At 36.4% G+C, this 72,089-nt stretch overlaps 1 protein-coding gene and 1 long non-coding RNA gene across 2 annotated transcripts; both read left to right on the top strand.

Annotated features, from left to right (window-relative positions):
* The first annotated feature begins 1,313 nt into the window (after nucleotides 1-1,313).
* LOC100029309 (uncharacterized) lies at nucleotides 1,314-11,322 on the top strand. Its single transcript, XM_001379051.4, has 2 exons — nucleotides 1,314-1,392; nucleotides 10,607-11,322. The coding sequence occupies exons 1-2, from the start codon at nucleotides 1,314-1,316 to the stop codon at nucleotides 11,320-11,322; spliced, it is 795 nt and encodes a 264-aa protein (XP_001379088.2).
* Nucleotides 11,323-28,658: 17,336 nt separating this feature from the next.
* LOC130458025 (uncharacterized) lies at nucleotides 28,659-61,685 on the top strand. The gene is made up of 3 exons (XR_008917228.1): nucleotides 28,659-28,971; nucleotides 31,816-31,988; nucleotides 61,441-61,685. It is a non-coding gene; the product is annotated as an uncharacterized LOC130458025 (long non-coding RNA).
* Nucleotides 61,686-72,089: the final 10,404 nt, after the last annotated feature.

The following is a 72,089-nucleotide window of genomic DNA, read 5'->3' as shown; positions in this document are numbered from 1 at the left end:
TGAGGTTTATTAAAGGTTAAGAAGTAAAGAAAGTACAAGTAAGAAAGCACGTGCCTAGGAGGGACGAAAGGCCCATTCAGTTTCACTTACATCACGAGAGATGTGTCTGCTTGGAAGTGGAAGGAGGAAGAGCCTCCAGTAGGCTTTTACAGCCAGTTAAATAGAAATTTTGATCTTGCCCAGGTGGAAATCTCAGGGAGATTAGAGGGCATCCTGGGAACTAGAGCAAGGACTTCTGGGGATTGAAGTCCGGGGTTCGAATCTCCATTTTTACAAAGGACATTGACAAATATTATACCCCAACCACTAAATTGACTGAGATGCTCCCTAAATGCTGGAGATTTATGGTCATCTCCAGTACTGACTCCAAATATTCTAGTGAAGGTATTCCTAAGTCAAAAAAATTTGGCCAGAGTTCCTAATTCAAGAGGTGATCACCTTGCAAATACTCACGACTGACTTAGGAATCTAATTACCCCGCTGGCTACTATTTCTTGAGATACTGTTGGAGTCTATTCTGGTGACATCTAGAATATACTCTCGTGACCAAAACTCTAGGGGATGAGAGGGGGAAATGACTTATCCTGACCCCCAAAGAGAGAATCTTTTAGAAGGAAGGGAAAACAGCATGGCTAGGAAGAGCTCTGCATTTTCCTTCAGAAGACCTTGGAATCCAGTCCCAGATTTGGTATTTTATTAGTCGCATTATTTGAGTCACATTATTGCCTCGCTCTGAATCTCAGTTGACTCATCTCTAAGGCACCTCATAAACCTAAAAGTTCCACATAAATGAGAACTGTTAAAAATTCTTATTAAAATGAAGCTGTTGAACCATATGATCTCTAAGAATCTTGCCAACTCAGACATTCTAGCATCCTTTAAGGAACCCTGGTAAAAATAGAGATATTTTGGCCAACAATGACGGTGAGAGCCATCAATTAATATTTTAAAAATGTCCTCTAGATGGCTGACACTGTTCTGGGAGTACAAAAAGAGGCAAAACAAAAGAAAACAGTCCCTGTCTTCAAGGAGCTCACAGTCTAGTGGAGAGGAATAAAGAAATGTGTACCAACAAGTCGTATGCAGAATAAATAGGAAGTAGTGAAGGGTTGGTCTGAAAAGGATTTGGAAGATTGGATTTTAGCTGGGACTTGAAGGAAGCCAGAGAAGCCAGTAGAGAACAAGGAAGAGGAGCCTTCCAGGCATGGGAGAGAGCTGAAGAAAGTGCCCCAAGTGGAAAGCTTGACACACAAAAGCTGGAGGTTGTTAGGTTGTCAATTGTAAGGAGTCGGGATAGGTAGTTGGGCGAAGAGATGGAGAGTATGAAGGGCTTTGAAGGCCAAACAGAAGATGTTTCATTTGACCATAGAAAGGATAAGGAGCCCCTGGGAGGTACTGAAGAAGAAGGGGACATGTTCAGACCCAGGTTTTAGGGCAATGACTACTGGCTGAATGGAGCATGAATTGGAAGGAGAAACGAGAAGCAGGGAGGCCCACCAGAAGCAGTAACAGAAACCAGTAACCCCAGGGTGGAGATGAGAGAGGGAGTGGGTGAGAGATGTTTTAAAGGTAAATCCACGAGTCTTTGCAAGAACCTTGACAGCTGATGCACTATAAAATGACGCAGCTTTGTCATTTACTCTGAGCTCCTGCTCAGAAAGGGCATGTCCCAAGTTACACATTTCTTTTGGGAGGCCTCCTCTGGGTATTCTTGCTTCTAAAGTGGTTTGAGCCATGTGTGAGGAAGTCATAACCTTGTTTGCTTCAGTTTCCTCATCTGTAAAAGGAGTTGGAGAAGGAAATGGAAAACCACTCTAATCTGTCTGCTAAGAAAACCCCAAATAGGGGCATGAAGAGTCAGACAGAATTGAAAACGACTGACCAAGAGGAACAGAATTGTTATTGAGCTAATGAATGAAAAGAAAAGCACGCATGAATTATTTAAAAAGCTCTTGGCACTACAATACATACTTTGGGTACAAATAAAAAACAGTCCTCAACTATAGGAGGGTGATAGGGATCGATACTCTACTGGCTTAAAAGTATCTTGGTACCCACTTTAATAAAAAAATAATTCTGATAAGAGAAGGCACTACTTGAAGGGGAGGGATGTTTCATTCTAGAAATTCAAGATGATGGTGACTAGACTCATTAGGTAATCAACTGGCATTTGCTTTTCAGGAACTGTTATACTCATTTGATTACTATAACCAAAGAAAGGTGCTAGTGGCAGGATGGGAATACAGACGAAATACCATGTGGTAGGTCCAGGACCTACTCTATAAGATGAACCCTCTCACCAATCAGAAGAGTTCAATCCCTTGGGGTCCACTGAAGGACTATCTAGCCAGAGAGTGGAACGATGGCAGCGGGAATAATAGTAATAGTAGCATGGTAGGAAAATGGCTGGACTGCCGTCTTATTGTACTTCTGTTACCCCTCTTTTAAAAAAAAATTATTAAGAAATAAGAAAATAGTTAAGAAAAAAGAGAGCTTCGTTCACTTTTTCATTTTCTACTTTGTTTTATGTTGTGTTTTACTCTCGTGTACACTACTTTTCCTTCTTCAAGGAAGGAAGGAGATAGATATATAAACAGTAGTATTACAACTTCACAAAAGAAAAAAAAAAGATCAACATTAAAATTCACATAGAAGGCCAGAGGCAAGATCTTAAATTTATACTGTATATAAATTCTGTATTAGCCAAATTCAAATTTGAGAAAATTAATTTGAGAAAAAATTGTTTATTAACTTTTTACAAAGCCCCACATGTTTATTCGGACAATTATTCATGAAAAAGAACAACAATATTTAAAGTTTAATGTCTTGATTGTTGGAAGGAGAATTTTATGCTACTAATTGCTTCATGTACCCTTATTTTTCTCTATGACTATGGACACCAGAAATTGATTCCTATACGGATGGACTCTGTGGAAGAGTATGTAGAAGATAACAGAAAAGTCTGTAAGTCAGGATGAACTGGGCATCTCACTTCTAGAAACAATCTAGAAGCCAGAGGGATCCCAGAAATACGAGGAGTTGAATCTGCTAATGGCCCTGTCAGGGAGACGAGGGTCCAAATCAAGGGAGGCAACATGGCGAACCAAGAGTCCAGAAGACCTTGGTTTGAAGCCAGCCTGCCCCTTTGGGGATGTGGCTCTGGGAATCTACTTGCCCTCTTTCTCAATTTTCTCATGTTTCAGATGAAGACCTGAGACAGGATGGCTTTAATACTCCTTCTTGCTCTAAGACGATGATCCTTTGGTTCTACAAATTCAAGCTCAAACCAGTTTTGAATATAGGAGGTGAACTTGGCAAATGACTTTTCTTTTTTAAGGAATAAAGCCTACATTCAGCCAGACTTCACAAGAATGGCCAAATCGGTCACCAGCACTGGCTGAGTTTGCTACAGAATAGCCAACATGGGCAAAAAGAAATTAGTTAAGAGCTTTAAAGGGTCTTATTCACTTAGCTTAAAATATGGGAAAGGAATCTCTCGAGAACAATAGAGAGCAGGCGTTTTCTCATCCTGAGGGCCATTAACTGTGAGATATTTTCCAAGAGTAGAGGAATAATGAAACCGCTAAAGAGGGTAAAGGAAGAAGATAGAACAAAATTTCATCTAGGCTGCACTCGTTTATAACTATGTACAGGAAAGAGTGGTTCCACACAAGGAGTTCATTATGAGAGAGACACATAATCTGGGAATCTATAGAGCTGGGCATTTGCACCTTTGCGACACATCTGTCTTCTCTTGTTCTCATGCTGTCCCTCTGGATTCAGCATCTCTTCTGGGAAGGTTGCTAAGTACCTCCCTAGTCCTATTCCTCTTCCTAGCTCAACTCAGCTCAAGGAGTCTAAAATTGTAACTCCTCTCAATTTGAAACTGGACTTCAACACTGTCATGGGGAAGCAGGTAGAGAAAAACAATCCGTCCCTTTTCAAAAGCTGTCTGGTTTTTTGGAGGCCATTGAGAGTATGGCGGGCCCTTCCACCAATGACCTTCTCTATTAGTCAAACTAGTGGAAGAACTTGACACCTCCTAAAGGGGCAGCAATATGTAAACACTTCTAGGAATTCCTTTAAAGATGGCGATTTTCATCTTCTTACTCATCTTGGGCTAGGTCAGGGTGGGACCTTGCACCCTTTACAAACGATAAAATGATTCAATAGAAATGTAGAAAAGATTTCTGCTCTTTACAAAAGGCAAATGTGGTTTTTGCTATCTGCCTCTTTTTATATCATGAAATCTCAAATAGGCTGAGACCAAGTCATTTGATCAAGGTCCCCCCCCTTGACCCTTTACGTTCAGACTTTCTCAGTTAAAGATTTCTTGTTCCAAGAACTCATTCAAGGGGCTTTGGGCATATCTGGCCATATTCTGACCTCTTACTAGCTCTCAGTGGGCTTGATATTATTCCAATGCTAGTCAAAAGCCTCTTCAAAATCAATGAGGCAATTCTTGAGCATTCTTCGGGGAAGGCCCAAGCCTATGATAACTGGTCAGCCTGGTGTTCACATGCTCATTCACAAACATGAGACGTAATTCATCACCGCCACCAAAATAAGCCCCCCACCATTTAATACAATTTCGTAGAGTATTTGTTTCCTGTCTCAGTATTCATCTGAGTAAAGAAAACCAAATAAGCCACAATAACTTCTTTCCTTTAAGAAAGGGAGAACAAAGGGGAAAAGGAAGGACATTAAGAACCTTCCCTATTAGAGAGGAAAATGTGTTCCAAGAACATTTGTGGGTGGACTTTCCGCATCAGGAGCAGGAACCTAGGATTACCAGGAAGTTACCGTCTTCAGTCCCAACCCCATTTCCCCTGAGGAATCCAACTGTCCTGCTGGAAAATTCCTCTGGTGATTCTGAACTTGGGATCTGCATATTTATGCTCAAGGGGTGGGTGGATAGACTTTAGAGCATTGGCAAACTGAACAGAAAACAAACCTTTATTTCAAAATAATTTTTTTTCTTTTATACTCATATGTTTTTATTTTATTTTATTTTTTTCCTTTTGGTCTTTCTCACTGCCTCTTTTTTTTATTTTTATTTAGTCAATTTAGAACATTATTCCTTGGTTACAAGAATTGTATTCTATCCCTCCTTCTCCTCCCCCATCCTTCCTGTAGCCCACATGCAATTCCACTGGGTATTACATGTGACCTTGATCAGAACCAATTTCCATGTTGTTGGTGTTTGCACTAAGGTGATCATTTAGAGTCTGTAAAAATGGAGATTTGAACCCCAGACTTCAATCCCCAGAAGTCCTTGCTAGCTCCCAGAATTCTCCCTAATGTCCCTTCATGGTCACCATAAACTGTTGAGATTAAAATTTAGTTTCTCTAAAAGTATTATACTTTTATTATATATTATATATATCATTTATAATATAATATATATATTATACTGCTAAAAGTATTATATTTTTATGAGATTTATTAAAGATTAAGAAATAAAGAAAATAAAATTAGAAAGCATGTGCAACCTACATTTTACCAGCTAGGTAGAGAGCTGCCTGTCCCTAGAAGCGGAAGCCGAGAGAGAGAACTCAAGTAGGTGGAGAGCCCCTTTAAATAATAATTTGTGATCTCGCACTCAGGGAGATTAGAGAGAATTCTGGGAGCTAGCAAGGACTTCTGGGAATTGAAGTCTGGGGTTCAAATCTCTCTGAAAATACTTACAGATGATTATCCCAAACTTGGCTCCTACTTGTCTTCTATAATCTAGTCCCTTTTCTGTCTTTTCTAGTGTGGCAACTTTCTGTAGTCCTGGCTACTGACTGGGTAAATGCATCATTGCTTAGATCATTTTAATTGGGCCCTGATGGATTTTTACATATAAGACTTTGATAGTCTATATTTTCATCCAGAAATTTTCTTTTTTATTTGTATTTTTCTATTGTTTTTTTTTTTATTTCTCTTGCCAATTGATTCATATACCTCATAACTCAGCCATGCATCCCTAAGTGATCCTGTGTTTTTCAGTCACCCTCTTCACAGGGAAATGTAAAAGATGTTATTATTTTTAATTGCAAAGTTTAAATTCTGTTTGAGAAGAATTTTAGGTAAAGAAAGATGCTACCTCTCCAAATCCAGAAACTGAACTGTTTGGAGAAGACACCACAAAGATGCCTCCAGACCACAAGCTGCACGAGAAGATCAAGAATGAACTTTGAGTGTGGTTGATTGAACATTTATTTGTATGTATACTTTCATGCCAAAGGGGACTGCCCCCTAACTGGATTTTTGTCAATGCAACCAGCAATTATTGGTTTTGTTCTTTTTTCCTCTTAGCCTTAAATTATTGTAATCTTTAAGTTGATTATGTTTTCATGATCCTTTTGGGGAAAATATTTCCCAACAAGGATCAAACAGGGAGATGTAAAAATGGAGATTTGAACCCTAGACTTCAATCCGCAGAAATCCTTGCTAGCTCCCAGAATTCTCTCTAATCTCCCTGATTGTGATATCACAAATTATTACTTGAGCTCTCTTTCTGCTTCTGCTTCTAGGGATAGACGGCTCTCTACCGAGCTGGCAAAATGTAGGTTGCGCATGCTTTCTTATTTTTTATTTTCTTTATTTCTTAATCTTTAATAAACTTCATAAAAATATAATACTTTTAGGAGAGAAACTAAATTTTAATCTTAACAAGTCTATATCCCCAGCCAAATCACCTCGACCCATGTAATCAAGCAGCTATTTTTCTTCTGTGTTTCTACTCCCACAGTTTTTCCTCTGAATGTGGATAGTGTTCTTTCTCATACATCCCTCCGGGTTGTTCAGGATCACTGAATTGCCACTAATGGAGAAGTCCATCACCTTCGATTGTACCACAGTGGATCAGTCTCTGTGTATAATGTTCTCCTGGTTCTGCTCCTCTCACTTTGCATTACTTCCTGGAGGTCGTCCCAGTCACGTGGAATCCCTCCAGTTCATCATGCCTTTGAGCACAATAGTATGCCATCACCAAATTATTATAATCCTTATATTTTATGCATTTAAAAACATCCTGAAACTAGATCTGTAGATTTCACCAGATCACCAAAGGGGTCTCACACACACAAATTAAGTATCCTTCCTTGCTTTAATAGGTCTTTACAAGCATTGGACATCTGTGATTTCTCCACTGGATCACAGAAACACACAAGATATTCCACCTAAATATCCAGACCTCCTCCAACTCCACCCCAATAATCATCTCAATAATCATACAGGGCAATGCTGCAATATACCTGGGGAAGGAGCTCAGTGTTTGACACTCCTTCACCACAGGCAGCCCTGACTTGCTGTGCTCCCCCTCCCCCAGCACCACTTCCCCCACCTTTTCCCCAGCTTCCTACTCTTTCTCTTGGTCCTAGCAGGGGCCTGGACTCTCTTTTTGGAGAACATTCTCCCAGAAATAAGAGCAAGGTGGTCAAGATGGAGGCATAGAGGCAGCAAAAGTCCAGCTAACATAAAAATGACAATCCCACCCAAATTAATTAATTTGTTTTGCCATACTCATTGAACTACCAAAAAACTTCTTTTCTGACATAGAAAAAACCATAACAAAGTTCATTTGGAAGAACAAAAGATCAAGGATATCAAGGGAAATCATGAAAAAAATGCAAAGGAAGGAGGACTTGCACTCCCAGATCTCAAACTATAAAGCAGCAGTCATCAAAACAATTTGGTAGTGGCTAAGAGACAGAAAGGAGGATCAGTGGAATACACTTCGGGTAAGTGACCTCAGCAGGACAGTCTATGATAAACCCAAAGATCCCAGTTTTTGGAGGGCAATTTGGAACTATACCCAAAGAATGATAAAAGACTGTCTGCCCTTTGATCCAGCCATAGCACTGCTGGGTTTGTACCCCCAAAGAGATAATAAGGAAAAAGACTTGTACAAGAATATTCATAGTTGGGCTCTTTGTGGTGACCAAAAATTGGAAAATGAGGGGATGCCCTTAGACTGGGGAATGGCTGAACACGTTGTGGTCTATGTTGGTGATGGAATACTATTGTGCTAAAAGGAATAATAAAGTGGAGAAATTCCATGGGAACTGGGATGACCTCCAGGAAGTGATGCAGAGCGAGAGGAGCAGAGCCAGGAGAACACTGTACATAGACACTGATACATTGTGGTACAATCGAATGTAATGTACTTCTCCATTGGTGTCAATGCAATGTCCCTGAACAATCTGCAGGGATCTGTGAGAAAATAAAACACTATCCACAAGCAGAGGACAAACTGTGGGAGTAAAAACACCGACGAAGGACAACAGCTTGACTACAGCAGTGGAGGGGATATGATAGAGAAGAGACTCTAAATGAACATCCTAATGCAAATACCAACAACATGAAAATGGGTTTGGATCAAGGACACATGTGATACCCAGTGGAATCGCACATTGGCTATGGGAGGGGTGGCCGGAGGGTGGGAGAGGAAAAGAAAATGATCTTTTTTTCCAATGAATAATGTTTGAAAATGACTAAATAAAATGTTGAAAAGGAAAAAAATAAAAATAAATAAGAATAAAATTTAAAAAATTGTTATCACCTGAGTAGCTAGAAGAATTACACTTAGAGGGAACAGTGACAAACTGTACAGGATGAAATAACAAAACATAAATATGTATATAGATATATGTATGCATAAATACATGCATATATATAATATCTATGAATATAGATATTACATATATATATAACTAGAGTTAAAAAAAGAGGTTAATACTAAAAGAAATGGGAAAAGAAACAAATGGGGGTAAATTCATATGTCACAAAGAAGTTCATGGCGGGAGGGGGGAGAACACCAAAAAACTCGAAGGGTAAAGAGGTTGGAGACAGGAAATACTCAACTCTTACGTGCATTGAAATTGACTCAAAGACGGAAGAACAATCCAATCCACTAGGGCAGAGAATAGATTTGCACCTTATAGGGGATTAGAAGGGTAATAAATGGACTGGTGGGGAGGGAAGCAATAAAAGGGAGGGAGAGGGTGGGGGTAGTTTAAAAAGACTGTAAAGAAAACAATAGGGGAATAAGAAGGGAGGGGGGTAGAAAGGTAGGTAATATAAGGGTGGGGACTAGGGGGACTGATTAAAAATAAACATTGGTGTAGAAATAGTGAAAGAAGAAAAGGCAGGATCAAGAGTAGAAACCAAAATGCTGGGAAATACACAGCTGGTAATCATAACTTTGAATGTGAATGGAATGAACTCACCCATAAAACACAAGCGAGTAACAGAGTGGATTTGAAGCCAAAACTCTATAATATGCAGTCTGCAAGAAACACACATGGGGAAGGTAGATACTCATAGGGTGAAAGTAAGAGGATGGAGCCAAATCTATTGGGCATCAAGTTATTAAAAGAAGGCAGGAGTTGCAATCATGATATCTGACAAAGCCAAAGTAAAATAGATTTATTTAAAAGAGATAAGGAAGGTAATTATATCCTGATAAAAGGTAGTGTAGACGATAAGGAAGTATGAGTACTCAACATGTATGCACCAAATGGCATAGCTTCCAAATTTTTAAAGGAGAAACTAGAGGAACTCAAGGATGAAATAGATAGAAAAACTATACCGGTTGGAGACATGAACCTTCCTCTATCAGACCTAGATGAATCAAACCAAAAAATAAATGAGAAAGAGGTAAGAGAAGTGAATGAAATCTTAGAAAAATTAGAGTTAGTAGATATGTGGAGAAAAATAAATAGGCAGAAGAAGGAATACACCTTCTTTTCAGCAGCACATGGTACATTCACAAAGACTGACCATATAATAGGGCATAAAAACATTGAAAACAAGTTCAAAAGAGCAGAAATAATAAATTTGGCCTTCTCAGACCACAATGTAATGAAACTAATTATTAGTAAGTGTACATGGAGAGGCAAATCAAAAATTAACTGGAAATTAAACAATACAATTCTGCAAAATAGATTAGTTAAAGAACAAATCATAGAAACAATAACTTCTTTGAAGAAAATGACAATGATGAGACATCCTTTTAAAACCTATGGGATGCAGTCAAAGCAGTGCTCAGGGAAATTTATATCCTTGAGTTCATATATTTACAATCTAGAGAGGGCACAGGTCAATGAATTGGGAATGCAAATTAAAACACTAGTGAATGAATTAAAAATTCTCAGAGGAAAACTAAATTAGAGATCCTAAAAATCAAAGGAGAAATTAATAAAATTGAAAGTCAAAGAACTATTGATTTAATAAATAAGACTAGAAGCTGGTACTTGGAAAAAACAACTAAAATAGAAAATGTACTGGTCAATCTAATTAAACAAAGGAAAGAAGAAAACCAAATTGACAGTATCCAAGATGAAAAAGGAGACCTCACCTCTAATGAAGAGGAAATTAAGACCATCATTAAAAACTACTCTTCCCAAATATATGACAACAAATATGGCAATCTAAGTGATATGGATGGATCTTTTAAAAAAATATAAATTCCCTAGACTAACAGAGGAAGAAATAGACTACCTAAACAACCCCATATCAGAAAAAGACATTGAACAAGCCATCAAGGAAGTCCCTAAGAAAAAATCCCCAGGTCCAGATGGAGATCTTTCTCCTGACCCCTGTTACTAAATTAGCCTAGGCGGGGTGCTCCCTGCTCTTAGCCAGGAGCCTAGTCTGGACGAGCAGCGGTCGGGCTTCTGTGGCTCCGCTAAACCTTTGGAGCGTTGCCAGGCTCCGCAGTCCTGGCCTCCGTCGCGATCTGTCCGGTTGCCAGGTCAGCCCTCCACCCTGCCAGGCTGCCCGCTCCCGTCCTCAGTGACTGTCCTCCACCCCAGTGAGACTCGGCCTGTCCCGATGCCATATTTAAGAGCCTCCGTCCTGAGAAACATGCTGGACAACAAGCGGGACACCAAAGAGGAGCAGGCAGAAAAAATTCGAGCGGCCTTTGAGCTCTTTGAGGAGGACGGAAGCAGGACAATCAGCGTCCGAAACCTCCCGATCGCCATGAGGCCTCTGGGCTTCAGACCCGACAGGAAAGAGGTCGAGCAGCTGAAAGCCGAGCTGGACAAGGAGGGGAGCGGCAAAGTCCACTTTAGTGACTTCCTCGCACTGATGACCAAAAAGATGGCTGAAAGGAATGTTGAGGAAGAGATCCAGAAGGCCTTCCCTTTCTTTGATGACGAGGACACAGGAACAATCACCCTGAAAAGCCTGAAACGGGTGGCCTCGGAGCTGGGGGAAAAGGTCAGTGAGGAGGAGCTGCAGGACATGATCGATCACGCTGATCTAAACGGCGATGGAGAAGTTGATCCGCACGAACTCCTGAGTGTCATCAAAAAAGCCAGGAAGGTTTGAGGACCTTTTAAATAAACGTTTGTTGTCAGTTCAGGTTTTTGCCGCGGCCTCAGATTTCCCCCGTGTCCCTCCTTCTCCTCCCAGAGAGTCATCCTATGCAGAAAACAGGTGTAAAAGGGTGAAATCAGCAAAATTCATCATTATGTAAAAACATCCGAAACTGTCTCTGCTTGTCACTTGGGCAAAGAACTGGGGGGAGGTACCTTCTCACAGCTCTATTTCAGAGCAAGGCCAGCCTTGGAGTAGCAACCCCAGCAAGAGAGTGTGACGGTGTTAACCAATCCAGTCTCTCTCCTACCCTAGCTGGGAGAGGTAGAGACCACGTCTCTTCTAGATTTTACGAAATTCAAGTCTTTGATCCAATTTGAATTCATTATAGAATATAGTATACAGTGTTGGGCTGTTTCTCCAGTTTTCCCTGCCATTCCATGCCTGTTTTTTGTCATTTTATGATCATTTTCAGGCTTTGGTGGCAATTACTAACCGTTCCATTTGCATTGTTCTCTTTCTCTCATTTTCTTGGCTCTGCTTTATTCTGCAACAGATCTTCTATCCCTTTCCAGATTTCTTTGTATTCATCATATTTGTTATTTCTCCACTACACTAAAGTACCATTATACTTCATTTGCCATAATTTGCTTGGCCATTTCCTAATAGATGAGTATCTACTGGGTGGCCACATCCTTGTTGCCACAGGAAAAGTGTGGTCAGGATTATGCTGGTGAAATGCCTACCTTCTTCTCAGTTACTCCCCTGGGCTATAGAGGGTGTGAACCTTGTAGTAACTTTATTTGCATAATTCCAAGTTGTTCTCCACAATGTTTGTTCTGATTCACAACTCCATGAGCAATGCATGAGCGCGCCTCTCTTTATCTATCCTTCGGACCTTGATTATTCCTGCTGATTTGTTGAATGTGTTGGCAAGCTGGAGGGTTGTTTTCATTTGCATTTCCCTTCTTAGCCATTAGAAACGCTCTTTCACATGATTTTTACTAATTGGAAATTCTCTGTTGAGAACCATTTCTTCTTGTGCTTCTTGGGTTTTCAATGTGATCAAACCTAAATTGTCCGTCCTGTGTTATATAATTCCCTCTATCTATCCCTTGTTTGGCTAAACATGTTTCTCTTTATTACTAGAGGGGTGGATGACAATGGATTGTTTACACTAGGGCATGCCAGTCTCCTTGTTAAGCATCTGTCTGAAGGAAGTTTGGCATTAATATAATAAGCTTCTCAGGTAGGGAACTACCAGGGTGCCCAAGGAGTGGTGAACTGGCTCTGGTGGGAAATGGAACAGATTTCAATTTGTACCTACATGTTTAACCTGGGCAGGAGAGTTAAAGTGCTTTAAAAAAAAAGGAAAAAAAAAACTTGAATAACTCTCCTACTCCTAAGCTGGAAAGGTCTGGATTCCCTCTGTTCTAATATTTTTCTGGCATATCTTAAGACTTCAAGTAATTTATACATTTTGAATCTAATATGTAATATGGTAATATATGGATTGATCTGAATTTTTTCTTTACTACTCTAATTTTCCTGCAGTTCTTTTCAAATTAAGGAATTCTCTATTAAATAATTTGTGTATTTGAATTTATCAAAATTTAAAAAAAATGACCAATACCTTTGGCTTTGACATGACCTAAATTTCATACTGAATTCCATTGTCTGATTCTCCCTTGATCTACTTATCTATTTTTTTAAATTAAAAAAAAATTTTTACTCATCTATTTTTAAATCAGTCCTAGATTGCTGCCCTTCATTGACTAGTTGGTGTAGCTTTTAGAATAAGAAAGCAGCTCATGCCCTTCTTTTCTTTGCCTAGAAATGCATTGATATGATATAGGGATTGTCTTAAACAAATCTGGGAATGCCCTATGATAGCACAGGGCATTATGGTGATCCTCTCCAGGGAATTCTAGGCCTGGCCAATCCATTTTCCTCCATCGCGAAAAATTGAGGAAAATATGAAGCATCTCATTCACAAAACAGAAGATTTAGGAAATCATTCCAGGAGAGACAGTTTAAGAATCATTGGTCTACTAGAAGACCATAACAAAAGAAAAAACCTGGCCATCATACTACAGGAAATTATCCAAGAAACCTGCCCTGATATTCTAGAACAAGAGGGAAAAGTAGAGATTGAAAGAATCCACAGATCACCTCCTGTATTTAATCCCCAAATGACAACACCCAGATATGTTATAGCCAAATTCAAGAACTATCAGACCAAGGAAAAAATATATTACAAGCTGCTAGGAAGAAGTCATTCAGATACCATGGAATCACGGTGAGGATAACACAGGATCTGGCTGCATCTACACTGAAGGACAGAAAATCATGGTATATGATATTCCAGAAAGCAAGGGAACTAGGTCTACAACCAAGAATCAACTACCCAGCAAAACTGACTATATTCTTACAGGGGAAAGTATGGTCATTTAACAAAATAGAAGAATTCCAAGCATTTGTAAATAAAAGACCAGACCTGAACAGAAAATTTGATGCACAAGCACAGAACTCAAGAGAATCATCAAAAGGTAATTTAAAAAAGAGGGAAAAAAGAAAAGCAAAACCAAAACAAAAAAAAATTAAGAGACCCAATAAGTTAAAATGCTATGTATCCCTAGAAGAAAAGATAACTCTTAAAAATTGTTATCATCAACTGGGCAGCTAGAAGAATTAAACAGAGGGAACAGTGACAAACTGTAGGATGAAATGCCAATACATGCATATGCATATAGATATATGCATGCATAAATACATATATATGTATATATTTATAGAACAGGAGCTAAAAAGAGGTTTATACTAAAAGAAATGGGGAAAAAACAAAAGGTGGTAAATTTATATGTCACAAAGAAGCTCATGGTGGGAGTGGGGAGAACATCAATATACTGGAAGGGTAAAGAGGTTGGAGATAGGAAATACTCAACTCTTATGTGCATTGAAATTGACTCAAATAGGGAAGAATAATCCAATCCATTGGGGCAGAGAATACATTTGCACCCTATAGGGAAGTAGAACAAATGGACTGGAGGGGAGGAAAGCAGTACAAGGGAAGGAGAGGGTGGAGGGGTAGTTTAAAAAGACTGTAAAGAAAATAAGGGGTGAATAAGAAGTAAGGGGGGTAGAAAGGGAAGTAAAATAAGGTTGGGAATTAGGGAGGCTGATTAAAAATAAACATTGGTATAGAAGGAAATAGTGAAAAAAGAAAAGGCAGGACTAGGGGTAGAAATCAAAATGCTGGGAAATACATAGCTGGTAATCATAACCCTGAATGTGAATGGAATAAACTTGTCCATAAAACACAAGCAAATAGCAGAGTGAATTAGAATCCCAAACCCTACCATATGCTGTGTACAAGAAAAACACATGAGGAAGGTAGATACGTATAGGAAAAAAGTAAAAGGACGGAGCCAAATCTATTGGACATCAACTGATAAAAGAAGGCCAGAGTCACAATCACGATATCTGACAAAGCCAAAGTAAAAATAGATCTATTTAAAAGAGATAGAGAAGATAATTATATCCTGATAAAAGGCAGTATAGACAATGAGGAAATATCAGTACTCAACATGTGTATGCACCAAATGGCATAGCATCCAAATTTCTAAAGGAGAAACTAATGGAGCTCAAGGATGAAATAGAAAAACTATACCAGTGGGAGACCTGAACCTTCCTCTATCAGATCTAGATGAATTAAACCAAAAAATAAATGAGAAAGAGGTAAGAGAAGTAAATGAAATCTTAGAAAAATTAGAGTTAGTAGATATGTGGAGAAAAATAAATAGGGACAAAAAGGAATACACCTTCTTTTCAGCAGCACATGGTACATTCACAAAGACTGACCATGTGTTAGGGCATAAAAACATTGAAAACAAGTTCAAAAGAGCAGAAATAATAAATGCAACCTTCTCATATCACAATGCAATGAAAATAATTAGTAAGGATACATGGATAGGCAAATTAAAAATTATTTGTCATATGTCATATGGATGATTCTCCAAAATCGGTTAGTTAAAGATCAAATCATAGAAACAATTAAAATTTCATTGAAGAAAATGACAATGATGAGACAACCTTTCAAATCTTATGGGATGCAGCCAAAGTAGTACTCGGGCGGGGGGGGGGGGGGGATTCATATCTTTGATTTCATATATTAACAAACTAGAGAGGGCACAGGTCAATGAATTGGGTATGCAAATTAAAAAAAAACTAGAATGTGAACAAATTAAAAATCCTCAAATGAAGACTGAATTAGAGATCGTAAAATTAAAGGAGAAATTAATAAAATTGAAAGTCAAAGAACTATTGATTTAATAAATAAGACTAGAAGCTGGTACTTTGAAAAAACAAATAAAATAAAATACTGTCTATCTAATTAGAAAGAAACTATAGACCAATCTCCCTAATGATTATAGATGCAAAAATCTTAAATAGGATACTAGCAAAAAGACTCCAGCAAGTGATTATGAGGGTTATTCACTATGACCGGGTAGGATTCATACCAGTAATGCCAGGATGGTTCAATATTAGGAAAACCATCCATAAAATTGACCATATTAACAAGGAAGTCAACAAAAATCACATGATTATTTCAATAGATGCAGGAAAAGCCTTTGATAAAATACAACACTCATTCCTATTGAAAGCAATAGAAAGTATAGGAATAGAAGGGCCTTTCCTAAAAATAATAAACAGTATACAGCTAAAACCATCAGCAAACATCATCTGCAATGGGGATAAACTAGAAGCTTTCCCAATGAGATGAAGAGTGAAATAAGGATGCCCATTATCACCTCTACTATTTAATATTGTACTAGAAACACTAGCAGTAGCGATTAGAGAAGAAAAAGAAATTGAAGGTATTAAAATTGGCAATGAGGAGACCAAGCTATCATTCTTTTACAGATGATATGATGGTCTACTTAAGGAATTCTAGAGAATCAACTAAAAAGCTAGTGGAAATAATCAACAACTTTAGCAAAGTCACAGAATATAAAATAAACCCGCATAAGTCATCAGCATTTCTATATATCTCCAACACATCTCAGCAGCAAGAATTAGAAAGAGAAATTCTATTTAAAATCACCCTAGGCAATATAAAATACTTAGGAATCTATTTGCTGAGACAAACACAGGAACTATATGAGTACAACTGCAAAACACTCTCCACACAATTAAAACTAGATGTAAACAATTGGAAAAAACATTGATTTCTCATGGGTGGGACAAACTAACATAATAAAAATGACAATCCTGCCCAATTTAATTTACTTATTTAGTGCCATATCCATTAAACTACCAAAAAACCTTTTTACTGAATTAGAAAAAAAACCATAACAAAGTTCATTTGAAAGAACAAAAGATCAAGAATATCTGGGAAATAATGAGAAAAAAAATGAGAAGTAGGAGGCCTTGCAGTCTCAGATCTCAAACTATACTATAAAGCAGTGGTCATCAAAACAATATGGTACTGGCTAAAAGACAGAAAGGAGGATCAGTAGAATAGACTTGGGGTAAATGTCAAGTCTGTGATAAGCCCAAAGATCCCAGATTTTGGGACCAAAATCCATTTTTTGATAATAACTGCTGGGAAAATTGGAAAACAGTATGGGAGAGGTTAGGTTTGGATCAATATCTCACACCAAGATTAACTCAGAATGGGTGAATGGTTTGAATATAAAGAAGGAAACTATAAGTAAATTAGGTTAACACAGAAGAGAATGCATGTCAGATCTTTGGGAAAGGAAAGACTTTAAAACCAAGTAAGAACTAGAAAAAAATCACAAAATGTAAAATAAATAATTTTGATTATATCAAATTAAAAAGTTTTTGTATAAACAAAACTAATGCATCCAAAATTAGAAGGGAAGCAACAAATTGGGAAACAGTCTTCATTACATAAACCTCTGACAAAGGTCTAATTACTCAAATTTATAAAGAACTAAACCAATGCCACCTAGTGTGTTAGTCTTCCCTCTTCACATTAAAGAACAATGCAAAAAAACCCAAACAAAACAAAACAAATAAAAAAGTAGAGTTTGGCAGAGAACACTGGAGCACTCTACTGGAGACTTCCTACCCATATTATATTGACTACTCTTTGAGACGGAACATTCAGAAAATTCCACATCCCATCAGATGAATCATCATCTCATTCAATTCCAATCCAAAGAATACTAGGAGATCATTTATGAATCACTTTGCTAATATCTAGGTAAACCACATCTACAGCATCACTTCTCTGCATTTAATCATCCTGTCCAAAAAAAGGAAACAGCACTAGCCATCATAATGAGATCTGAAGTGCTCAGGACATGTGTTTGATCGTACTGGTGCATTTCTCTTCAAGGGGGTGTGTTTTGGTTTCTCACGTACTTTATAAAGAGTCACCCCTTTCTGTTAGTGTTTCTGGAGGACGTTTCTTGCTTCATTTTTTTGTTCTCATAGGATGTCAGCAGTAGTGTTAGTGACAGAGGAAAACCCCAAAATCCAGCCCTAATAGGAATACAATAAAAGGTTTGTAGGTTATTTTCAAAAGTGTGTTCATCAGTCCTGAACTTGATTAACTACTGGTTTAGTTTGAAAATTAAGAGTTCAGACTTCTAAATCACATAGAAGAGGAAAATTGTCAGATAATGAAGCTCCATTCTGAACCCATCACGTTAATGGTATTTCTCGAACCGAGGATGACTATTGTCTTTGTGCTTTTTTGTGCACAAAGACACTTGTGCATCAAGATTTAAGTGGAAAAGCCGATGCACAGAGACAGTCCCACTCTCTTGGTGTTGAAAGCCTGAGTCCAGTGGCACGAAGTCGTTACCCCTGGAGACTTCCTCAGCTGCATTGGATGGCCGTGTTGTCTTTTGTGCTCCAACACGCCCTGAGCACTCCACAGTGCTTTGCTGCGTCGCCCTCTCAGCCGTTGAACCTTCTTATTGGTTTCTTCTGTCTGTTTAGCCGAAGCAGTCTTCACATGCTGGGTGAGCAAAGCCCTGGTTCACCAGGGGTCCACGACGACCGGATGGCTACCCTCACAAGGTTTAGCCAGCCTGTCGAAGCCGTTGCCCGGGATGTGGCCGCTGCCGCATGCTAGCAGCTACTGGGAGCCACCAGTGAGAGCTGGGTGTCAGGTGAGGGTCAGAGGCTGGAGAGCTGCCCTAAGTGGGCACGACAAGCCCTCCATACCAAAGATATTACCCCTCCCTGAGCACCCCATACACCCCTATTTAGAAGTAGAAAAGATTATAAGCATAGTCTTGTCCATTCTTTGAGTTTTGTGGTTAGAGAAACTGAGGTTGATAGAAATTAAGTCACTCTAGAATTAGAATCATATCCAAGAGTCTTTGACTATATCCAATTATTTGGTTGTTTTTTGTTGTTCAGTTTTTTCAGTTGTGTCTGACTTTTCATGGTCCCATTTTGGGGGTTTCTTGGCAAAGATACTAGAGTATTTTTCCATTTCCTTCTCCAGCTAAGTTTTTAGATGAAGTACGGAGTCAAAAAAGGGTAAGTGACTTGTCCAGGGCCATATATATATATATATATATATATATATATATATATATATACATATATATATATATATATATATATATATATATAGCCAGTATCAGATTGGAACTCGGAGAGATTCCAAGCCTATGCTGTTCATAGTGTCATCTAGCTACCCAGTTACCACAATACCTACTACAATTAAAACCAAAAAAGACATTTTAGTTGTATGAAATCAAGTGGGAATATGCCTTGAGTTCAGGAAGCACTGGTTTCAAGTATCACTTCTGGCACATATCTGTTCTATGACCCTGAGCAAATGACTTGACTTCTTGTTCCAAATACTCTCTAAAACTCTAAGATTCAGAGAAGTTGATCTGCCTTGGTAAAGGGAGTTTCCATACTGGTATTGCACTAGATTGATGAAATCACAGATCTGGTTCACTCTGTGATCAATCAGTCAATGGGGTAAATGAAAAGCAAGCCAGTCACAGAAAACTAGCACCCTATGCTCATTGCTGTAGGAGGGATGCACTGATCTCTTGGAAGGTAGCGCTAATTTTTGTCTGCCTTGGTCATTCTACAGCCTATAAGTGCAGTTAGTATTGCAAAGAAAATATAATGTGAATGCAAAAACCTAATTCATTCATCTGAAAAACTAAATTGAAGAGGATTTAAATCATGCAAACTAGTAAATTTATGGAATTTGCCAGATAATCTAGACCTGCCTAATAAAAATGGGAAAAAATAGAAAAAATTAAAATATTTTAAATTTGATAATAAATCCGTAATCTCTTTTCCTTTCCCATATTTATCCTCATCATGCCTATTCAAGGGCTATGAAAAGAATATGGGAAAGAAACATTTGTTTTGTTGCTAAGAGGTAGCTTGGCATAATAGTTTTGAAAAGAGACTTGAGGCCAGGAAAGAAAACCTGGGCTCAGATCCTGCTCCTGTCACTTGCTAACTATGCTACCCTGAGAAAGTCCTTTAACCTACAGGAGCAATTCGTAGAGCCTCGTCTACAAAATCACAGAGGGATTGCTAGTTGGGGGAGAATGTTGTCCTTTCCTACTCAGTGAGGACCAAAATGATACCACTGATGTGTTTTGACTCAATTGGATTTCAATGAGCAGAATTGCACAGAGTTGTCAGCCTAAGTCTTTTTCTCCAAAGTCGACAAAACCCAGTGGCGAGACAAAAATCAAGGTGCCTGGTGATGGCTCAAGATGTAATGGATACCCCTGGCTGCTTTGATGTCTAAACAAGCTCTAAGTGCTCCGTAGGACTTGCTTCTGCCTCCAAATAATTCACTCATGAATTTGAGCTTGTTGATTACTTACTCTCCACCTGATTTAGCCTTCCTGCCAAGATGGCTTACTTAGGTGTGACTATTATTTATGCTGCTTGGAGCCCCAGGTGAGGCTGGACAGCAGGTGGACACTAAAGAAAGAAAGCAGCCTTGAAAGGGGCTTGGCAAGCCCTCACACTGCAAGGACACCCCATACACTGCACAGAGAGATTGCTATTGCATCGGCAGAGGGAGTTTCCATGCTGACAAAAATCATAGGTATGATCATATTCCCCATGTCTATCTTCCAGTAAGACAGCCTGTTCCATTCACTAGGGCCACACTAGCTTGTTGATGAAAGCATGGGTTTTTTCCCTGTAAGCAAAGGAGTCTACGGTAGAAGAACAGGATGCCTTTAGACAATGAGGCATTCTGGCCTCCTGCTGCCTCTCCCCTGAGAGCTGGGGTGGTGGGGGCTCTCCTGCTGGCCACCAGCAGGGCCCAGCTCTTAGGCTGGCTAGTCTGCTTATTCCCTTCTGGCCCTTCCTTGGTCATCACGCCTTGTCTGCGTGTACTCTGCCACTGGACACCGTGGGAGTCAGAGTGGAGGTGCTCTGGCCTGAAATAAAATCCAGGTACTTAAGAAACAAATCACAGGTCCTTCATGTGTTCGTACAAGATGGCTGTAAGGAAAAGAGAAAGTTTACATTTGGAAAACCACATAGATAAAAAGTATTATCACAATGTGTGTGGATTTACACGCACACTCCTAATTTAATGCTCTATTATAATTAAAATAGCAATTGTTTTTATCATAGGGGGTATGTCAAGCTTTATTTCAATGTGAGCTAAGACAGTCATGTTGGAACTACTCAAGAGCAGCTGGCTCATTATGGAAATGCTGCCATACCCTCAACTGTATTGATGCTGATTAGTGAGTAGGGAGAAGCTTAATGCATAATTTCTGAGCACGGGAAGTTCATAGATCTGAGAATTATTGTTTTTACCGTCTTTGGAAATTGGGTGAATAGTTCTGCTTTAAGTTGAGGGCCCCTATGCTATTACCCTCCCCCCCCCCCAGTTTTGTACCTTTCTTTTCCTAAGTCTCAGCAGTTAAAGAAATAGACTTTGAATCCATTATCAGGATGATTCACTTCAGAAAATTGCTTTCAGCCCCTTCTTGGAATTGAATAAATCAGTTGCTCACTGCCATGTATGAACCAGTCACAGTGCTGAAGTATCTGCTCAACTGTCTCATGCAGAAATGATTGCAGAATGATATTAGAAAAAGGAAACTGCATTTAAACAAATGTTTTAGAACCTTCACTGATCTTTTCCCCTGTTTTAATGCAGCATAATCTAGTGCAGAAAGGTTTTCATATGTTCCTTTTTCCAAGTACTTATAATTCCCTGGCTTCCTTTGCCTCCAATTCCGTCTTTTCTTAAAATGTGTTCCATTCTTCGTGTCTCAAAGAGAATGAATGTGTGGAACCCCTTTTGAGTTGGGTAGACTTTCCCATATCGTAAGCTATTCTTTGCCTAAAGGCTTTAGAGGTCGGCACTTGAAACTTCCCTTCATAATATGCTTGAATTCTCCCAAGGCTTACACACTTGAAATTTAGCCTGTCTAACCCAAATCTTTTCTAATGTGGTGAAAACCCACCTACCCCTCCTGTCTGTTCTCAGCTAAGAGAGTTCACCATTTCTTCTTAGTCAAATTTCTCAGAGCATTTCGAATATCTTTGGTCCTTTCTAATTTCTGACTTGTATCTAATTTCTGTGTCTCCCCTGTTTATTACACACTCCTTGAAGGCCAGGCATTTGCCATTTTTTAGCTTTGTTATTCGCAGAGCCTACTAGGATGTTGTACACATATGAGAGACTTAAACATTTGCAGAAATGGACAGATCCCTTTGTTGGGGCCAGTCTATAGAGAGAGGAAAAGAGGAGTTGAAGTCGGGAGACCGTCTGGAACTCTCATCACTTACTAATTGTTTGACTAAGAGTCACTTCAATTCTCAGAGATTATTTTTTGGCAAAATTTGGAAAATGATGCTTGTCTTACAAATCTTACAAGGTTATTCTAAAGATGAATGAGAGAATACAAGCACAATATTATGCAAATGGAAGCGAGAATTATGGCATTGTAGCCTCTTGCTAAACTATTGCCTCTTTTTCTCTTTGACAGATACTGAATAGATATATACACATATTTGCTGAATACACACACACACACACACACACACACACACACATATATATATATATATATATATAATCTGTCCTGTTGTTAGATTTGGTTTTCAGTCCCCTTGAAGCACTGTGCTTTTGACTGGTGAGGAAGCAGTTGCGGAGGTCTGAACTTTTGCTGCCTCTGAATTTTGTAATTTTTAACCAATTACCTTAGGATAAAAATTGAACATAGAAAGATTGCAAATAGATACTGTTAGCATTTCTTAGAAAAACAGCATTTTTTTACTTTGTAAATGATGGTGGAAATCATGACAGTGGACCCCCATATCTCAGTCCCAATGTACCATTTAAGGATGCTACTTGAAAGAGAACAAGAATTGGAAGTACAGCTGGATGATAAAAGTATAGGCAGAGGTCATCTGTGCAGGAGGAATGACAATTTTGAAAACATTGAGGATAGATTTTTCAATATATTTGAAAAATAAAGAAGACATGGCATGATCAGTAAAAATCACTGATGTTAAAATTGCAATTTAAAAAAGGCAGTTAGGTGGAAATTGATGATTTTCAACCCCTATGTATTTTATATCTATAAAATCTTGATGATTTGATATTCAGGACCATTGACTGAAAGGTAAAGAGAATAAAATACAAAGCACACTGGGGTAATTGCTTGCTCTCCATGACAAAGTCTATGACTTTTGTCTAGGTAAGATGGCCCCTTTGTTGACATATGGCCACACTATAGAGCCTTCCAGACAAAATCTACAACCCATCAAAAGATCTTGGCCTAACTATTCAGAGAGAGAGAAAAAAAATCAGTGGATGAAGAATGCCCAGACTCTACACTATTGACAGCTGGGTGGCACAGTGAAAACAGTGCTGGATCTGAAGTCAGGAAGACTCTTGTTCTTGAATTCAAATCTGGCCTTGGACACTTACTAGCAATATGACCCTGGTCAAGTCACTTAGCCCCATTAGCCTCGTTTTTCTCAACTGTAAAATGATCTGGAAAAAGAAATATCAAGCCATTCCATTATCTCTGCCAAGAGAACTTCAAATTAAGTCACAAAGAGTTGGAAACAACTGAAATGACTGACCAACAGCATTCTATACTAGCTGAGAAGCTGAAGTTTTATACAATATCAAGAAGAGTTGCATGGTTGGCTTGGATGAATAGTAATGTTCTTTTATGGAGAGATCATCCACAGGGATGAGATCATAGATCCACTGTAGAACTGAGGCACTTTGGCTTCATATTGTAATATTGAGAAGTTTTGAACAATGGTTATTGGAGCAGGAGACCTTTCCAATTTCTTTGGGACATCATATGCTGATTATTATAAATCCTGATTTTTTCTAAACACTGCTGATTCCTCTTATAGTTTATGTTCTTTGTCCTCTAACTCTACTCTTTCTGTTCCCCTTCCTCCATGGATGTGTGTTGGTAAACAATCCAGCTTTTGGGGGAAAATATACAAAAGGCACAATGCAAAGTTTAATCTGCATTATTCACATTTTCTACATCACTTTGTTAAGTCCAGATAATTAATGACACAATAAAACCGTCTCTGCATTGTAACATTTGTCAGTTTATGGTCTGTAATACTATAGCTTTTGGGAGCTGGATTTGATCGGTCTTCACCAAACTGCAGTCTTCCAGTTTATTTTTCAATTGCTGAAATCACTGGTGTCTAACTCAAATAGAAATTGGGGCTACTAACCCATACAGAGATACCCATGGACCACATATAGACTCAGAAAACTTCAAATTAATATCACCTATGTTTTATTGTATTTTTGTTCATTTTGCCACATGTTTCAATTAAATTTACTTTGGAGTGTTGTCCGTGTGTAAATTATTCTGTTCTTTTAAAATTTATTTCCCCTTATTCTATATAATGCCATGGAGAGAAATAAAGGACCATTAAGGTAATCTCTATACAATATCTTGAAGTGGCAATATATACATAACATGGAAAAACAAGTGTGACGAGTGAGACAAAATGAATCTTTAAGGTGACAAACAAAAAAACAAAAAAGAAAATAGGGGCCACTTGATGGCTCAGTCCATAGATTGCCAGGGAAAGAGTTCCTAGGTTCAAATATGGCCACAGATACTTCCTACCTGCTAAGTGACCCTAGGCAAATCACTTAATTCCAATTGCCTGGCTCTCTTCTTCCTTGTAACTGATACTTACTAATAATTCTAAGGCAGGAGGTCAGAGTTGTGGAAAAAATAGAAGGCACTTTCATGATTGGTTGGAAGCAGTAAATTCTTGCAGAAGGCAGAGTTTTAGCTGGGGCTTGAAGGAACCTGAGGAAGTCATGAAAGATCTGAAACTGGACATAATTCTGATTAAATGAAAATTCCAAAGTCAACATAGAGCAGGTTGTGTCCAGCACACCAAGATTCATTGCCGGGCAGTCAGAGGCTGTGATTCAGTGTCCAGCTAGATGAGAAGGGCCACATCAGGAAGGGTTTGGGATGCCACAGATGATGTCAGTATGTGGCCATGAAAGCCACTAGAAATGATGATGAGGTGAGTGAGATGTCCAAGCCAAGCTTGAGAAAGATAGGATTGGCTGCTGAGTGGAGGACAATTTGGAGTCAGAAGAGATTAGGCAAGAAAACCAACCAGAAATCTATTGCAATCTTCCCCAGCATAAAGGGATTAGGACCTCCTCCAGGTTGGCAGCAGCATCAAAGGAGAAGAGTAAAAGGTGTCATCAAGGGCAAAGTGACAGGAATTGGCAAAAATAAATGGATGTGGTTAATGAGAGTGAGGAGCAGTGAATGACACCCAGGCCGGGGTCCTGGGTGACTAGGAAGATGGCGGTGCCCTGGACAGTAGTACGGAACTTTGGAGGTTAAGGGGATTTTGGAAGGCAAGATAACTAGTTCAGTTTGGGGGCTGTTGTGTTGATGATGCCTCCAGGAATCCAGGCTGAGATAACTGAAGGAAAGCTGAAGTTAAAAATCTGGAGTTTAGAAGAGAGGCCAGAGTTGCATCAACATATTGCAGAACTGCCTGAAGGGGGATTATCAAACCATTTTAACCCCCAGGTCATGGATTTGAATCTGTGGGAAATGATGAGATCAACAGGTGAAACAAGGTCAAGGATATGGCCGAGGAGGCTACCCACCGTTACAGGGAGGTGAAGTAGAGGAGTGCCACAGAATGGTAGAGAAAAGAGAGCAGTAAGGGAAAGTGGGCAATCAGCTGTGTTAAATACCTGAGAGTTTGAAAAGGATGAAAATGGAGAAAAGGCCATTAGATTTGCCAGTTAAGAGAGCACTGGTCTCTTTGGTGAGAGCACTAACAGCTGAATGAAGAGTTTGGAAGCCAGACTGAACCACATCAGAGGAAAGCTAGTGGAGGCATCAGTTTGCAAATGACCTTCTGAAGCTGAGCCACAAAAGGGAAGAGAGATTTGGAATAATAGTTAGAAGGGATGGATTGATCCACCCAGGTAGGGGTTTGTGAGGGTAGTGTAGACAGGCATGTGTATAAGCAATAGAGAAACGGCCTCAAGAAGGGAGAAAGTAAAGTGAAGGTGAGGAAAATTAATATTATGTTGTATTATTGAATAAGCAATATTACTGTGTAATGCATTCTATTGTCCATTTTGTCGAACCCCGTTTCTCAGGCTTGCTCAAAAGGGATCATTCAAACTAATGCCATGGTTGGGGAATGTCATCACTACTGCTCACCCCAACCCATGCTCTCTTTTGTTCACTAACCTGTTTAAAATCACTTGAGACAATATAAAATATTTGGGGATCTCTTTGCCAAGACAAATACAGGAATTACATGAAAACAATTACAAAACACTTTTCATATAAATAAAATTAGATCTAAACAATTGGCAAAACATTAACTGCTCATGGGTAGATTGAGCTAATATAATAAAAATTACAATCCTACCTAAATTAATTTACGTATTCAGGGCCATACCTATGAAACTACCAAAAAAAAAAAGCCAAACCCCAAATCCTATTTTATAGAACTAGAAAAATTAACAACAAAATTCATCTGGAAGAACAAAAGGTCAAGAATATCAAAGGAACTAATGAAGGATGGTGGCCTAGAAGTACCATATCTTAAACTGTATTATAAAGCAGTAATTATCAAAACAATCTGTACTGGTTAAGAAATAGAAGGGTGGATCAATGGAATAGACTAGACCTCAGCAATTTTGATAAACCCAAAGATACCAGCATTTGGGATAAGAACTCACCATTTGACAAAAATTCCTGGGAAAATTGGAAAATAGGATGGCAAAAATTAGGTTTAGATCAATATCTCACACCTTATACCAAGATGAGGTCAAAATGGGTATGTGATCTAAATATAAAGAGTGATACTATAGGTAAATTAGAGGAATGTAAAATAGTTTATTTATCAGATGTATGGAAAAGGGAAGAATTTAAAACCAAACAAGAGATAGATATTAAATTTTAAAGTTTTTATACAAACAAAAAATGCAACCAAGATTAGAAGGGGAGCAACAAATTGGGGAAAATTTTATAATAAATTTCTCTAATAAAAATCTTATTTCTCAAATATATAAAAAACAAAGTCAAATTTGTAAGAATCCAAGTCATTCTCCAATTGATAATTGATCAAAGGTTATGAATAGGAAGTTTTCAAATGATGAAATCAAAGCTATTAATAATCATATGAAAAATGTTTTAAATCCCTCTTGATTAGAGAAATACAAATTTAAACAACTCTGCCTTGACACCTTACGACTATCAGATTGGCCAATACGACAATAAAAGAAAACAATAAGTATTGGAGAGAATGTGATAAAATTGGGACACATACATTGTTGGCAGAGTTGTGAATCAATTCAAACATTCTGGAGGGCAATTTGGAATTATGCCCAAAGGCCTATAAAAGAATGCACATATTTTGATCTAGCAATGCCACTAGTGGCTCTGAATCCCACAGAGATCACCAAAAGTAGGACTTTTTTTGTATAAAAATATTTATAGCTGTGCCTTTCACAGTGGCAAGGAATTGGGAACTAAAGGGACATCCGTCCCTCAACTGGGCAATGACTGAAAAATGTGGTATAAGATGGTGATGAAATACTATTGTGCTAAATGGAATGGTGAGCAAGATGATTTCCGAAAGAGCTGGAAAGACCTATGTGAACTGATGCAGAGTGGAATAAGCAGAACCAGGAAAATGTTGTACACAGTAACTGAAATATTGTGGGATGATCAAATGAGATAGATTTTGCTACTAACAGCAATACAATGTTGCAGGATAATTCTGAGAGACTTATGAAAAAGACTGCTGTGCATCACTAGAAAAAGAACTGTTGGAGTAGAAATGTAGATGAAAACATATGAGATCGCTTGTTTACTTGGGCATATGATTTGGGGTTCCAGTTTTTTAAGATTATTCACTTACAAAAATGAATGATATGGAAATATGCTTTGTGTGATAAAACATGTATAACCCAGATTTAATTGCTTGTCAACTCGGGGAGGGGAGCAGGGAGGGAGACAACATGAATCCTATAACTTTGGAAAGCTTATGTGAAAATTTTTTATTAAAATAAAATAAAGATAAAACATAAAAAAAGATCTTATTCAACTAAGACCTGATCCCACCCATGGGGTCTTTAGGAGGAAGCATCAAGAGAGGGAGGCTGGAAATAATAGACATGTAGAGGAGATGGCTCTGTCTAACTGTGTATAGAAATCCCCCCCCCCTTTTTCCTTTCTGAAACTGATCTCAAAGAAAGTCTGGAGCCATATTGTCTCTTTCAGAGAGGAAAATGCCTCAACTTTCCAAAGTTCTTCCACTAACTCCCTCAATCAGACTGGCATGCAACATGGCATCAGCATGGTGTCTTTTAGAAAGAATTTTATGAGTTTCATGCAAAGTACTCCTGCCGTGGCTAGAAATCCAGGCTTCATTAATATAAAAGAGGTGTTGTATTTTGTCAAAAGTTTGTATTAATACCATCTTGGGACTTTATTGCCATTAATATGATATTTATACTTTTCTTGCATTTTTGCTATGAATTAAACCTAGTTCATATTTTATAATCTGTAAAATAGTGTTGTTGTACTCTGTTAATAATTTATTTCATATTTTTATAAATATTATTTAGGAACATTTGTCTATAATTTTCTTTCTCTCCTTTTTCTTCTCTCACTTTTCTGGCACAGCTCCTTTCCCCTTTCTCCACCACTTTCAGAGCATTTTTCCTGAAATTATTATGCCTTCCTTGATTAGATCCCTCTACATTCTTTCACTGGCTTTTGACCTTTTGTTCTGTGCAGTTCTGGGTCAAAACCAATGGTTTATTTCTGCTTCTTTCAGGAGTGTTTATGGGATTGCTTTTAGAAGTTGAAGGGGGGGTAGGTTGGTATCTGGGCTTGTCTACAACCTTTCACATTACCATCTTATCTAAAGGTCCCCTAACCATTCCCTGACTACAGATGGATTGTAGAGAGAAGGCACACATGTCTCAGTTCAGTGAAGAGTGATTGAATACAGATGAATGCAGATAAAGAATCAAGAGATGCATATTACATCTACGGGAGCAAGTAGCCGTCAGTCCATTTGACTTCACTCATCTCTCATGGAAGCCATTTTTGAATTTAGGCATCCCTGAATTAAATTCACGACTAACATTTAATGGTAAGTTTCTATATAGGCATAAATTGGTTCATCTAACAGGCTCTTCATAATCAGGAATTCATGTAATCAGGAGAAAATTTAAGGGTTAGCTGGAAGATTATTCATGGTATAGTGGAAAGAGCAATGAATTTGAAGGCAAAGGACCTCCATTTGAATCCCAGCTCTGCTATCTATATGATAAAGTAATGTTTATTCATTAAAGAGTGAATCTTGCAGTGAGTTAGAAAGCAGAAGAGTAAATATACAATCAATTTGATTCTTTGAAGTGATCATCCTAAACCCTACACAATTCAGCCCAGTCAGTAGAAAGAGCTAGACATTTGCTCTCTGAGATCTTGAGTTCAAATCCTGGTTCTGCCACCTTCCACTGTGCCACCTTAAATAAGTGACTTTTTGAACCTCTGATTTATCAGATGTTAGATTATGTGGTAAGACATCTGGTAAGATAGCTCAAGAGTAAGAAAGCCAGAGGAGCCAACTCTTCCTAAAACCATTCAATCACTCATGATTCTTTTTTTTTTTAAACCCTCACCTTCCATCTTGGAGTCAGTACGGTGTATTGGCTCCAAGGCAGAAGAGTGGTAAGGGCTAGGCAATGGGGGTCAAGTGACTTGCCCAGGGTCACACAGCTAGGAAGTGGCTGAGGCCGGATTTGAACCTAGGACCTCCCATCTCTAGACTTGGCTCTCAATCCACTGAGCTACCCAGCTGCCCCCTCATGATTCTTTAAAACCCGTCCTTATCCCACTAAGAAGAATGAGGAAGAGGGAAATACACATTGTTAGATACTATAAGGCAACAACAGCTGGAGCATTTGCTTCCCTTCCCTCTCCGCTCCAGTAAGAAAACAGTCCGTTTGATAACTTCCTATTTAAATTTGACAACTGTGGTAAGGCCACTTGTTCCTTCCTACCTGACACTGAAGAATAGAATTTCATTGAGTAGAAAGAGTAAAACTCTGTAAACCTGGATGAGACATTTGTCCTATCTAGAGCCTTAGTTTTCTTTTCTGTAAAGTGAGAGTTGAACTCAATGATCCCTAAGGAGCCTACAACTTTTGGCACAATAGCATTCCATCGCCATCTTATACCACATTTTGGTCAGCCCTCCCCGATTGAGAGGCATCCCTTTAGTTTCCAATCCTTTGCTTTAAACTGCCTCATTTTACATTTTGTATTTAGTTTGACAGGATTCTATGTGTATAACATAGAAACACAATTCCAGCTGAAATGGTTCACAACCATAAAAAATCAGAACATAAAAAGGTGGAAAAAATAGAATTTTTATTTCAATTGTGGAAAAAAGATGGACTTTTTAAAGGAAAAATAAATAAAGAAATTGCTGGAAATAAAATTGAGGTGCTTTAATACTTGAAAATAAACAAAAATTCATATAAAATCACAATTAAAATAAAAAGGAATTAAAATATCAGAGATAAAAATTTAGGACAACTATAACAGACTTACAGCCTGACTTAAAATTATAATAAAGTGCTAAATATCTGTGGGTAATTCCCATTCCATAATAAATCATTGGATACCAATAAGTAATTTTCAGAAGAGAAAATACAAATTGCTTTTAAGAAATTTATACTCTCACTAATAATCAATGAGATGCAAATTGCCACGATTTAAAAGAACTTTTAAAAACTCATGATATTGGCAAAAAATACTAAAAGCAACAAAATTCATTGGCCGCAAAGTCGTTTAGAAAAAGGCACACTCCTTTATTGTTGTCATAATTGCAAACAATATAGCAGAAAAGTAATTGAGAATGAATGAACAAAGAATAGTGATGAATCAATGAAAAAATCATTAAATATCTGAAAATGGCTATAATTTTTCTCTAAATTGTTCCTAATATAAAATACTTCAGTGTTTACATTCTTTCACAGATTTTTTTTTCCTCATACATGTTGGTCTTAGTTGCTTCATGATATTTCCTTAAAATCAATAGACCACAATTTACTTAATCACTTTTTATTTGGTATTTTCACTGTTTTCTATTTCCTGCAATTGCATATAATGTTTCAATAATAGTATTTGAATTTGAAGTTCTTTGTTTTTGATAACATTTAAGGCATATTACCAACAATGGAGTTATGGCAAACAGTATGATGTAACTCTTATTCTTTACTGTCTTTCCTGACTTTCAGTCCTATCTTTTACAAGAAGTTTTCCCCATATCCTCCTTATTGCTAATGCCTTTCCTCTATTATTTCTAATTTATCCTGTATATATCTTGTTTGTACATTTTTTCTTTTTTTTACAAGTTGGCTTTCCTTTTAGACTCTTTGATAAGACTATATTTTAGTCTTTCTTTGTGTCCCTTTCATTGTTGTACAGGTTAAGAATTGTTTTTAATTTGCCTTATCATCTAAAACAGTTTCCACCAAATTTGTTATTTAAAAAATATGCATATATTATGATTTTGCCACATAGATTAAAATGATATGGCTAAATATATCTTTTGTTTTCAAAAATTCTTTCTTATTTCTTAATAAAAACGTTGAGGAGAATCAATATTGTTTTTTTCTACTTTGTTATTGTTTGTTGGCTAAATTGAAATGAATTTATATGCCTAATCTCTGAGCTTGGAATTTAGAATTAGAAAAATCTTTAGAGATAATCTCACACAGTCTTTAGGTCTCAAAAATTTATTTTTCTCTTGGTGTTCAATGAAAACTGCATCATCAGGAGAAAAGAGGTCAGTTTTTCCATAACTTTGGCAAAAACTGTTGTTGATGACAAATTAAAAATAACTGAAAAATATTAATCAATAAACATGTGATTATGAATGTAGAGTGTTATGAAGATTATTTAAAAATGTACCTTTACATTTCAGAATTCAATGGTAAGGGATTATAACTACATCAATAGCTTAGTAGAGTCTGCATACGTCCAGGTTGGTGAACACAACACAAGGAGTGTTCCAGAACGACCTACCTTCCTTCCCCCTCTCCACACATGTCTGAGAACATCTGTCACATCATCCACCCCTCTGCCCAGCAGCCCAAGGTGAGTGCTCCTTCCCCTGTCTGGGGTAAGGTGTGGGGCTCACATGTGTCAGTAGGCTTGCATTTTGGGCACTTGGTCTCTAAAAGGTTTGCCATCACTGGCATAAGCAATCTGTTATTCTACTCAATGACTCAGTTGGGAAGGTATTGGATCACCAAGTCCAGTAGACCTATGTAAATGCTTGAGTTGTTCTTTTGTTCTGACTCTAGGCCATGTGCCTAATGAAAACACAGTGGACAACTCAATGTACTTTGAGGCGCTTGCTTCTAGGGAGCCTGACCATGTTCAGACATGCTGTCTACAGAAAAGAACCCATTCATTTTATCAATAGATAAGTGCTTCATAGCAATTGGTTTTAAGGATGATAATCAAATAGCAAATGAAAAATTGAAAAGCTGAGAAAGGATTGGACTAATTTGCTCATTTTAATTAGTTTTCTGTCAGCTGATTGCTAGATTGTGTGTCATTCATAGGTATTTGATTTTTCTCTTTTGTTTTTGGGAATAATAAATTTTGAAGTTTTTTTAAATGTAAGAAGTTTGAAAATAGACTCTTACTCTAATTTAAAAAAATTTTCAATAATACATTCATTTATTTATTTTTAAGATCTCCTAACATATCCATTTATTCATTTATTGTTCCCTAACTTCATTTTATTTTAAAAAATTAATTAGTTAAATTAAAATTCTTTGGTATTTTATTCTTTCCCTCTCATCCTTGCACTAGAGAAGGCATCATTTGACAAAAAGACATATAATGTAAATTTTATATGTATGTATATACATATATATTTATATATATAAAACTATTTCTTGCTCATTTCTTTTTATCAGTTCTTTCTCTGAAGATGGAAAAAACATAAAGCACTTTTCAAAGAATATTTCTGTTCTTAGGTATAATGCTCTCTTGGTCCTGTTCATTTCACAATTCATAATTCGATGTAAGTCTTTCAGCATGTTTTTTTAAAAAATTAACCTTAGGAATAATGGTATTTCTGGGTCAAAAGGTATACATGGCTTTATAACTCTTTGGACATAATTACAGATTGCTCTTCAAAATGGTTATATCAGTTCACAGTTTCACCAACAATGTATTATTGTCTCCATTTTTCCACATCTTCTCCTACATGTGTCATTTTGTTTTTAGATATGAGATGATATTTTAGAATTGTTATAATTTGCATTTCTCTAATCAACAATGATTTGGAGTATTTTTCATATAGGGAACTTTGATTTCTTCATTTAAAAACTTTCTGTTCATATCTTTTGACATTTATCAATTAGAGAATGGCTCATATTCTGATAAATTTGAAAAAAAGGCTTTTATATATATTTTAGACATAAGATCTAAAATATATATAAAAGCCTTTTTTTCAAATTTATTTTAGATATAAGATCGGGGTATATGGGGTGTTCAGAGAGGGGTAAATCTCCTTCACGCACAAGTGTCTTTGTGCACACTCATCTACATCACAGGTGAAAGTGCACAAAGACAATCGTCATCCTTGGTTACTGAGAGACGACTACTAGATAGAAGATCTCTATCTGAGAAATTATCTATAAAATTCAGTCTCCCCACCCAATTTCCTGCCCTCCTTCAAATTTGGGTCATATTGGTTTTATTTGTATAATTAATTTAACATAATCAAAATTTTCCATTTCATTTCTCACAAAGATTTTTATCTCATTCATAAATTTTTCTCCTATCCATAAGTCTTATAGGTAATACATTTGCTATTCTAATTTGCTTACAATATCTCCCTTTTGTCTAGATCATGTATCCATTTTGATCTTATCTTGGTAATGTCAAGGGTTAAATTTTTGGGCTCAGGAGTTTAATCAAAAGCCAGTGCGCAGTTTATTAAAAGCAAAATACTTAGTTTATTATTAGGAAATACAGATAAGAAAGAGGAAGGAGGAAAGTGAAAGTAATCTTATAATAGATTATAAGTATACCCAAGATTCCAATCCTAACTAAATTTTTTCTCAGAGGGCAGTATCTTCTGCTAGGCCAAAGCCCTTGCCTACTCTCCTATTCTCACTATCTAATAATATAACCACTATCTATCTACCTGTCTTACCCAAGTTATTAATAATCATTAATCAATAAGGCCCTAAATCCATTTTTCTGGCTGCTCATAGTCCCTGAGAGAGAGCAAGTCACACCCTCTCCCCAGGAGCTCCAGAGACAAAAGTCCTTTCTAATGGTCGCAACTTAAAAACCACACTCAGTCACACCTTCTGGCACCAACTGCCAAGTAGCACAACGGGAGGTTTCTTACTGAAAAATATTATTGCTCCTTTTCCTCTTAAATATAAAAAAGGAGAAATTAATTAAAACCCTCTTAACAGTAAACAGTATAAGATACTGATATATATATCTAGTTTATGCCAAACTGCTTTCCAGTTTTCTTGACATTTTTATAACCATATAGTAAATTCTTATCCCAAAAGCTTGAATTTTTACTTTTGTCAAACACAAACTTATTGTATTTATTACTTTTTGTTGTCTGTCCTGTTCCGCTGATCTCGTTTTCAATTTTTAGTACCAGATAGTTTTGATAATTACTGCTTTATACTATAGCTTAAAATCTGGTACTGCTAGACCTCCTTCATTTACATTTTTATCAATTCTTTTGATATTCTTGATGTTTTGATTTTTCCAAATAGATTTTGTTATTATTTTTCCTATTTAAATAATTCCTTTGGTAATTTAGTTGTAATAGTATTAAATAAGTAGATTAGTTTAGGTAAGATTGTCATTTTAATTATATTGATTATGCCTAGCCACAAATAATTAACATTACTCCAATTATTTACATTTGACTTTTTTGTATAAAAATGTTTTGTAATTATGATCACAGAGTTGGCAGGTATGCTCCTTGGTATTTTATTCCATCTGCAGTTATTTTAACTGGAGTATCTCTGATTTTTTATTTATGCAGGACTTTGTTGGCGATAAACAGAATTGCTAATAAATTATGTGGATTAATTTTATATCCTGCCACTTTGCTAAAAATTATTGATATTTTCAATTAATTTTTAGTTGAGTATCTAGGAATTTTCATAAATACCATCATATCATTGGGAAAATGTAGTTTTATTATCTCTGCCTATTTTAATTCCTTCAATTATTTTTTCTCTTCTTATTTCTATTGCTAGCTTTTCTAATACAATATTTAATAATTTTGGTGATAATAGGAATCACTGTTTCAATCTTGATCAAATAGGGAAGACTTCTAACATACTGGCCATAAAGATAATGTTTACTCTTCCAAAAAGTATATACCTCATTATTTTAAGGAATTAATTTATACCTATGATTTCTGGGTTTTTTTTAAATAGGAATGAATAAATGTTATATTTTGAAAAAGCTTTTTCTGCATCTATTGATATTTGTTTTTGCTACTTTTGTTTTTTGATGTAATCAATATTTAATAGTTCTAGTGATGTTAAACCATTCCTGCTTGCCTGGTATAAATGTGTTTAGTCATAATGCATAATCTTTGTGATATGTGGTAGTCTCCTGGCTAAGATTTTATTTAGGATTTTGCATCTGTGTCCATTAATGATGTTGACCTATAATTTCTTTCTCTGTTCTTGCTCTTCCTGCATCATATTGGTTTCAAAAGAAGTTTGGCAGGACTAAAATGTATTTAATATTGGAATTAGATGTCTAGTTTAGTACAATTGTTTTCAAATAAATTGTACAATATTGTGGGTAGGAATATGATTGATTTTTTCTAGTAAGTTTTTCTTTGCTTCACCCTCTTTATAACTTCTTTCCCCCTTTCACTCTATTGTGAATGTTGGTTCCTGATTCATCAGTTATAATGATACTTGTTCCTTCTTTACTTTCCGTTTTTCTCCTGAAGGTAATAGATAGAAATAAATTTGGGCTCTCTCTTCTATGCTAAGGCTGTTGCTATCATCAACCCCACTGAACCCCTGCCAACTAGCTGTCATTGGGTTCCATCTATCCTTTTGTCTGTCATGAAATTTGATATAAGGAAGGATTATCCTTTCTCAGAATAGGTGGTGTCCTGATAAGAAAATCCATTTCCCATATGAAACCCATTTTAATATTTCTGTCCTTTACTGAAGAAAAAAACTTCTGTTCCCATAGGAAGGTTGTATAGTGACACCTATTCTTTTACCCTTCTGGGAAGAAACTCTTCTCCATTTCTCATTTTACTCAGCCTCCTGTAAAAGATAAAAAAGTAAAAGATAAAAGGTATCTTTTATCCATTACTTTTGTACCCCATATTTGCCCATATACCCCCAATTCTATTTTGAGATGTAAGGATTTGTTATTTCTTCACTATTTATCAATGATCTTGGAAGAGTTTCATCTTACACTGACTTCTGTTGCCTACCTTTCTTGTCTCCATTCATAAAAATTCTGAGGAATAAGCACTTCTTTGCTTTATGAAAACATATGGATGAAGTGATGCCATTATTGTATCTTTTATCATAATTATACTTATTTTAATTTCTTGTGTTTCTGTTGTTTGGGCAATTTACAAATAAAATAACATGTTCCCCTCCTTTTTTGTTTGTTTTAGGTATGCCTTAAGTTATTTTCTTTTGTTGAAAATCTATCATTTTAATTATTTATTGAGCTCATATCTTTCATAGATTATTTTCATCTGAGAGCTTGAGCTCCTTTGCTCTTTTGGAAGATAGTCTTCCATCAACTTCTCAAAAAACTCAAGAATGGCAAATAATACTTTTCATTCATATTCTAAATTCTTTTATTCCCCTGGTATCACACAATATTTATTATTTTCTATTGAAATTTATCCTATAAAGCTTTAGAATTGGAAGAATGTTATTATAATATTTTGTGATATGTTGACTATTTCAATAAGGGCCTCATTTCAATAAGTGCATCATTATCAGTAACAAATTATGGACAATTTTCTTGCATTATTTGTACCTTGTATTATTTCCCAAGATATAGTGTTCCAGATTTGATTCATTTTATTCTTTTATGAGGCTTGTCTCTTCCTTCTCTTCTGATAAATTTTCAACATTGTGTTTCGGATGTTTTCTCTTTCCTAGAGCCTCTAGTTCTTTAATAAATTATTTTTCTACTTATTTTTTTCTACTCTGTTATCATCATTTCTAGTTTTGCTTTGAGAAATCTTATTGCCAACCTGAATTCATTCCTAATTGCTTCTTTTAAACATTTCATTCTCTTTTTAATTTTTTTGGAGTTTTTATTTTATTTTATTTTTAAATAACCATTACCTTCCGTCTTGGAGTCAATACTATGTAAGGGCTAGGCAATGGGGGTCAAGTGACTTGTCCAGGGTCACAAAGCTGGGAAGTGTCTGAGGCCAAATTTGAAACTAGAACCTCCCGTCTCTAGGCCTAGCTCTCAATCCACTGAGCTACCCAGCTGCCCCCTGGAGTTTTTTTTTTTTTTTTATGTTCTTCCAAGATCTCCACTGATTTTTAAGATATCTTTTTCAATGAACATTTTTCCTTCCCTTTCCTTTATAGTGTAAGACATGTTCAGATTGATTTGGAATCCTTATTTCTTACTCATTCCTCCTTTGTTTTTTTATGATTCCCTCTGAAAACCTTTTGTTTTCTTTCTTTATGACCTTTTACTGCAGCAAGGTTGGACCATGCTCAGCTTCCTCTTAGGGGATAGAAATATAAAATCAAGGTCTCTGCCCTGAATAAACCCTAGGAGGAAATTTCTAGTCCACGTTGGGTTTTCATTTCCCTTTTCCATACACAATGGTGCTCTTTGGTCATTTGCCTGTGGTTCCAATCCTACTCCATATTTTCTGTCTCCCTCCCTCTTCTTGCCATTCACCCTGTCCTTTATATGCTCAGATAGAATTCATCTCTGCTCCCTTCTTTCTGTGTGAAGAGAGGAGGCTTTAGTTGAATCATTGCTGTTGTGGGAGGGGCATGGTTTATCACATCTGGACCCTGAATCACAAATTGACAATTTTGTTTACACTTAGTGTGCCCTAGGCTTGGCATTGATGGGAAATAGAGAGGAAGAGTAAGGTGATGGATGGGGATGCTGTGTGGAATTATCAGTGATGTAAGTTCTTTGTTGCTACTCAGTGATGGTGTTTTCTTTACATAGTATTTAGGCCTTCTGGTTTTATAAATTCAGCTTCAGATATTCAATGTCTAGTGCACAATCCTTTTTTGTTGCTCTAAGTGTCTAGGTGGTTGAGTTGTTGCAACTTCTCCGCCATCTTCAACATAATATGCTCTTTTCCTTCTTTCTCTATGAGCCTATATATCCCATGTAAGTTCTGGGAAATCCTCATCCCAGTTCCCACTGTCACAGACAAGTTGCATTTCTAGAGCTAAAATGGCTACATATTCTTCTCAAGGTTATAGGTACCCATGAAAGATTGAGGGAGATTTTCTAATGGTATTGGATTCATCTTCCACTGGTGTGCTCCCCACCAAGATAATCATTTGAGAGCCAATTTAGTCAGCAAGTCTTAAATAACTTCTATAAAGCTTGTATAATACCCTCCACCTCAAAGTCTCTAACTCATTCTCTCACAAGTACATAGAGAGTCCCAGAGAAACAGGGCTAGTGTTTAGACAGCTAGTGTGGTAAAATGTTGACTCAGAGCTCCTTGTTACTTCCTCCTTTAAGAAGTCCACCTTAAGACAACTGATTTGGAGGCAGCATTTTGGAAGCCAGTGAGAAGATAGAAATTCTAACATCATTTAAACCTTTCAATGTTGTAAGTCCTATTCTATTCAAAGGGGAAAAAACATATTTAAAAAGCATATTTCTCTCCTTTGCAGTTAGTTCTTCTCCAGTGGTGTATTGTAAAGCCATGTTACTCCAATTTCTGGAAATACTAATGAATGCCAGCTAAATAACTTCTTTTTAATAGAGGACCTAGATGGTCCCCAAACCAAGTGGAACAGATTTATTGTCTAACATAACTTAACTTTATCTAATGCTTTAATTTTTTTAAATTTATTTGTTTAGAGTATTTTTCCATGATTCCATGATTTATGTTCTTTCCCTCCCTTCTTCCCTCCCTCCTCCTGGAGCTGACAAACAATTCTACTGGATAATACATGTATCATTGGTCAGAATATATTTCCATATTATTCATATTTGAAATAGAGTGATCTTTTAATGCCAAAACCCCAGTCATATGCCCATCAAACTACGTCATTGATCGTATGTTTTTTTCCCCCCTGCATTTCTACTCCCACAGTTCTTTCTCTGGATGTGGATCACATTCTTTCTCATAAGTTCCTCTGGATTGTCCTGGACCAGTGCACTGCTACTAGTAGAAAAGTCTGTTACATTCATTTGTACCACAATATATCAGTTACCATTAAATGCTTTTTAAACACTTTTCACAAATTATCTGAGATCTTTCAATTGATTGATGGAGCAATGTTCTCAACATAATTTTGGAACAGGATAATTGAGATAGAATGATTTTTGACAATAATGCCTCCATACTGTTTTTGTATGTTTGTCTTTTGCAGGAAGTCTTTCTGTGTCTAATTCTTTATATGTCGGTCTTTTATAGTCTTGTTCTTCCCTTCTGATGCAATATGATGTATCAGTCCTCTTCATTTTTGGCACCTTCCTCAATTATTTCTATGTTTTTGTTATTGCTGTTTTTTGTACAAAGCATCAGAAATGAAAAAAAGGGTTGGGTTGAGAATTTAAGTATTTTTCTTATTGAAGGGTTGGGGTATCTGGAACCTCCACAAAGAGAAGGGTTCCTGCCTAAAAAATGATTTTATAATGCCCCTCCTCCTTCATTTAGGAGGAGACAAAATATAGGTCACCTCTCCTTACATAGTTATTCACAATATGTCTGATATTGTGGTATAGGATGAGTTCAATGTTCTCCTTTCATTTAGGGGTGAACAGAGTTCAAAACAGACCCTTGTAAATTTGATGATGTATAGTGCCTACTGGGAGAAGATAGGAAAAATGAATAGTTTCCTTAGGCAGCTCTCCATTGTTACACTGAAGACCTATATGGGGATGAGATCCTTCCTAATAAGAATTTCCAAGTATGTGGTCAACTGTACTAAATGAAGTTTTAGGGAATCTAGTACTAAAGAGAAGTACAGTTTTCTTTTACTCTCACGTTCATTATACCCCAACTCTAGAGTCCAAGGGGAAAAGTCTTTTTTCATAACAAGTTTGGCTTAAGTCTGTTACCTCCTAAAAGGCACTGGCAGAATTTCTTCTAGAAAGGTACTCAAAGTAGAGTCAATGAGTTATGGGACAGCTATATATTTCTTCCACCACAAAATAAATGCTTAAAACACAAAATACTCATCAGCACAATGAAAATACTTAAAACATAATACAACCCATAACATTTTGTATGACTGCTGAACAGATAGTCCCACCTAAGTTCTGTATTGTTCAAGAATAAACTCAAGACCCTATTTTGTGACAAGCCAAGATATGTCCTGGGATTATTTCCCTTTTCAGTGCTCATCTCCATTTATTTTTTTTTTCAGAGATGGTCCTTTGCTAGGCAATTTGCATCTAAGCCCAGGAACTTCTAAATTTTTGAACTCAAAAAGTTGTTCCCATTGCTAGAAATACCCATTTCAGGATCAATGTTTAAATAACTGTATTTTTTGGAAGAAATACAAAACAGAACATATTACTCATCAAATTCAGTCTCAGGTTTATTGGAAATTTGAAGTAGAGGTGCAGGTTCCAATACCACCAACAGATGGAAAGAGAGAAAGAAAGAAAATTGTATTTCTTTCTAAAATCAATAGGCAGATCTTACTGCCCAGTGGGAAATAATTTTTTGCTAGAGCTTTCCACAGGCATAAAAGCACTAATATTACCTTTACTTACCTTCTAAAGGTATAAATCCTTCAGTAAATTGAAAGAACATGAATCTCACTGAGAGTTACTATGGGGTCAGCTATTAGGGCCACAGGAAGGACTTCTTTGATTATTTTTATTACAACTTATGGAAGGGCTTGTATTGTGTGAAAGGATTCCCATATTTTCTTCTTCATACAATTATAATTACTGCATATTTGGGACATTACTTGTTGACTCAAGTTGGTGGATCATTGGGGATTATAGAATTGCTTATTCTGATATTTTGCAGATCAGCTGGCTCCATATAGTTTGTAGGAACACAAATTTCGGCAAAATATTATTTAATTCATTTAAAAAAAGAATAAATTTGAAGCAAGATTCTCATTCTTTTTTTAAGTAGATAATTGTCATACTAAAGAACTAGGTTTTCTTTCACCTAAGAATCTATTAGAATTTTTTTTCTTTTATGACAGATTATAATGCCTGTAATTAAGGCAGCAGAGGCAACAAGGACACATTTCTTCCTTCTTTTCATCGTTTAATCAGTAATTGTAGCATGCAGAATACTATCATTCAGTTATCAGGCTTTCAGTTATAAGAAATGTAATAGAAGGGATCCTGATTCTGTGACATGCATAGGGACAGGCATTTGATCAACTAAATGGAAAAGGAGAAGTGAAGCTGAATGTGAAGAAGCAAAAGGAAAATAATTCACAACACATCATTTCTTGAAAGCTAATGGCCTCCTGCTAGAGGAGCTGTCCAGCACCTGTTTCTAACTCAGTGTGACTTCTTTGACTTGAAGAGAAGGAATGTTATAAAGAAAATTGGAACCTATTTTAAGTGGCTCTTTTGACTTTGCTGAACATTAAACATATTTTGCTTTTTATCAAGCATGAATTGATTCCCATCACTTATTAACAACATTTATTGAAGAATCAGGGAAAGAACATTCAACTATTAAAATATTCTAATAATATGGAATGTCTTTCTGGTCTAGTTGCAAAGTTTATTAAATTTTTTATATTATGGAATATTCTAAAGGAGTATATATGTGTGTATGCATTCATATATGTCTCTGGAAGCAAAAACATAAATAAGACTTGCTAAAGACTCAGAGCTCAATATCCTATTCATCCTGAATCAATGGACATTTTAGAAACTATTTCCCTCTGGCATTTCCTTAAAATTAAAGCAATTGTTGCTCAAAGGTCATAGATATTCAACCCTATGAGTATATATATCAGTGTATGTGTATTTTTTCAAGATGTAGGTAGAATGAAGAATACCTGGTTTTTCTACTGACTGAATATACTCTACATTTAATGATATGTTACACACCTGTATCTCACCAGATCACAAGACTTCTATCAAACTTTTTTTTTAATTTAGTTAAAGAAAACATAACTCTCAAGTTGCTTCTCTCTCTGGTCAATTAAATATGGCAGAGAGCTAACTGTAAGTGTTCAAAAGTTTTGGGCTTCTAGAAAACTGAAAAACAGACCTATCCCTTTATAAGCAGAGGAAGAGTAAAGAGAGTCATCCCTGATAGAGCTCACAGCCACTATGTCTCTATATGATAGAGAATCTCCTTGTAATTGATTCATGAAACTAAAGCTGTGCAGGTTTTCATAAATTACCTGTTTTTCTCTGACTTAAAAGCAATTTAAATCTTTTATGTGTCTAAAATGAGCCATGCCACTTTTCAGGGCTGATGGAAAAATTGTATATAATTAAAGCCAACCTTGTTCCTCATCAATTAACTTGAGCCTCAACTGGATTATTTTATATGTATACTATCTTGTTTTTATGTATTTGTTTTCAAAGCTGGGAATTCTTTTTATTTATTTTTTAATGTAAAAAATTGATTTAGAATATTTTCCCATGGTTACATGATTCATGATTCTTTCTTCTCCTCTTCCCTCCCCTTTCCCGGAGCTGACAAGCAATTCCACTGGATTCTACATGTATCATTGTTCAAAACCTATTTCCATGTTATTCATATTTGCAATAGAGTGATCTTTTAACATGAAAATCCCAATCATATCATCATCAAACCTCGTAATTGATCATATGTTTTTCTTCTGCTTTTCTACTCCCACAGTTCTTTTTCTGGATGTGGATAGCCTCTTTCTCATAAATTCTTCTGGATTGTCCTGGATCATTACATTGCTGCTAGTAGAAAACTCTTATTACATTTGATTGTGCCACAAAGTATGTCTATGTATCCAATGTTCTCCTGGTTCTGCAACTTTCAGTCTATATCAATTCCTGAAGGCTTTTCCATTTCACATAGAAGTCTTCCTGTTCATGATTTCTTTCAGCACAATAGTATTCTATCACCATCAGATACCACAATTTGTTCAGCATTCCACAATATATGGGCATCCCCTCATTTCCATTTTTTGCCACCTCAAAAAGCCTGGCTATAAGTATTTTTGTATAAGTATTTTTCTTCATTATTTCTTTGTGGTACAAACCTAGCAGTGGTATGGATGGATCAAAAGGCAAGCAGTCTTTTAAAGCCCTTTGCACATAATTCCAAATTGCCCTCTAGATTGGTGGATTAATTCACAACTCCACCAGAAGAGTATTAGTGTCCCAGGTTTGCCACATTTATCACTTCCCTTTGCTGCCATATTGACCATTCTGCTAGGTGTGAGGTGGTACTTCAATATTGTTTTAATTTGAATTTTTCTAATCAGGAGGGATTTAGAACACCTTTTCATGTACTTATTGATAGTTTTGATTTCTTCATGTGAAAACTGTCTATTCATGTCCCTTGATGATTTGTTGACTAGAGAATGACTTGATATTTTGAAAATTTGACTTTAGTTTCTTATATATTTGGGAAATTAAAACTTTGTCAGAGAGTTTTGTTATAAAAAAGTTTTCTGAGAATGTTGCTTTCCTTTTAATTTTCATTGCATTTGTTTTGTTTGTACAAAACCTTTTAAATATGATATGATCAAAATCACTTATTTTACATTTTGTAATATTTTCTGTTTCTGGCTTGGTTTTAAATTCCTTCTTTTTCCACAGACTTGAGGGTATACTATTCTGTGTTCAACTAATTTACTTATAGTTTTCCTCTTTATATTCATGTCATTCACCCATACTGAATTTATTTAGGTGTACGGTGTGAGATGTTGATCTATACCTAATCTCTCCATACTCTTTTTCAATTTTCTTAGAAGTTTTTCAAATATTGGATTTTTGTCCCCAAAGCTGCAATCTTTGAGTTTATCATGAACTGTCCTGCTGAGGTCATTTATCCCAAGTCTATTCCATTGATCCTCCCTTCTGTCTCTTTACCAGTACCATGTTGTTTTGATAACTACCGCTTTATAGTACAGTTTAAAATATGGCACTGCTGGGCCCCCTCCTTCACATTTTTTTTCATTATTTCCCTTGATATTCCTTATGTTTTGTTCCTCCATATGAACTTTGTTATGGTTTTTTCTAATTCAGTAAAAAAGTTTTTTTGGTAGTTCAATGGGTATGACACTAAATAAGTAAATTAATTTGGGTAGGGTTGTCATTTTTATTATGTTAGCTCATCCTACCCATGAGCAATCAATGTTTTTTCCAATTGTTTAGATATAGTTTTAATTGTGTGGAGAGTGTTTTGTAGTTGTGTTATTATAGTTCCTGTATTTGTCTTGGCTGACAGATTCCTAAGTATTTTATATTGTCTAGGGTGATTTTCAATGTAATTTCTCTGTCTAATTCTTGCTGTTGAGATGTGAGATATGTTCAAAATATATAGAAATGCTGATGACTTATGTGAGTTTATTTTGTATCCTGCAGCTTTGCTAAAGTTGTTGATTATTTCCACTAGCTTTTTAGTTGATTCTCTAGGATTCTTTAAATAGACCATCATATCACCTGCAAAGAATGATAGCTTGGTCTCCTCATTGCCTATTTTAATACCTTCAATTTCTTTTTTCTTCTCTAATTGCCACAGCTAGTGTTTCTAGTACAATGTTAAATAATAGAAGTGATAATGGGCATCCTTGTTTCACTCCTCATCTTATTGGGAAGGCTTCTAGTTCATCCCCATTGCAAATGATGTTTGCTGATAGTTTTAGATAAATAATGTTTATTATTTTTAGGCAAGGACCTTCTATTCCTATACTTTCTAGTATTTTCAATAGGAATGGATGCTGTATTTTGTCAAAGGCCTCTTATGCATCTTTTGAGATAATCACATGTTTTCTGTTGGTTTGATTATTGATATGGTCAATTATGTGGATGATTTTCTTAATATTAAAGCATACTTGCATTCCTAGTATAAATCCCACCTGGTCATAGTGAATAATCCTTGTGATAACTTGCTATAGTCTTTTTTGTTAGTATTTTTACTTAATTTTATTACTGTCTGGCTTTGGAATCAATTCCATATTTGTGTCATAAAAGGAATTTTGTAAGACTGATTCTTTGCTTATTTTGTCAAATAATTTATATTGTATTGAGATGAGTTGTTCTTTAAATTTTTGATAGAATTCATTTGTGAATCCATCTGGTCCTGGGGATGTTTTCCTAGGAAGTTCCTTGATGGATTGTTCAATTTCTTTTTCTGAGATGGGATTATTTAAATATTCTATTTCTCCTTTTATTATTCTAGGCAATTTATAGTTTTGTAAATATTCACCCATTTCACTTAAATTGTCATATTTATTGCCATATAATTGAGCAAAATAGTTCTTAATCATGTTAGTTTCCTCTTCATTAGAGATGAGATCATTCTTTTCATCTTTGATACTGTTAATTTGATTCCCTTCTTTGTTTTTTTATTAGATTAACCAGTACTTTATCTATTTTATTTGTTTTTTCAATTGAATAATTCTTAGTCTTATTTATGAGTTCAATAGTTCTTTTACTTTCAATTTTTATTAATTTCTCCTTTAATTTTTAGGATTTCCAATTTAATTTGCATCTGGGGATTTTCAATTTTTTCTCTTTCTAAATTTTTAAGTTGGAAGCCCAATTCATTGACCTCTTCCCTCTCCATTTTGTTGCTATAGGCTCTCAGTGATATAAATTTTCCCCTGACTACTGCTTTGGCTGTATCTCATAAGTTTTTATATATTTTCTCCTCCTTGTAATTCTCTTTAATGAAGTCTATAATTGTTTCTATGATTTCTGTTTTTACTCACCAGTTTTACAAATTAGATTATTTGGGTATCAATTTTAAGCTTGCCTTTCCATGGACCCTAGTTAATTATAATTTTCATTGCATCATGGTCTGAAAAAGTTGCATTTCTTATTTCAGTTTTTCTGCATTTGTTTGCAATATTTATATGCCCTAGTACATGATCAATCTTTGTATATGTACCATGTACTGCAGAGAAGAAGGTATATTCCCTTTTATTCCTTTTCAGTTTCCTCCGGATATCTATTAACTAGTTTTCCTAGCATTTCGTTCATTTAAATTTAGGAATTCTTAATATTTATCTTTTAGAAAGCAGAGACAAAATAACTAGTTATTGGAAATAAATAGAAGGGGGAGTTGGGTGGCTCAGTGGATAGAGAGTCAGGCCCAGAGACAGGAGGCCCTAGGTTCAAATCTGGTCTCAGATACTTCCTAGCTTTGTGACCCTGGACAAGTCTCTTAACCACCATTGCTTAGCCCTTACCACTCTTCTGCATTAGGACCAATACCCAGTATTGATTCTAAGATGGAAGGTGAGGGTTTAAAAAATAAATAAATAGTAGGCTTTTTCTTGATTTTCTTTTGAGGGGTATAGGTATGGGAACAGGCAGTTAGGTGCTTCAGTTAATAAAGCATGTGCCTAAAATCAGAAAGACCAGAGTTCAAACATGAATTCGGGACTAGTTGTGTGACTCTTGGACCTTAACTCTAGCCTGCATAAAATGGAGAAGGAAATGACAAACCCTCTCTCGTATCTTTGCCAAGAAAATCCCAGAGACAGTTATGGGTTCACAAAGAGTCTGACGTGACTGAATGACTGAACAAGGGAATAAGAATAGGAATATATACTAAGCCAAGATTTTATTCTTGTTGAAATCTTCCAGAAATAATTCCATCTTATTATTCTGGAGATGCTATTTGACCTTGCAGAAAATGAATAGTAAGACAGATGGATTTTAGTTAAATTGAAAAATGATAACATTAGAACATGGTTGAGAAAGATGATTCCATGAAACAGGCTCTAATAACTAACACATCGATAGATATGTGGTTATTTAGATTAAACCTAAGGAACCATGATGGTCATAAAAGCCAAGCTTTCTGATGTCTTCATTTCCTTCACTTTTGAAAGGACTGGGGAATCACATAACTCCATGTCTCAGAATCTATAACTTTTGTCAGGCTTCATTTTTGTGCAGCTCTTCCTATTCCCCTCTAGTTAGTGCTCATTCATTCACTCTGATGCTCTTACTCTGTGTGTGTGTGTGTGTTTATATGTGTATGTGTTTGTATGTGTATGTATGTTTCTCTGTTTCTTTCTCTTTCTGTCACTGTCTCTGTCTCTCCTCAAAATCTATTTTAGTTACTAATATATGCACATGGTTTATACATACAAAAAATAAATTCTATGTCTTTGTGCCTCTCCTCTACCACACTTCCTTGCACATAGCATGTATTCACAAATATGTGTTGGGAGTATGAATTACGTTATTAATATATCATAATATTGTTACATAGGAAGTGTAATGATGTCAGTAAAAGACAAGAGTCCAATAGAATAACTCATCTGCCAATGTAACCTGACTCTTTCTTTTTATAAGTTAGAAAGATTAATAATCTGGTGCCAATGCCAACTTTTCCCCCCTAAAATCGAAATTGTTTAAAACTAACTAAAAACTGAAAGAAAATTCTGTTAAGGAGTATTTAATTGTTTTTAAGTAAAAAGGAAGGCTTTGTTAGATGTTTAATAAATCAAATGAAATTTATTTTAATCAGACATATTTAGATTCGACATTGGAGCATTATCTGTGAGATGAGATACATTAGGTTTTTTGTAAGATATGTAAAAATCTTTTGTTGCCTATTAGTGGATAAAAGATATTAACTTTAAATTAGTTAATATGAGCAAGGAGCTCCTTTTAGATGTTGCTAATTTGAATAACATTAGGAAACCAATTATAGGAAAATAACGATTATAATAATACCCTTTGGAAAATTGAAAGCCTGTATTACTTCACATTATTGATAATGTATTTTAAAATAAGAGATATTTCAATTCAACATTAATATTATACTTATATTCAAAATGCTTTAGGGAAAATGATCCAGAGTTTATTCTTCATGAGAATTCTTTGAGACAGAAGAGTTTGGCCATTCCCAGTTTGTTGACAAAATTATCAAGAAACTGAACCAAAGGGGAATGCTAGGAACCAGGGAAGAAAGAAAGTTTGAGAACACTTGCACAATGATCAAGGGATAGAAAAAGAAGCAATATTATCATCTGACAATACTTCAGATAAAAGTTTTAAGAACAAAACTCTGACAGTTATAATTTAGTAGGAGGAAGGGGATTCAAATGTCTAGACATTTCTTAGAGTGCTTTCTCTCCCAAAGGCAAAGCAGCTAGTGATTGCTTCACTTGTCTTAATGATACTTTTATCCTTAAGAAGTTGACCAACCAAGTGATACTCTATTTTCAATCTTATTACCTCTAAGAGCTAGGAACAGATTCCTAGGAGTGCAACTATGGAGACATTAGGGAAAAATCACAATTCACATTATTTTTTTTTTGTAATGGAAAAGGAGAAGAAACCTGGGAATAGTCTGTTATTCATTTTAGGCATGAGGGGAGCAAATTTCAAAGGATTTAGGAAAACAATAACATAAAGTGGAAATGGGGTAGCTACTCCAGGAAAGATGGAGAGGTATCAAGAATGAAATTACAAATGCAAAATATGTAGCATTTTTGATGACATAGAAAATTGGAATTATTATTTTTAAAATTAATTAGTCACATTAAAATACACAATGAACTTGCTCTCTCTTCCTACCCTTTCTCTTTAAAAGAAGGTTTCAATTAACAAAAGATACATGTATATATAAAATTATCTTATATTTATCAGCTCTTTCTAGGGAGGTAGAAATATACAAGTCATCATTCAAACAATATTTCTGTTGCTATACACAATGTTCTTTTGGTTTTATTCATTTCACTCTTTGTAATTTCATCTTGATCTTCATATGTTTATCCAAAATTCACCTGTTTGTCATTTCTTACGGCACAGTAGTATTCCATCACAATTGTATGTCACATCTTATTTAACTATTCCCTAATTTCTAGTTCTTTGCCACCACAAAGAGAGCTGCTATAAATATTTTAAAATATATGGGTTCTTTTCCTTTTTCCCTGGTTACTTTAGGAAATAAATCTAATAGTGGTGTTGCTGGGTCAAAAGACATACAGAGTTTTACAATTCTTTGAACATAATTCTAGCCTGCTCTCTGATGTACATGAAAAAAAAACCACAAACTTAGGTGGATTTTAAAAGCCCTTCCCATTCCAAAGAGAAAAAAGATAGTCAGAGAAAATAAGTTCAAGTATAGAAGAGTACTCCCTCCTTCCCACAGGACCACTACCTCCACCTATCCCTTACTGTCTCTTAAAAAAGATGGCATAGAATAATATTAATGCTTCTTGGATCATATCTAGACTGCTAAAGTTAAGAATGAACTATGGAAAACCAAAGACAGTAAAACAGATGCTTTAAAAATAATTTTTGGGAAAGAGTTGAAGGTCTGAGAAAGGATAGGAGCACTGCTGAGATTAAGTGACAAAGAGAAGTGATTTGCTTAATCCATATTTTGCTTGCATTTTCTCTGACAAGAAGAATGATTTGGCACAGAACCAGGAAAATGTTGCACACAGTAACAACAATAATGTCTTATAAACAACTGTGAATGAGTTAACTATTAACAATGAAGCTAGGATCAAGGACAACTCTAAGGAACTCATGACAAAAAAAAAACTCTGATATACACTACCATAGGAGTGTAAAGATTAAATTTAACTCTCCCCTGATTGTAACAATGAAGATACCTAGTTCTTCCCTGATTGTGAAGATTTAAATTGTAACTCATGTGTATTTTTAGATTTTAATCCCCATAAGTATAAACACCTTACTTACCAGTTAAGCATGGAGACCTACCATTTTTAGATTCAATCACAAAAAGTACAAACTCAGTACTTAAAAGTTAAGTATGAAGATCTGCCCATTTAGAACTAATTACCAAAAGTGCAAATATACCACTTCATCATGAAGTGGGAGGTCTGTGACCTATGTGTGCAATAGTGGATAACGAATCAGAATAGACTAACTGCCTTCTGGGCAGTCCTAGATCAGAGCATCAACTATAATTGGTAGATGTGGAATTAGGGGAAGGCATAGGAAGTGACAGAAGAGAAAATGTCTTTAAAAGGGGTTGTCCTTTCCTGTCAGTTCTTCAATTTTCAGGGGAACTTACTGTGAGAATTCAATTCTTCATGCTTTCGAGTTGAGGATGGTAAAGAATCTGTTGACTGGACTGACACTTGGTGAGTGAAAGGCTGACTCTTAAATGCTGGATTTTCTAAAGAGATTTCCCAGGTCCTCAGCTTTTCCAAGGCCAGCTGAAACTAATTCTCCCTGACCAGAGGGGCCAGGAGTAAATTACTTAGTGTTTAGGCTAGATATCTTACCTTATCCTCTCTCTGATTTCTTGCTTCACTCTTTATACATTTTGGTAAATAAATTGTAAATAAATCTCTTTGGAATTAATTAAATTCCTGGTGACCAAACTCTTAAATATTCAAGTCCAACCCTTTAAAAATCCTTTCCCCCCCTTTCAGAAGGAATGGGTGGAGTCTGAATGCAGGTTGAAATGCACCATTCTTCTCCTTACTTCTTCCATGATTTTTTCTTGTATCAGCAATATGTGTCTTGTTTCACAATAAGAACACGGGAATATGCATTATATGAAACATGTATATAAATATATAATATATCCATATATATTATATGTACAGCTTATATTACATTACTGGTCTACTTAGGGAGGGGATGGGGAAAAAGAATGAGATTTTTCATATCATAATGTTAAGAATTTGTTTCTCTTGGATAAATTTATTATAACGTATTATTTATTTATACCAAATTATATATATCGTTATGTTACATAATATTATATTATGTGTATTAATAAAAAATAAGTGGCAGCTCAAAACCAATGTGGCTAGTTGGGAATTCAAATCTAAAATAAGTAAGTATTCTCATTTGAAAAATCAGAAGACTGTTATAAATAATCTTGAATGACCCTTCAATTGCTTTGTTCCATGATTATTATTATGAACAACAGTGGTTATGATTAGAAAGATTTTGAGAAGTTTTATTTAACATAGATTTCTATAGAGTATCAGATAATCTGACTTGATTTGGAATAAATCTAATTAAACCACAACAAAATAGCTCACATATATCTGGGGTGGTAGATAGTAGATAAGCCTTGAAGGTAAAAGATGCGTATCCAAGTCCTACGTCTGACATATTAGACCATGCATAAGGAAGTCATCTGATCTCTCTGTACCCTACTCAGCTTTCTGAGAGGATAAATGAAGAGGCTCAAAACCCAGAAGGCTTATTGATTTCATGAGTACACAATCAAGGGAGGGAATTGAAACCAAGAATTGGTATATAAAGAAATGTGACCGAAATTTCATATAAGCTTGTTCTCTGCCTTCACATTCCACTTTCATTGGTATGGAAAACCAATAACTTGACTAGTTAGGGAAAATAAAATGGGTCTAAAGCCAAACTACTATATATGATATATTGGGTGGAGCTCCCTAAAATAGGTTTGGGAGCAGAACATTTCCAAGAAGTAGTTAGATGGCAGTTATTCAGATTAGGTTAGATAAAGGCTTGTGATAAAGTTTTAGATTCTCCCTACAGAAGAAAATAGGTTCAAAGACAAAATAAATGCCTATCGGCTCTACTTTTCTGGCAGCCGATTGTGTATTCTAAAACTGTGTGGCTCTGAGAAGCTCTCTCCTTCCTAAAAGAAAAGCTCTGTCTTGGTATAACAGAAATCAGTCAGCAAGCATTTATTAAAGACTAAATATGCACCAGACATGATGCTAAGAACTGGGAGGCAAAAAAGGGCAAAAATAAAGAAATAAAAAAGCAATGACAAAATTAATTCCTTGCCTCAGGAAGCCTACATTCTAATGGGAATATTAGATGGAAATAACTAGACATCTATAACATATGTTCAAAGTTGATAAAAGTAGATGAAAGGGAAAGGCAGCTGGTGGGGCAGGGAGGAAGGGACGAGGAAAGAGAACTTGCAGAAAGTTGGAGTTTAGCTAAATCTTGAAGGAAGTGATGGAAACCGAGAAGGTAAGGAATGGCCATATTCTTATGATAGACAGCTGGGTTACTGAGGATCCCCCCCCCCTACTCAGTTTGATATGAGACAAGCCACTTAGTCTCTTTCTGCCTCAATTTTATCATTTATAAAATAAAAAAAATTAAAGCACGTAGCCTAGAATTGTTGTAAAGATGAAATCAGATAATTGTAGTATATTTAGCACAGTGCCAGGCACATCATAAGCACCATATAAATACTATACATGGGTATAATATGCACATATACATCCACATCTTAAGCACTGTATAAATATTATATATTATTTATAAACCTTCAGGACCAAAGTCGTGAAGGATGATAGAAACCACTTTTCCTCTTAAGGGGAAGAGATAGCATCTATGTTAAATACCATAAGTCAAAACCAAAAATTGGAAGCAGTGAGGCACCAAAGGTTCAACATACTTGGGGGGAAGGGAAGAGAGTATAACGGACTGTTTATATTTATAAACAATAACTCATGATATGTCTGCGATGGTTGTATTTTTAATAATAAGCCAGAAGGCATAATTCAGATAAAAAATGTTGGAAACATGCCTCAGGAAGAATAAGAAATGGGTAACCTCCCATAAATTGGGGGCAGATTTTTCCATCAAATACATACAGCATCAGTAGGAAAATGGAGACACCTGGAGAAATGTGTGGTCAAGACACATGTGTCAGGTACACATGTGCAAGGATATGTGGCTCAACAGTCACGTGCTCAGCAGAGTAATGCCTAGCACCTACCATACAAGGCAAATGGAAAGCAATATTCATCAGGGTTAAGCTGTCTCACACAGTGGGGAGCAGGCACCGGATACACAGTGAAACGACTTTAAAAAAGATATTGACAACCCCACGATGTCAGAAGTGCTGGTGAACGTTTTATACGCGTGCCCTACGTGTATTCTGTCAATGGATGTCTCCTAATCCCATCTATTCCTTAGAATAGATTAGATTCCACTTTTCTCATTGATGACGTGCCCATTTGTAGAGAAAAGTTTGTCCCAACAATGTGGGTGAAGTGATCTATTGCCACTTTTTTTCCTTTAATGTGCCATTAAATTCCATTGCTCTGAACAAATTGTGCTCTGTGGCTGACTAGGAAAAGTAAATACATTGATTGTTGCCCATGAACTTTGCTTTGCAAATCTGGAGAATACCTTAAACCTCAGGTAACTTGTCTGGGAGCACCCTGAGGGGAATAAGGCAAGGGAGTAAGCAGTGAAAAAACAGAGTGTGTCCCTCGATCCTATATAAGGCACAAAGGAATGGATGGTATAGATTTGGGTTTGGGGGCTCCACACTAGAAGACCCTTGAAATACAGGCCCTTAACATTTATGGCTATTACTAGACTTTCAATATTTTCTGATTTATTTTTTGACAAAGCAATTCAATATAAAGAAAAAGCAATTTGAAAACTCATATGAATTTTATATCTTATTTTCAAGGTTAATTTTTCTTTTATCCTTTTAAGACATGTATAGTGTTTATTTTTCACATAAATCACTTTCAAAGGAGTGATTTAATACCTTATGAAAATGTAATAAATCATCCTTTCCTATTATTCCTTTGGAGTATATTCAACACTGCAAACCTACTGAGCACTGGCTTTATATTCTGGGTCATTTCAAATGTGATTAATATGATTGGAAAACTGGGACAAATTTAATATATTCTGTGCTTATTAATATAGTAATCTATTATTAATCTTTTCATATAAAGATATAATTTGTTTAAGCTTTAAATATTTTATTATATTCATAAAATTAACAAAATTAGGCAGCTACTTTGCTTTTTCTCCCACTCAGATAATCACAGTTTAATTTGAGATAACATCAAAGCCAGGTGCACTTATTAAAGCAGAAAATTTTATAAGTATTTGTGCTTTGTTCCTAAAGTGGGACCTGATGAATTCAAAGTTGTATATGTCACTGCCAACCAAGATGAGCTAATGACTAAAGACGGGAAGAGCAATTAGGAAGTGAACAATGATCCATCTGTTAGGTATTTCCAAGGAGCGCGACAATGAAATTTTATTCTTTTTGAGCTCCTCATAGTGTTTTCATCTCATTTATGTGTGGTTGGCTGATGTGATTATAGAGTTATTAAATCACAAAATCTATGAATTAAATGACACTTCAAAGAACTTTTAGCCCAACCCCTATTTGGCCAAGATTCTCTTTGAGTATGCCTTCACTGCTTTTCATCCAGTCTCTGCTTGCAGTCCTCCATCAGAGAAAAGGCATAAACCTCCTTCTATAGTTCATTTCAGTTTTGGTTAGCTTCTAATATTAGGAAGGATGTATTTGTCTCTCCATTTGTATCAAGCCTACATCTGCCTTTTTACTCACTGTTTATAGGTCTGATCTGAGCTAAGCATTCAAGAATAATTTCACTTCAATTCTTTATATATTTGAAGACGTCTGTCATATTCTCCTAAACCTTTCCATTTTCACCTAAATATCCATATTTCATCAACTGATAATCATATTAATTAGACTTGGGGCCCTCTCAAGGGACTGATTTCACAGTGAGATATTTTTTCTGTAATAAGGGATTGTAGAATTGAATATTCTCTCTATGGGTGCCAGGTAGAACTCCAAATATTTCTATTTAAGATTGAAAAGCGAATTGTTTCAATGATTAGATTATCTGGAATTTATGGTATTAATTAACCATTATTTAATTGTACTATATCTTGATTGTTTAAATAGGCTTGTTATTCAGAAGTTTTAAATTTCATACAAGTTATTACTGGGTAACTGCATGAGCAAATAATCAAATAAGATATGTTTCTATTACTTAAACATATATTATATTAGGGGGAAATAATATATACATAAACTAGTTGCTGGAAGTCCTTTTCTTCTAAACAAGGGAAGTAAATAAAGCCCTGGAGGATTCTCAAGCAAGGTAAACTCTGTCTTCTTTTTAATCTTTCTATTTTTTAATACCTGTCTGGGTACTGGCTCCTTTGTTATTGTCTTTACATATGCCCTGTTCCAAAACAAATTTTAAAAAAGCCACCTTCACTAGATTCTACAATCTTTTCAGGATATAGTCAAATTACTCCATCTCAGCCTGGGGACAGGGAAAGTTGTTTAGATTCATTGCCATTGCCTCCTCTTTTCTCACTCCTCACTTTTTGGCATTCTGGCTTCTGACATTACTTCTCTCCCAACTTACCTGATTGAAGCTTTCCAATCTTTTCTTCCGACTCTTAAGCCAACATTTCCCATGAACTATGGACGTTTTCCAAGACTATGCCCTGAGCTAGCTTTTCTTTCTATAATTTGGTGAAAATTTCAGCTTACATGAATAGATCATCTGTAAACAAATGCTATCCAGTTGTATGCATTAAATCCCAGTTTCTCCTTTGAGCATTGGTCCCCCATAACTCATTAACCAATGCCCTACTGGACAAGGTGACTATGTCATAGATATCTCAAACTCAACATACACAACATAGAATTTAACCTCCCCTCTTTTTCTCCCCCTAGAAAAATCCTCACTCTTCCAAACTTCCCAATGTCTCTCAGTTACCACCATTTTCCCAGTCTCCAAAATGTAGAACCATCTTATCCATTCCTTTGTTTCTTTGCACATGGTTACCACTGTAGTTCAGGTCATTATCAAATACTCATCAAAGGACTTTCTATTTGGTCCTCCCTGTTTAAACGTTCTTCTCTCTCCCATGTACCTTCCAAATAGCTGCTGATGTGAATTTCCTTAAGGTCAGATACGACCACAGATTGGGACATAATAAACTGTAGAGGCTACTTCTTGTCTGTAGAATCAAAAATAAACTTCTGCTCAGATGTTAAAAGCACTTCAAAGTTTGGTCCCAACATATCTGACCATCTTCATTAGGCAATCCATTATTCTAATATTATCTAATAATATTCTAATAAAATCCAATATCCAATATTCTAAGATCCAGACAAACTGGACTTCTCTCTTCTTTTCTCTCCCATTAGAATGAAGCCTCTTTAATAGTAATTGTCACATTTATATTTTTGAATTCCCCATGACATACAAAAGATGGTATATTTTAATTATTTAATGATTTCTCATTGACTGATCAATTGACTGAAAGGAAAGTGAAGAATTTGGAATAATTTCAATGTTATGTTTGGAAAGATGGTAATGAACTCAACGGAATTCAGGAAGGTAGGCAGAGAGGAGGTTTTGGAGTGCAAATTAATGATTCATTTGAGACTTTTTGAGCTTGAGATGCCAATGAGACATAGAGCTGGAGACAATAAGAATTTGAAAATAGAGTAATGGAGTTAAGAACAGAGGGTAGAGGTGAATATATAGGTCTGAAAATACTTTTATAGGGAAATAATTTATCCCATAACAAGTGATGAGATCACATCAAAAATATCAAATCCCAATGTTGAAAGAAAAAAATAAGATGCCCCTATATTATCAACCTCCTGAATTTCTATGCTGGGAATTTCATTGTAAGGTTTCAATTATAATGAACATGAAAGTATTAAACATGTATTTAAAAGCTGATTCTAATGAGTAAAGTGCTCATGGACCAGAATTATGGATATATTTCTACTATTTCACATGATTAATTTCTGAATCCTTAAATTGAATGGGGGCTCAAATTTTGTGGAACTCAAGCCTCTCCCTTTGTCTCCTGTCTGGAAGACTGGCAAGCAATTTCAATAACTTCTTTGTAATGTCAAAGACCTACACTCAGCATCTGAATGAGATGGTGCCAGTGTGCTAAAGGAAGAAGGACTTTTTAATGAGCTTCTGACCTGGGCACTGGCTATACCATAGTCTTGGGATCAGTCTCTTTTATCTTGTTGTTGATTGCCAATATGATGGTAATATTTCTGCCATGACACTTGTTTGATTGGCATCCCACAACCCCCTTCCTATTTTCCTTAATAAAGGCAGTTCAGCTCAGTCACGCCAGAACCTTGACCATCTGAGGAGAAGCTGACAGGCTGACCTGATGGCACCATGCTTATGTCTTGTCTCTGCATTTCTTATTTCTCTGATTTTTCTATGTATCATTCTTTCCTGATAAGCTTAACCCTTTACTTTCCAGCATCCAACATCAAACCCAGAAGAGAATTTTATATGAGCTGGACTCTACATTCATTCATCGCTGTTTTCCAACTAACTCTACCACCAAACAGTTTTCTGACTACACTTTAGATCAGTCTTGGAGAAATTTGAATCCTACTGCACCTCTGTACTGATCTGTGACTTCCTCTCCTAGATTACTATTTCAGGAGCATTAGCCATTTTTTAATTCAATCTCTATTCTCTGTTAATCTCCCCTTAGGCTCAATAACCACTTTTCCATGAGGCAGGTATCTTTTCTCCACTTCACTCCTTCAATTTTGTAACAATGAACCATGAGCAAATCTGTTCTACCATTGTCCCTGGATGGGATGAGCCATCCTACTCTTCTAGAGCCCTATTCATTATCCTAGTAACTTCCTAGATCAATTCACTTTGCTGACCACCACTTCCTTTTAATATGAAAGGAATAATTCATTCTTTACCAAACCCATGATTACTTATTTAGGACTGTGCAAAGATAAGAGTGCCTCTTCACACATGGTCTCTTTCTGCAATTTCCTCATGGTATAGAGCAAGAAATTTCAGTGTTTGATGAAGCAAAAACTCTTAATTACCTGAATGTGATCAGCAGAGGGCTTGAAGCCAGAGATTCTTAAAGGTCTGGAGGGATATCCTTGTACTTTTCTTATCAGAAGCAATCAAGGGTCAAGTCAACAATGCATATGATTGTTACATGGCAAATTAGAGGAAATATCATAGGAGAAGTGGTAGCATTGAGGTGATTCAGAAAGGAGTCTTCCAGAAAGAAGGAAACTAGGGATGCCAGGTGGCAAATATAAGGAAGGAAGCCTTCTAAGTATGGGAGACAGGTGGTGGAAAGACATGGAAGTAGGAGATGTATTTTCTTGTGCAAGAGCCATCAAGGAGGCTGGTATCATTGTAAAAGGTCAAACTTGGTCAAACTTGCCCTTCAGGAAGACCACTTTGGGAGCTGAGTGAATGATGGATTGGAGTGGGAAGAGATTTAAGGTAGGGAGACCAGCAAGTTTGCTATTGCAATCGTCCAGGAATGAGATGATAATGATTTGTACCAGGGTGATGAAAGGGTCAGAGGAAAAAAGAGGGTATATGGTAGTTGGGAAGATGACTTGATAGGCCTTGACGACAGATTGTATATGGAAGAGCAGGGAGAGAAAATGAAGACCCAAGCATGCTCCCTAGGTTGTTATAGGAGATGATTGGGAGGACAGTGATGTTTTGGGCAGTAACAGGGAAAGTTTGAATATGGTCAAGTTTTGGGGGAATAGGAAGATAATGGTTTGCATATGATGAGTTTAAGATGTTTCTGGGATGTCCAAATCATGAATTCAGCAAATTTCAGTCTGGCTAATATCAGGCTTCTTGAAGTACCGTTTTTTAACTGTTCTATTTCTATTCCAAATTCTGCCTTAAACTGTTTCAATTTAGTGCTGCAGAAGCAATCTGTGTGTCTTGTAAAATTTAAATACCGCTTTGAACATTGAAACAGAACGAAGACCTTTTCTTTCGCTGCCATTACATTTACATTGAAAGTTCATGATTTGTTTCCATTTGTCTGTTCTAAATAATAGTTCGGGAGCACTTTAAATGAATGCTTTTTCCTGAGAAAGGGAAATAAAATCTACATTGGTAAATCAGAGTGTGCCAAGCTTTTCTTAGAGGTGAAAGAGTCGGGCATGTCAGAGTGAGGAGGGATGGGCAAGTCATCTTGACAACACTGTACCCAATAGGTCTATGGGAATAAAAAGAAACACCAAGTGGGAGAAGGAAAAACACACCTTATTGGTTCTATTGCAATCTTGTGTCACGAACTTATGCTGAGGGAGAGAAAGAAGAGGTAGGATGGCGAGAAGAGGAAGAGAATCAGGGGCAAGGACAGAAAAGAAGTAGACACTTTGGGGGTGTTGCTGTTTTTAAAATCCAAGATCGTGGAGTGAATTTGACCTTCCTCAGAGTTTGCCAGTGACCTAAAGGAATATAGGCAACGAAAGTGGAGCAAATCACAGATGGCTGCATATTTGACACATCTCAAGGGTCCTCAGATTGCAGAGACCCATTAAAGGTCTTCTTTCATTCACTTTGGAGGGCAACCACTGTGTCACATCTCTTTGACATCAGCCTAATTTCCTCATTCTATAAAGTCTAATTAAATTCATGCCCTACTGATTCAAATTGTGTGTTTCTAATTAGTCATATGGTGACATTTACCTTTGCATTATTAAAAACACACAAGCATCAACAAGAACAAAAACAAACAAGAAAAAAAGTCCTTTGGGTTTGGGTTTTTTTATCTTTGAAATGACTGGGTTAGATTAAAAAATGTTACATGCCCTTTCTAGTCTTAAATCTGAAATTTCTGTATCTGTCTTTAAGAAAAGAATGAGGAATAAGACCTAGGAGTTCCTGTGTTAATGGGCATATGCAAAAACAAGTAATGAATTTAGTGAAATAGAAATTCTAGCGATGGGAAAAAATCCTTCCACAAAGGTGTCATTGAGAAATCTGAAGAAGGAACTGGATTAGATTGTGGTTATTAATGGGTATACTTTATACAAAAGGAACAAAATAGATGAGAGACATTCAAGAATAGCTCTATAGACTTATTTTAATTTGGCATTGCATATTAATTGGAACCTAGGTGACACAGTGGATTGAGGGCTGGACTTGGTTTCAGGAACACCTGAGTTTGAATCCTGCCTCAGATATTTACTAATTGTGCAATTCTGGACAAATCACATAATTTCTCTCAGACTGTCTCATTATCTATAAAATGAAGAGAATAATAATACCTACCTCCCAAGGTATTCATGGAGATCAAATGAATTCACAAATACAAAGTATTTTTTTCAAACTTTAAAGCCCTCTTTGAATGTTGGTTATTATTATTTATACTCAGATGAGGAAATTCATCTATCAGAGGCAGAAAGCCTGGTGGAAACCATATGGGTAAAGATATATGGAGGGAGATATTGTTAGGTACCATCTGGCCAGAAGAAGGAAATAGATAAAGGGTTTGGGATACAGATCACAAATTTTTCATTGAAGCATGCTATCATATGGATGGGGGGGGATTCAATTATCTAGACATCTGCTGGAGCTGTCATTCTGTCAAAATCAGTTTACCTGATAAAGTTTTCATGCATTTTATGAATCACATCATTCTTTGAAAAACATGACTAAAGAAGGAAATGACTAGGGTCATTGATAGGCTAGACTTGATTCTGACCAGTGAGGTATAACTGATGGATGAAGTTAAAAAAAGAATTTAATGGTGGCAACTTTGGGAGTAGGTGATCACTTCACATTTGAAATAGATACTAGAAGGCAGTCTGGGCATAGTTTGATATGCACTCTAGATTTCATAGAATTATGACAAGGGAAGATAGACATGGCATGAAATATTTAAGGGAAATCTATTCAAAATGGATGGTTTGTTTTGAAAAGTGACCTTGTGAATATACCAAACAAACAAAAAATCCTTTGAGGAATAGAAGCCACTTCGATAAAAATTTAGTCATGATGGGAACAAAGGTAGGTAGCTAGAGGTGAATCCAACTGTGATACAATTTTGAAAAAAGTAGTCTGGAAAGTACGAATGCCCAGAACAACCTGGGACTAGCGATTAAGTCCTTTTAGGGTTTTAAAAACAAGGACAACACTGTGCTGGGAGCAAGAGGAAGATAAAAGAAGGGTGTGGAGTGCTTCTTGGAACAGATGGAATAATAGAAGCAGAGAGAAAGCAAAACAACAAAATACTAAAATTTTATTTTCTTTGTTTTTGCTATGGAAGAGAAAGATGGTCAGATTGATAAGAAGTCCAAATGATCTAAATCACATTGAAAATGTCATTTTCCTTCTGATGTCTTTCTTCTCATGGTTCACACAACGTTTTCCCACAGTGACTTGAAAACAATGCTGCATAAAAATTTTAAAAGGTGTTTTGGAAGTGAGGTGTAAATCCTCAAAGGGGTATGTCTATACCTATAGATCTATCTATGTATATATATAATGTATATACACATATTCCATATATACACTTCTATAGATACTGTATGCATATGTTTTAAGGTTGAGGATTTCAATAAGTATGGATAGTGGGGTGGATGCTTTTGCAATGATTTGTATTGATTAAGTAATGTCTTTATTTCTGCCAGGGACATCTGTTGTCTACATTCCAAGGCTTGGGCTCTTTTCTCACCTGGAAGGCAAAGGAAGCGAGAATAAGGGGAAAATGTTCATGCTTGTGGAAAGTGAATACATTATCTGAAAGTATTTATGGTATCAGAGCCTCGATAGGAAAAAAAGGACTTTGAACTGGACTAAGGTGGACAAATAGAAGACTATCACACAAGAAGGGAGGAAAGGAAAGCATCTTCATGCACTGAAAGGTAAAAATCATTGAGACTGATCTTGAATACAAGAGAAATAGATCCTCTCAAGCAAAAATAGCTTCTGATTCTCCAAAAAATGAAGTAGAGGCACCAGAGACACGATTAGGTGAGAGAACATCAAGTAAGGGTCTGCAGAATAGTGGTGGTTCATGACTTCTTCATTGGTGGTGATGAGGTCTCTAGTGTTGACTTGTTATGTAGTTGACTTGTAGTGTTTTTCTGGGGCTACGTCTAGGGGCTAGCTCATGCCAGAGAGAGGATTCTTCTCATCAAGATCTTCATGTACTAAAAAGCCCCCCAAAACTCACATCTAGTAAAAAAGGCTACTTAGATTGTAGCAAACTATATAACTATAAATCCAGTCATCAAGCATTTATTAAGTATTGACAATGTGCCAAGAATGATTCTAAGTACCTGAGATGTAAAGAACATCAAAAATAGACCTCCCAAAGTTGCCACCATTTAAAGAATATACATATATGTGTGTATTGGCATATATACATATATGTGTATGTATATACACACATATATACATATGTATACATATATACACATATGTGTATATACAGGATAAATTGAGGGTAGTTTCAGAGGGAAGGTACTAGGATTAAGGAAGATGGGATTCAGAAAAGCTTCTTTTCAAAGGGCGTGATTTTAGTTCAAGCTTGTTAGAAGCCAAGAGGTGGAGTGATAAGATAATAGCATCCAGAAAAGGGAAAACAGAGGATCAAAGCGTCTTGATTCCATGTGGTATAAGAATTAGTTTAAGAAACTGGGAAAGTTTAACCTAATGAAGAAAAGAATTAGGTAGGATATAATAGTTGTATCTAAATATTTGAAGGACTGTTACATAGATGAGGGATTCAACTTGCTCTGTTTGGCCCCAGAGGGTAGAACAACAATGAATAGAAATTACAAAAAGGCAAATTTAGGCTTAATTTTATGTTATACAAACAAATAAGTAAAAATTTCTTAATGATAATCAGGTAAACTGGAACTTGGAATTCGCTCTTACTGGTTCTGAAGAGCCACTTGTTTACTTGCCAATAGAAGTATTTCCACTTCAGAAATATGGAAGTGTTACAAATTCAGTCTTGACTGATTGTTTGTTGATTGGACTCTAGACTCAAGAAAGAGATGGAAAATGAAGATTAAACTTTACATTGTGTTGAATGCATGTTTTCTTCCCAGAAAATGTTTTACGTTATTAACCACTTATGAGCAAGCCACTGATTAGACCTTTTCAAAAATTAAATGGGCTACTTTGAAAGGCATTCCTTGGGAATGGGATTCTGTGCATTAGAAGATTTCAAGCAGAGTCTAGATGAGAACTTGTTGGCATGTTTTCACTGGTATTTATTTTCATATCTAGGTTAGAGTAAATGTAAGATTCTCACAACCATAAAATAAAATAGAGCACTAGAAATCTAAGATCATTGAAGAGATGAGAAGAGAGCTTCACCTTCTTCCAGTGAGTTACACAGAACTATAATCAAGGGTACAGAAAGAATTGGCATATGTAATTGCTAAATTACCATCAACATTTTTTTGAAATATCATTGGAAAGGTACCATAGTACTAGAGATAGGCAAATATTTGTATTTTCAAAGAAGGGAAGAGGAAGATTTTTTTAACTATAGTCTAGAAAACTCAACTTTTGCTCTTGGGTAAAAATGGAGGATATAATTCAACTTAAAAGATGGTTTGTGAGCATTTGAAAGGAAAACATTAATTGATAAGAATCATTAAGATTTTACAAAGAGTAAATTTTAGAGGGAGAGGTCACTTGACCAAATATTTGATTTAGTACTTTCAGTAACAAGTTTGTTTATAGTTATTTGGGCTACATAGCACTAGAGAACCTTAGGGAAGGAGAGGGTGGTGGACAAGAATCTTCTCAATACTATTAGGGAGGAAGTCAAGATGGTGGTGTAGAGGCAGCAAAACTTCAGACCTCTGGAAACCCTTCTTTACTGATTACAAACTAAATGCTTCTGGGGGACTACCTAACAACCTAACAACAAGAAAGATCCAAGGAACCCTCCTGCTGAACTCAATTTAAAAGGTATGTCCCCAAAAGCCGGAATTCGAGAACACTTGGGTTTAAGGGAAAGGAAGAAGAATACACATACTGTTTCTTCTTTTTCACTATTTTACTTAATATCTCCCCCCCTTAATTATATACTGGTAAATAAGATTTTTTTGAATGGCTTAGTGATGATAACATAATTCTTCAAAAATCAAAGCCAGTAGCTTTAATATTTAAATTAAATTAAATTCATTAATTCATTAATTATTAATTAAATCTATTTAATAATATCTATATCAATATTAACATCTATACCTAATCTATATATTTATATCTATATACATCTGTATCTATATACAAATATGTATATTACATATAAACATAAACACATACATACATACATATATACATATATGTTAAGCTTTCTACTTGGAAGGGAGACTGAGGAGAAATTACTTCATGTTCATAGGTCTTCCAGAAAAAAAATTCCTGAGTACCATACTGAAGGAGACAACTGCTCTGTATTTATGAATCCATATATATGTATATGTTAAGTATACACCCATATGCACACATATATAAATTTGGATATTCTACAAAAGTTATTTTTATTGCCTTTTGTTTTAGTTTCCAAATTTTCTTTTAGTCAGCCAGTCAATGAACATTTATTATGTGGCTACGATGTGTTAAACACTGTGCCAAGAACTGGGAAAGGCAAAAGAGAGTACCAGGACTCAAGGAGTTCACAGTCTAATGGGAAGACAATATGAAAATAACTATGTACAAAGAAAATGCATTCAGATAAATTTGAAATAATCAAGAGGAAAGGCATTGGCATTGAGGGAGATTCAAAAGACTTGTAGAAGGTGGAATTTTAACTGGGAAGGAAGAAACTCTGGGAAAAAAAAACCAGGGAGGTAGCGATCAAGAGAGAATTCCAGGTATATGGGAAAGGAAGAAATGCCTCAAGCAGAGAGAAGTCCAAAGCAGGAGGGCTTTTTGGAGGTAACAAAGAATTTCACTTTCACTTCTGTCATTTTGAGTTCCAAATCTATCATTCTCTTTTTCAGCCTCTCTTATTTTGGAGAGATTATCCATCATGCAATTTAAGTTGCCCATTCTCTTGTGTGGCTTATAAATTCTTTGAGAATTCTGATGGCTGACAATTTCCATACCAAAAAATCCAAGAAGTTTTATTTGTATCTTAGGCTTTTCTAGAATGTCTTGTTTTTCTATGATTTTTCTCTTAAACCTCCAGGATTCATCATCTTGCTTTCCTTTTCTTGTAAAGTTTTAGGAATCTTGGATTTAAACTTTATTACTTATTTGTTCTGTTGTAACCTTTAGAGATGTCTTATTCATTTTCTAATAGTAATAATGGTATTTATATAATGTTTTACACATATGACCTCATATTATCATTATAACAACCTTATGATATAGAGGCTATTATTATTATTATCATCATCATTATCTAGATTTATAGTTGAAGAAACTGAGGCAGGCAGAAGTTAAGTGACTCTCTTGGGGTCACGCACACCTGAGGAATCAAACTCCGGTATTCCTGACTGCAGATCAAGCATCACACTAAGCTCCCTAGCTAGGTTCCTGGCCTTCCAATTTTGAGCCTCATTGGTTAATATGCTATGCATCTAGTCTTCTACCTACCCCTGGCTCTTTTGGAATTTTTGTCTTAAATATTTTTCCTTTAACTGGGAGAACTTCTTTATTATTGGGAGATTTTTGGGGGGAGAATTATTTATTACTGGGAGGGCTTCTATCTTTACTAGTTATTGCCTCCAGCTACTGCCTTCGTGTAAATGTTTGTTTTTCTTTTTCTTTTTGCCAATATATTGCTTTATTTTTCTGATCAGATCTTCCTAGTCTGGTAAACTTCAGTCCTATTCGGGTGATATAAGGAATCAATGAGTCCCCTATCTTTTGTAAATTCCACTGGGTGAGAAGTGATTGAATTGGGATTTCAAGGGCTGCCTCCTAGCAACAGCAGCTTTTCCTTTCTAATCACACGTTTCTTTTATTACATACATACATGCATGTATACACAACCTTCCCCCCCCCCCCCCCGCTTTTATGTCAGATGTCAGGTGCCATCAATGGTTTTTTGCCTCTTTAAGGGGGTGGGAGTTTTGCACTGGGTTAGTAGTGTGTGAAGGCATTATGGACAGGATCTCAGAGCTGGATCTCCAAACACCAGCCTTCCTGTCGATTGCGCTGCCAAAGCCAATTCCAGCAGAGGACATGGTGTGGTCAGCGAGAATGGAAACTTGAATGAACGGAAATTTGGCTTCATTAGGCTCTATCGGAAGAATTGACTGCAGGTGGAGGCATTGTCACTTCTCATCTTGGAGCTGGGTTTTTTTTTAAATTATCAACTCATTTTATTTCTTGATCAAGCTATTAGGAAACAACTGATGTAAAGTTGTACAAATATTGTATTGTCTCTGTAATAATCCACGTTATTCATGAGCAACAGAAACAACCACGTTTAGACCTTAACACCCCATTCTTTGCTGTACTATTTTTTTAAAATTTTAAACATTATTTTATTTGATCATTTCCAAACATTATTCACTGGAAACAAAGATCATTTTCTTTTCCTCCCCCCTCCCATAGCCGACGCACAATTCCACTGGGTATCACATGTGTTCTTGATTCAAACCCATTTCCCTGTTGTTGGTATTTGCATTAGAGCGTTCATTTAGAGTCTCTCCTCAGTCATATCCCCTCCACCCCTGTAGTCAAGCAGTTGCTTTTCATCGGTGTTTCAACTCCCAGAGTTTGTCCTCTGCTTATGGATAGTGTTTTTTCTTCTAGATCCCTGCAGATTGTTCAGGGACATTGCATTGATACTAATGGAGAAGTCCATTACGTTCGATTATACCACAGTGTATTAGTCTCTGTGTATAAAGTTCTCCTGGTTCTGCTCCTCTCGCTCTGCATCACTTCCTGGAGGTCGTTCCAGTCTCCATGGAATTCCTCCACTTTATTATTCCTTTGAGCACAATAGTATTCCATCACCAACAGATACCACAGTTTGTTCAGCCATTCCCCAATTGAAGGGCATCCCCTCATTTTCCAATTTGTTTCCACTACAAAGAGTGCAGCTATGAATATTCTTGAACATGTCTTTTCCCCCATTATCTCTTTGGGGTACAAACCCAGCAGTGCTATGGCTGAATCAAAGGGCAGACAGTCTTTTAAAGCCCTTTGGGCAGAGTTCCAAATTGCCCTCCAGAATAGTTGGATCAGTTCACAACTCCACCAGCAATGCATTCATGTCCCAACTTTGCCACATCCCCTCCAGCATTCATTACTTTCCTTTGCTATCATGTTAGCCAATCTGCTAGGTGGGAGGTGATACCTCAGAGTTGTTTTGATTTGCATCTCTCTGATTATAAGAGATGTAGAGCACTTGTTCATGTGCTTATTAATAGTTTTGATTTCTTTGGCTGAGAACTGCCTATCCATGTCCCTTACCCATTTATCAATTGGAGAATGGCTTGATTTTTTGTACAATTGATTTAGCTCTTTGTAAATTTGAGCAATTAAACCTTTGTCAGAGGTTTTTATGAAGATTGTTTCCCAATTGGTTGCTACCCTTCTGATTTTAGTTACATTGGTTTTGTTTGTACAAAAACTTTTTAATTTAATGTAATTCAGATTATTTATTTTGCATTTTATAACTCTTTCTAATTCTTGCTTGGTTTTGAAGTATTTCCCTTCCCAAAGGTCTGACATGTATACTATTCTGTGTTCACCTAATTTTCTTATAGTTTCCTTCTTCATGTTCAAGTCATTCACCCATTTTGATTTTATCTTGGTGTAGGGTGTGAGATGTTGATCCAAACCTAATCCCTCCCACACTGTCTTCCAATTTTCCCAGCAGTTTTTATGAAATAGTGGATTTTTGTCCCCAAAGCTGGGATCTTTTGGTTTGTCATATACTGTCTTGGTGAGGTTGCTTGCCCCCAGTCTATTCCACTGATCCTCCTTTCTGTCTCTTAGCCAGTACCAAATTGTTTTGATGACCGCTGCTTTGTAATATAGTCTGAGATCTGGGACTGCAAGACCCCCCTTCCTTTCAATTTTTTTTTCATTATTTCCCTGGATATCCTTGATCTTTTGTTCTTCCAAATGAACTTTGTTATGGTGTTTTCTAAATCAGTAAAAAAAATTTTTGGGAGTTCCATGGGTATGGCACTAAATAGATAGATGAGTTTGGGTAGGATGGTCATTTTTATTATATTGGCTCGTCCTACCCATGAGCAGTTAATGTTCTTCCAATTGTTTAAGTCTAGTTTTAGTTGTGTGGAAAGTGTTTTGTAGTTGTGTTCATATAGATCCTGTGTTTGTCTTGGGAGGTAGATGCCTAGGTTTTTATTTTGTCTAAGGTGATTTTGAATGGGATTTCTCTTTCTAGTTTTTGCTGCTGAGCTGTGTTGGAGATGTATAGAAATGATGACTTATGTGGGTTTATTTTGTATCCTGCAACTTTGCTAAAGGTGTTGATGATTTCAACTAGCTTTTTGGTTGAATCTCTAGGATTCTTTAAGTAGACCATCATGTCATCTGCAAAGAGTGATAACTTGGTCTCCTCCTTGCCTATTTTGATGCCTTCAATTCCTTTTTTCTTCTCTAATTGCTACTGCTAGTGTTTCTAATACAATGTCAAATAATAGAGGTGATAATGGGCATCCTTGTTTCACTCCTGATCTTAATGGGAATGGATTTCTTGGTGCTGTTTTTAATTACTGTAGATTTATTGCATTTTTTCCTCATCTAGAGACTATGGGATGAGAGAATCATGACAAAAAGGGAATCTGTCATCTTACTAATCACCATTTTAGAACCTAATGGATCTCAATTATGATACAATTCAACCCCATCATCCAACAAAGGAGGAAACTGAGGCCCATAAAAATGAATTTATTTGAGTAAAGTCCCACAGTTAATAGAAAAAGCTGGATCTCTAACCTAGGACCTTTGACTCCCTGTAATTTTTTTCTATGCCATAGCCAATAAATGCATTAGAATTGAATCCGTTTCTATGGCATTATTTCTATAGGAAAATAAATACTCAGCATGTGAGAGAATGAAGAGACTTACAAGGTCCTGAATTTCCTCAACAATTCTAGGGGTAGATCTTCTACATCTGCCTTATTAATCTATATGTATTTGAATGCATCTTAGCTTTGACAATGCTTATTTTCTGTGATTTTTAAGGTATTGAAATAAGTGTAAATGAAAAATTGAAGGGAAGCATTGTTAAAAACTGAAGCAATTATATAGATGTTAGAGAATCACAGATCATCATAATCAGCAGAAATCTCAAAGATCATCTGGATCAAATTTCCAATTTTACAGATGAAGAAGCTAAAATCTTAGAGAGGTGAAATAATTTGCTCAATGTCATACGATCAGGTTGTGACCAAACAAGAATTCTTGCCCGATTTCCCGACTTCTGACCCAAGACTTTCTGGGCTCTATCCTGGAACCTTCGTCCAGTTGTTTCCAGACTTTCCTTTTATGTGACGGAATACGATTTACCAAAACAAAGAGTTCAGTGGATTCATTTGAAGAAGTGAGAGAGGCAGGCATAGCTCAGGAGAGCAAAATGCATAAAGAATTGATAAATGTATGTAAAATTTAGTCATCTCTTACCTGACATCATATATACTGTGTTAGTGTGGCATAAATATATATTGTGTGAATATACACATATATATGAATGTGGATATTTACATGTGTACATTTGCGACTGTAAGTTATATGTATATATATAAATTTAATATGAAGAGAGAAAGACAGAGACAAGCAGAAGACAAAGAATCCAATACTCTGAATGGATCTCAAATTTATTATGGGATTTTTAAGTCCTATAAACTAAATGACATCTATATTTTTGTGAAGCTTACAGCTTTTTTGGCCACCATTTGGGCAAATACTATTAATGTCTATGATTTCATTGGTGGAGATCCTCTGAGGTAGTAGTTCCTCTGTCCCTCCATATTTTATTTATATTCCTTCTGCTACCTGGATACCTTCAAAATCGTGTCACCTCCTCTTTGTACCTGTTTTAGTTCAGATGCTTTTTCTCATTTTTGTTGACTTTAATTCTATTTTCACTTTTCCAAGAAGCACAGAAGAGTTCTGGTGTGTTAAAATAGGATGACTTCACCGTCTTTGATGGTGAAATGGGGTTGTTTATTTTTCAATGTAAATTTTTACAAATCTTTTCCATCTTCTTTTTGTCATATTCCTTCCAGTTTCGATCTTCAATTTTTTGCACATAAAATATTTATTGTTCTTTATAAGAGTTCAGAGTTTGTTTGGAATCAGACTCTCAATCGGTGTTACATCTCTCTTACCACGTCAAACTGGCTTCAGCTAGCAATACTTCATTAAATTCAAAAGAAAACAATTAGTCACACACACACATAGTCTAATCCGGAGAAGAGTTACGTGAGTCTCCAGTCCAAAACAGGAAAGAGGGCTAATGTGAGGACAGCCGTAGACACCCTTCTTAGTAGGTAAAACCAAGAATGTCTCCTAACTCAGGAAGCTGCTGATGGAGCTGGTGTGGGGAGAAAAATTAGTCATCAGTGGAGAGTAAATGAGGGAGTGATGGGATCATTTCATCGGTACCCTAAGAAACCTCCTGCCTTGGAGAAGCTTGGCTTTTCCTTGTTGCCAAGAGCTTGGGCAGTAGAGTGGGATTTGTTACCCACAATGATGGCTAGCATTAGGATTCATGCTAGTCATGACCATTTCGGATCAATCATCCCTGTAACTCTGCTATAGAGACTGTGTCAGCTCGGTCCTTCAGGGAAGAGAGGAAAGAAGCTGATCTGTGCACAACCAAGAGTAGGACATCTTCCCCCTTCCCTCCTCCAAGCCCCTTCCCATTACTGGTGCTCCTTTTCACGTTCTCTTTATTAGTGATTCTCCACTGGCTGCAATCTGCACGTTGAGGGGTAAGAAAACGATGCTGCGTGGAACAGTACAGTACAGAGGATCCGGAGAGGGCGCCATGGAGCCGACATGAGAATTCGTCCCCCATCTAGAAAGTCTGTGGCTCTGGCCTGGCACATTCCTGAACGATGACGGTGGGAATTTGAGAAATGCTCCCCTGATGCAGCACAGCTGGGGAAGTTTAGGAGGGTGAGGCTGAATAAAAAGACTGTAACATGTTCAGACATCATGTCACACAGGCGTCCGGCCACTCAAGGCTCCATGGTACAAACTCTGATTCATTTACACAGCGAGGGACGCTGTTGAGAGCCACCCAGCGCCCCGGTGCTCCCTGACCTCTACCTCCCTGCTTTCCTTGGTTTTCTCCAAATAAAGGCTGCATTTTCTCTGCTCATCAGCGTGATTTGTGGAGGTGAAACTCCCTCCCCAGCCCAATCGCACTCCACACCCTGGGCACGACTGCCCAAGCTCTTAACCACCAGGAAAATCCAAGCTTCGCCAAGGCAGGAGGCTTTCTGAGCAAATAGACAGTCTTTTCTGAGGACTGAAGGATGCCGCTTTGATCTTAGGCCTGAGTTAAAGGGATCTGTTGGCATGTTCTGAAAGAATACATTCTGGATAGCACCATTAGAAACCCTTTAAAACCAAAGGAACCATTTCAAATTGCATCATTCTTTGGAGGGGACGGAGGAAAAGAGAATGATCTGCAGTCTTTCATTTAGCTGACCGTCAACATAGAACTCTGGGAACAGGAAAGTTCACTTCTTTCCTCATTCCCTGGCCTTCCCTTCATTCCAGGTCTCTTCTCTACCCTGCCATGGCCGATGGACTAAATACTCCATTAGCATTGCTGGATCTGAATCGGTGATTTTAATCTGGAAAGAAGAATTGAGTAAGAACAAAAAAATCAAGGCAATCAGTGGTCAAACTAAAACTGTGCAAAAGGGATGCCCGTCCCAGGCATTTATTCATTCACTGTCTTCTCTGACTATCCATGGGAGACAAACTAGTTCTTAAGCAGGCGTTTCAAACCATTGGTGGCCGCCATGTTGTCCAACGTTGCATCTGAATGATGGCGACAGCTGGCCTATCTGTAATGGGGAGAGCAAAACGTAAGCTGGCTTCCTGCCTGAAAGGGACCAGCGTGCCTGGAAGAGGGAGGCCTTTTCTCCCAATCCACTTAGCTTTGACTCTTACTCAGGCAATAGAAAGAAACAGGCCACCTCAGCTAAGTCCTTCCTATAAGGATGAATGCACACCTAGCAGAAGATCTACCCCACCTCAGTTACAACAAACCCCCCCCACCTTAAACAACTCCTGCTCCCCAAAAGGGTTCCTTGGCTGCTCTGCCTAAGGGCAGTTTTCACTTTAGTCTCTTGCAAGTTTTTTT

This window comes from Monodelphis domestica, chromosome 3, assembly GCF_027887165.1.
Source record: "Monodelphis domestica isolate mMonDom1 chromosome 3, mMonDom1.pri, whole genome shotgun sequence".
Lineage (NCBI taxonomy): Eukaryota > Metazoa > Chordata > Mammalia > Didelphimorphia > Didelphidae > Monodelphis > Monodelphis domestica.
This window is presented reverse-complemented; position numbering and strand designations above follow the sequence as displayed.

What these genes read in the sequence shown, in the direction of transcription:
- LOC100029309 (XM_001379051.4), top strand. Translation starts at nt 1,314, where the DNA reads ATGGAGAGTATGAAGGGCTTTGAAGGCCAAACAGAAGATGTTTCATTT. An exon ending in GGATAAGGAGCCCCTGGGAG is followed by an intron (nt 1,393 to 10,606) that starts GTACTGAAGAAG and finishes AAATTAGCCTAG; the next exon opens with GCGGGGTGCTCCCTGCTCTT.